General features: G+C 35.6%; 3 protein-coding genes, 1 non-coding gene and 3 pseudogenes across 5 annotated transcripts; 3 read left to right on the top strand and 4 right to left on the bottom strand.

Annotated features, from left to right (window-relative positions):
- The first annotated feature begins 19,222 nt into the window (after positions 1-19,222).
- Positions 19,223-22,298, top strand: LOC145053855 (exosome complex exonuclease). Its single transcript, XM_079001969.1, has 2 exons — positions 19,223-19,428; positions 20,474-22,298. Exon 2 carries the CDS (start codon positions 20,668-20,670, stop codon positions 21,892-21,894), a length of 1,227 nt encoding a protein of 408 aa, XP_078858095.1. The 5' UTR covers positions 19,223-19,428; positions 20,474-20,667; the 3' UTR covers positions 21,895-22,298.
- A 702-nt stretch (positions 22,299-23,000) lies between these two features.
- Positions 23,001-23,987, bottom strand: LOC145051518 (putative protein phosphatase 2C 59 pseudogene; annotated as a pseudogene).
- A 7,848-nt stretch (positions 23,988-31,835) lies between these two features.
- On the top strand, positions 31,836-32,729 carry LOC145051517 (superoxide dismutase [Mn], mitochondrial-like). Its single transcript, XM_078999458.1, has 4 exons — positions 31,836-32,026; positions 32,115-32,171; positions 32,260-32,324; positions 32,392-32,729. The coding sequence occupies exons 1-4, from the start codon at positions 31,916-31,918 to the stop codon at positions 32,495-32,497; spliced, it is 339 nt and encodes a 112-aa protein (XP_078855584.1). The 5' UTR covers positions 31,836-31,915; the 3' UTR covers positions 32,498-32,729.
- Positions 32,730-39,970: 7,241 nt separating this feature from the next.
- Positions 39,971-40,043, bottom strand: TRNAR-ACG (transfer RNA arginine (anticodon ACG)). The gene has a single exon. It is a non-coding gene; the product is annotated as a tRNA-Arg (tRNA).
- Positions 40,044-40,137: 94 nt separating this feature from the next.
- Positions 40,138-44,050, top strand: FRS11 (FAR1-related sequence 11). Its single transcript, XM_079001968.1, has 4 exons — positions 40,138-40,310; positions 41,295-42,334; positions 42,767-43,210; positions 43,296-44,050. Exons 2-4 carry the CDS (start codon positions 41,354-41,356, stop codon positions 43,911-43,913), a joined length of 2,043 nt encoding a protein of 680 aa, XP_078858094.1. The 5' UTR covers positions 40,138-40,310; positions 41,295-41,353; the 3' UTR covers positions 43,914-44,050.
- A 392-nt stretch (positions 44,051-44,442) lies between these two features.
- LOC145053854 (putative protein phosphatase 2C 59 pseudogene) lies at positions 44,443-46,300 on the bottom strand (annotated as a pseudogene). The gene is made up of 2 exons (XR_013684618.1): positions 46,112-46,300; positions 44,443-45,687 (listed from the first exon to the last, which is right to left on the bottom strand). The product of XR_013684618.1 is annotated as a putative protein phosphatase 2C 59 pseudogene (transcript).
- Positions 46,301-47,126: 826 nt separating this feature from the next.
- Positions 47,127-48,443, bottom strand: LOC145050316 (exocyst complex component EXO70C1 pseudogene; annotated as a pseudogene).
- Positions 48,444-72,089: the final 23,646 nt, after the last annotated feature.

Raw genomic sequence — 72,089 nt, 5'->3', positions numbered from 1 at the left:
GTCCATAGCCTCTTTCCGTTTCGCAGACTCCGGGCCTGCCATGGCTTCCTTGTAGCTGTTAGTTACATCCAAATTTATTAGTGTACTATCACTAATAAACGTATCACCCTCATTTGTTATATGAAAATCATACAACACAGGTGGAACACTAACTCTACTGGAACGTCTAAGAGGTAAGGACTCGTCAATCGGTTCAACAGGAGTTTCCTCCTCAGGTTGAGCGTTAGTGTTTGAGGTTCCTTCATCGTTCGATTCTTGAAGCTCTTCAAGATCGATTTGCCTCCCACTATCCCATTGGCTTATGAGTTCTCGCTCTCGTAAAACCCCTCTCCTCGCAACGAATATAACAATGTCACTCGGTCTATTGAAGAGATACCTAAAGGATTTCAGCGGGTAGACGATGAAAATACATTGCTCACTACGAGGTTCGAGCTTGTTGTGAGTCTCTCATCTTACGAAAGCCTCGCAGCCCCAAAACTTGATATGTGCCAACGAGGGAGTTTTCCCTGTCCACTTCTCGTGAGGTGTTTTGGCAACCTTCTTTGTAGGGACTAGGTTAAGGATATGGGCAGCAATCTCTAAGGCATACCCCCAGAATGTGATAGGTAACAAAGCCCGACTCATCATGGAACAAACCATGTATAGCAAGGTTCGATTACGCTTCTCAGCCACACCGTTCAACTGCGGTGTCCTAGGTGGCATCAATTGCAAAACGATCCCGTATTCCTTGAGGTAGTCATGGAATTCAAGACTAAGGTACTCTCCACCTTGATCAGATCGAAGCATCTTTGATTTTTCTGCCCAACTGATTCTCCACTTCCTGCTTAAACTCTTTGAACTTTTCAAAGGTTTCTGACTTGTGCTTGATTAAGTATATATACCCATATCTGCTATAATCATCAGTGAAAGTCGCATAGAAGTGGCTTGCATCCCTTGTGGTGGATCTAAAGGGCCCAAACACATCGGTGTGTATGAGATCCAATAAACCCTCACCCCTTTCACAAGTACCAATAAAGGGTGACTTGGTCATCTTTCCAAGTAAACAAGATTCGCACACGTCATCGTCCCTAAGGTCGAATGACTCCAACACTCTATCGTTTTGGATTTGGTCTATTCATTTCTTGTTGACATGTCCAAGATGACAATGCCACAAGCATGATTTGTCCATACTATTGGAGGTTTCGATATGCAACACATCATTTCCTAAGTTGTCTAACCATCACAGTTTCATATATTCCATTACAAGGCAATGCTTCAAAATAGAAAACCCCATTAAGAAAAGCATTAATAGAAGCTTTTTCATTATCAAACGAAAATCTAAATCCTTTTTTATACAATCCATGAAAAGAAATGACGTTTCTTGCCATTTCATGCGAATAACAACAATTATTCAACTCTAGTCCTAACCCACTACTAAGCACTAAAGAGTAAACTCCAATCTTGGTGACAGGCAACGATCTTATGTTCCCCATGATCAAGTTTATCTTCCCATACTCTATATCCTTATTTCTTCTTAGGCCCTGCAAATTAGAACAAATGTGAAAACCACATCTTGTATCAAGAACCCAAGAAATAACATGCGATGAGTTATTAGATTGAATAGTATAAATACCTGCAAAGGAGGGCTTGATCTTCCCATCCATGATATCTTGCAGATATTTTGGGCAACTTCGTTTCCAATGCCCCTTCTCATGGCAGTAGTAGCACTCTAAATTATTTGGGTTGGAGGTGGGTGTTGCAGGACCAGTCGTGGTTCCACTATAAGAGGTGTCATCATGGGACTTTCCCTTATGGTGGCTCTTAGAAGGAGCCTTCCTCTTCTTACCCTTCCCCTGCCCAATAACCAAGACGGGGGCAACTGTAGTGGGAGTTGATGCAACAGATTTGTCTTTGAGGTTGCTCTCAGTAGTCCTCAACAAGCCTTGAAGCTTGCTCAAGCTGACCTCCTCCTTGTTCATGTGGTAAGTCATGCAAAACTGGTTAAAACACGGTGGAAAGGATTGAAGAGTGATATCAATCGCTAGCTCTTCATCGAAGTTAACATTTAACTTCAGTAGGTGGTCGACATATCTTTGCATCTTCTGCAGATGAGCAGTGACAGACTCTCCGTCCCTCGTCTTGGTCGTGACCATCGAGGCGATAATCTCGTACCTCTCATGCCTAGCACTTTGGTGGTACCTGTACAGTAAATCCTAGTGTATCTCATAGGGATAGTAGTCCTCATAGGTTTTGGAGTTCTGTAGTCATAGTCGCGAGCATGATGCAATGGACTTTCGTAGCATCTCGCTCGTGGGCCTCAAAGGCAGCGATCTCCTCGGGAGTAGCAGTGTTGACATTGACCTCCTTTAGCTCTTGTCGAGGACATACTCATGGTCCTCGTAACAGGTAACCATTCAAATATTGCGGATCCAATCATTGAAATTGATCCCATCGAAAATCACCATCCCACACAAATTCATGAGTGAGAACGAGCCAGAAGAGGTTGAGCCTGAAGCATTGTTGTTGTTCGAGTTAGACATCTGAAAAAGAAAAGAGAAAAAAGTTTGATTAGATTAGAATCCCCAATTAAACACCCAAATGAGAAATTAGGGCTAACAACATTATTTGCAATTTAGAAGAGAGATGACGTAATCTAAACAACAAATAATTTGAAGGTAAGTGAATGACGATTCACTAATTTCCACCATGAAAAACAAAAGAAAATTAAGTTTTAAATGTATTGAAAATTCCTAGATCTTTTGAGATTCATTGAACTTTTCAATGTCATGTTTAAATCTCGATTCACCCTTCAAGTTTGTGTTGGATTAGTGTCTAAGTCCATAACTATTTTAGTATGTACTTAACCCGATGGTGCATGGTCCTTTTGGGTTGCCTTCACCAAAGCAACTTGATAGGATGAATTATGGAGAGAGAGGATTAATTATGATTTATTAATATATTATGAGAATAATATATTAAAGGAGAAATCATATTAATATTAGTCAATAATTAATAAGAATTAATTTTGTGGCTAAAAGACATTAATTAAATAAAGGGGACTAGAACTGTCAATTGTGTGATAGTTGAATATTGGGCTAATGGACTCCATAAAGGATGGAGTGGACGAAATCTATGGGGAAACCCATTAGAAATCGTCCAAGGCCTCTAAGGAGGGATTCCATGGGTTGCTTAGGGCCTAAGTCAAATTAGGGTTTCCTTGTTAGATAACCCTAATAACCTCACTATTTAAGGATCCTTAGAGCACCAAAAACGTGGTGAAGGTATTCCTGAGGGTTTCTACACGTTTTTGGGTGCCTCCTCTCTTATCATTCTTCATCCTCTTACTCTTGGTGTTTGTGAGCCATTAGAGGAGTGACACTTGTGACTCTAAGCTTTCTAAAGCCATTACAAAGGAGGATTTGAGATTGTTATTGCTACATAACAATCAAGGTAAGATCTAAACCCCAATCTTATGTTAATATGATTAATTGTATGCTAGATCTAGGGTTTATAGCTTTGGATATTCAATCGCATGTTCATTAGACAAACTAGATCCAAAAGCTATTAGGGTTTGCATGTACACCATAGGAATGATGTTTTGATCAAAACCCATCAGTGGTATCAGAGCCAAGGCTGTTTGTTTGATGTATTTGATGCTTATTTGATTGAATATTAACTAAAAATCGAAAAAAATTGAGTTTTAGGGCTGGACTCGCCGAGTCCATGGATGAACTCGCCGAGTCCACTGGGTACTCGACAAGTCCGGTGTTGACTCGACGAGTCAGCGAATCTGCCAGCTGATTTTCGCGATTTTCTTGCTATTTTGGCTTAGGATTATTACCAAAAACGTTTTTGATGTATAAAATCCGATTTTTATTGATTTTGGGTGAATATCCTTACCAAAATAGAAGATAATTACCAATTAATCAAATATTTGTTGCCTTATAAGATAATGTTTACTTATTTGAGTTATTTGATGAATTATCTTGCAAGAATTTGGACTAGGTCAAATTAGATAACCACCAATTAATTGTTAATTGCCTTATTTGAATTTTGTGATCTAGAATATTCTTGATAAAGTTTGGAAAAGTTTCAAATTGCTCCCTTTAGGTTTTATAGTTTAAATTTGAATTTAAAAGTTTTGTTTTTGAAATTTAAATAAGTTAAACCCTAATGTTTTGAAATGTTTCAAAACTTGCCCTCAAGTTTTGGAATTTAAAAATTGATTAAAAGTTTAATTTTGAAAATGTTAAATTCTAAAACCCTAGTATTTTGAAAAGTTCAAATTACACCCTTATGGTTTTATTAATTAATTAAAGTGTATAATTAAAAGAGATTTAATAAACCCATAAAGTTTTGGTTTACATTTAATTAAATTAAAAGTATAATTTACTAAATTAGACCACCTAGTATTTTAAAAGTGTAAAATACACCCTATACTATATATAACATTAAAAGTCTAGTATTATATATGTATGAGTAAAGTGTCAGTCTTACCATTAGTAGGCCTCATTCACGAAGCTGGTCTATAAGGGATGTTTAAGGAAATTGCCTATAAAATGGCGATTGAATGGGTATCCACTTTTACCCACCGCATTCTTGACTAGTGGAGGGTCGTTAGCTGAACGGGTAGGATAGGACAGAAATCTTCCATTATAAGTATAATGAAGTACAAAAGTAACTAAATGCTTTTACAAAATTCCCAATCTTAGTTACTTTAGGCAAAAGTGAATTGATGCAATTCCATAAAGTTACACTTTGTGCCATTGCGAAGACGTTAGTGGAGCGTGTGTGGTTAACCGGCACACCAAATGGTTCTAAGCAAAGGTAGCAAAGGGTGACTCAATGTTTGTCATAGTTCGGTGGAGCGTGTATGGTTAACCAGCACATCGAATAGGTGATTGTAACATTGAGGGCACCATGTAAGTTTGCATGGTTATTCACATCCTATTTTGTGATCCTCTGCTTCCCAGTCACAAATCGAGGGGCATATCGAGATTTAAACATGTCATTGAAAAGTTCAATGAATCTCAAAAGATCTAGGAATTTTCAATAGATTTAAAACTTAAATTTCTTTTTCGTTTTTCATGGTGGAAATTGGTAAATCGTCATTTACCTACCTTCAAATATTTTGCAACTAGATTACGACATTCCTCTTCTAGGTTGTAGAGTATTGTGTTGGATCCTAGCCTCGATGTTTCATTTGGGTGTCACATTGAGGATTCTAATCAACTTACTTGAATTTTCTCCCATTTTGTAGATGTCAAAGTATGACAACTATGGTCTTCCCAAATCCCATGGAACAAGCTTTCCAAATGAATATAATGTTCCACGATATGATCAAGGAACAAGAGATCATGCTTCACTTCCTCCACCTCCTCCAATTATTCTCCCTAACCCACAAGTTCGAAGGCTTGAAAAGTTCAAGCTCACTCAAGCCCTTTTGGCAAGTAAACATGGAAAACCTGTGTGTGTACACGTCTTAGAGATAAAGTCACACATTGATAGGTTAAGGATGTTGGGTGTCGAGATTTCAAGTAAGTTGGCTATTGACTGGGTTCTTCAGTCGCTTCCTGAATCATATAGTGAGTTCGTTAGAGAGTACTATATGATGGATCATGACGTGACCCTCATTGATTTGACCTGTTTGCTTATAGCTGCTAAATCAGCAATGATTTAGCGAGCTGGTCGTGCAAAGTTGTCTGGTGAATCAAACTCCCAAACTTCAATGGATATTGAAAATGGTGACATTGGAGATCCAGAAAAGGTAGATTTTGAGATAGTTCCTTGTGCCATTCCAAAAGAGTCCATTTGCTTCTATTACCAAGAGAAGGGGCATTGGAGACGAAGCTGCCCTATTTACCTAAGAGATCTAAGAGATGGGAGAGTCAAAACGTATGGCTCTACTTTAGGTAAAATCCATTAACTAACTCTTTTAAGTTCCTATTCTAGATTCTTAATACATGATGTGATAAGATTACATTTTAATGTTTTGTAGGATCGAAGAAAAGAAAGGAAGCTTAAGGGAAAAAGTGGGCTGAATCTAATTGTGAAGAAATGGATTTCGATCGCATTGCTTGAAGATTAGATTTTGAGCTACTACTTGGAGCTAGAATAAATTGCCAAGAAATATGTATTAACATAGTTTTTCAATTGAATTGCATTGTAAGGACAAATTTTTCCGCAATAAAATAAATTTTGATTTTATATTATTTATTTATCCTTGCAATGGCGTGTATGAAAAATTGATGTTTGTAAGTTTCTATTATTAGCAATAATGGATTTGATTCTTAATTATGTTATTTGTGGAAAGGTCAAGAATTTACCAAATAGGGAAAGTTTCTCATCGCCCAAGTTTCAATTGGACAGAAACTTGGAATCATACAACTTGGTTGCATGATGAATGTGAAATTTCATATTTGGAAATTAGACTAATTCATTGACAAAGTGTCAAGTGAAGGACTAGGAGATCGAGTACATAAGGTTGTGTGTTGATCAAGTCCAACACAAGAGTAACAAAGATATTCGTCATGATTTACTAAGGTTAAGTAAATATGATTATACTTATGAGATTAAGTGTAATTCTCAGTTGATTGAAAGAGTTTCAATCAATAGCAGAACGAATAAGAAGAATCAAGTAGGCAGAAAGATAAAAGTTTCTCTATTCTAAGAAGAAAGGAGAGTACTTTTATTATGTTTTATGATAGGTCTTAATGATTAAGAACCACATCTCAATTGATCCTCTAAGTGAGTCTCAGTGTAATTGTATGTCTGAAAAGAGGAATCAAGAATTGAAGAAATGGTTAAATCAAGAAGTCAATCATACTTCGTTCCAAAACAAGTCTTAGAGTTAAGATTGTGACCAAGTCTTAAGAAGGTTTATAACATTCATCAAATGTGGAATTTGGAAAAGATTTTCTTATTCTTGCACATTTGAAATTGGAAAGTTGTGATGTCTTGGATAAGACAAAGACCAACTAGGGCCAATTTTGTAAGAAAAACTACACTAACTCTTGAATATTTGTTTGTCGAGAAATGTTTATTGACAAGAGAATCTTATATGTCAAGGAGTCAGTGGGAGTCTTAATGGTCTTGAAAAGTTTCAAGAACTAATCAAGAATAAACCTTATCGATCATCACTAGCACACGACTTGAGGTTTACAACCTATCGTGTTGACATTATTTTGTTTCTGTGCCATTCCAATTGAGTTAATTATGCATGTGAGTTCTATGAGTTCTCATTTGAACGCATAAAAGGCAAGTACCTTGATCAATGAAAAGTACATTGATATGAAAGGGTGAGCTGCTTAACTACTTGGAAGACATGGTGGGCACTCGTGTTACCATAAGGCAAGAAATCAAAATTGAGAAAGTTCAGTCCATATGAGTTAGGATTTGTCGCAAACTTTGGTTTTGACAAATTCACATGGATAGGAACACATACACCATAAAATCTAAGTGTCATAAGATTCCCTACTTCATAAAAATGACTGTGAGGAAATGCTTTCACTAAGAGAGATTTTAAGAAGATAGTGATTGTGAAAATTGTATTCTCGAATCCGATTATGGTAACGGTATCCCTTTCCATAATTCGAATTGTGAGATTTGGCAATTAGTCTGAATTGTTTAGACACACATATGAGTTAAAGGTGTATAAGTTTAAGAAGCTTAGATAAAGGATTATCAAAGCATTAGGTATTAGAAATATGAACTTCAGAAGTTCAATAAGTATTGTTTTCTGGAAGTTCAGTTGTTTTCTAAAACATGTCAAAGCTAATGGGAGCATAAGTGTTATGCTTATATGATAATAATCATTATGATAGTGGGAGTATAAATGTTGTGCTTGTATGATTATTAAGGCAAGTATTGCAAGTTAGCAATATTAATTATAGAAAACAAGAGTTATACTTTGCAAAGTCGTAATTAAGGGTTGAAAAGTTATTTTGCTATAATTAAGGGAGAGAATATTGTACTTCGTTTCAAAATCTAAAGCTTAGATTGAGAAATTTTAATAAATTTAGTCAAAGGATACATAGTGTGTTCTTAAATTTTGATTATGATTATGGTATCCCTTTTCATAGTTCGAATTGTAAGAACGAGACACATAAAATATTATGGCAGAAGATTGATAAAGTATCATATCTTTATGTAAGACATTATGCATCGTGTCCTATACGCTTTGGGTATAGGATTGATTGCCAGCGCTATTATATTTGACCATTCTAAATTTTTCCAAATGTCTAGCGCATTTAGAGGGAAAAAGGACTAGAATCGGTTTTGACTAAAATAATTAAACAACTATCAAAGGACGATCCAAAGCTCGCTGCAGATTGGTCGCTTGTGAGTAGTTGGAAGTATGGTATTGGATGACATTATTATGAATATATAAGATTCTATTAAGAATGAATTGACAAATATGGAAATGTTTCCATATTGGGAGTTGGATATTGAGAATCTATGTCTAGATTAGAAACTTTTATGCAAGAAGGATGTTCAAAGAAATGTACTTTAAGTGAGAGACATCATATCTATAGAATTGTTTCTGATAGAGATTGGCCAAGTCTTGATGATTTTGAGCTATGACTTTACGAAAGAATCATTGCATAAAATGTTAGAATCTAGCATAAGTAACAAGAATTTGATATTCTTATATTTATGATAAGGATTGGGAGTTGTGAAATGAGTATGATTGGAAATGTGTTCATTTGATCTATTTCACAAAGTAAGGACCGTAGGTAAACATTGTGTGCATGTTGAGAGCATGGGACAAGTGTAGTAATAATTCAAGTAAGAAGTTGATTACCCGAAACAACAAATAATGAGTAATCAATATGGTGATTAAATAAAATGTTTTATTTATACCCAGAGTTTGGGGCCATATGGGATTAGTATTATTCTTGTCTTTCACTTTGCATGTTTTGACTTCCTGAATAATTAAATTGGTTCAGAACAATCAAATTATTCGAACGGACCACAGTCGTTCATATGTTGGAAGTAGGTATGAATGAAAACTGTCGTGAATTGGTGTGTGTATTGTCTAAAGTGTATTAGACATAAGCAAATGGTTGCTACAACGTTCATGAGTGCTTATGAATATGATTTGAGCATTGGATTAAACCCACGCTCACTTGGATCACTTCATGGATTTTATCACGAGTGATTGGTGAGACGATAATATCTTATATTCTTGAAACCGAGATGTGTGAGTTGTATCTTGCGAGTCGGTTACACATTGATAATATGTAAATGCACTAGTAACTTGGTGTTATAAAACATATTGTTGTGTGTGATTCGGTGAGTGAGTGCAAGCAAGCATTGAATCAAAGTTTATCCGTTCCTTTTATCCAAAGTAGGATGAAAGCAATATCTATGGGCCCCTCGATGATTTAGTGATGACACCCTAAGCACTTGGCCAAGCCGGGACTAATTTGATGTGTTCAATTGTAGTTTGTTGTCATTCGTCATAAATCGGAAGTCGAGAAACAGTATAGAGAGAATGATTGAAATCCATGTCTCATGTCTATACGATATCTAGAATGGAGGAATATATGATCCCTTATCTAAAGGACACGCTTCTGATAGGATCAGAGTTGATAGCGGTTTTTTGAAAGCTACGATTGCAGATCAGGATCTGAAGTCATACACAGAATAGTTATTAGACTTATCCAAGTGGGAGACTGTTAGATTAGTGTCTAAGTCCATAACTATTTTGGTATGTACTTGACCCAATGGTGCATGGTCCTTTTGGGTTGCCTTCACCAAAACAACTTGATAGGATGAATTATGGAGAAAGAGGATGAATTATGATTTATTAATATATTATGAGAATAATATATTAAAGGAGAAATCATATTAATATTAGTCAATAATTAATAAGAATTAATTTTGTGGCTAAAAGACATTAATTAAATAAAGGGGACTAGAACTGTCAATTGTGTGATAGTTGAATATTGGGCTAATGGACTCCATAAAGGATGGAGTGGACGAACTCTATGGGGAAACCCATTAGAAATCGTCCAAGGCCTCTAAGGAGGGAGTCCATGGGTTGCTTAGGGCCTAAGCAGTCAAATTAGGGTTTCCTTGTTAGATAGCCCTAATAGCCTCACTATTTAAGGATCCCTAGAGCACCAAAAACGTGGTGAAGGTATTCCTTAGGGTTTCTACACGTTTTTGGGTGCCTCCTCTCTTATCATTCTTCATCCTCTTGCTCTTGGTGTTTGTGAGCCATTAGAAGAGTGACACTTGTGACTCTAAGCTTTCTAAAGCCATTACAAAGGAGGATTTGAGATTGTTATTGCTACATAACAATCAAGGTAAGATCTAAACCCCAATCTTATGTTAATATGATTAATTGTATGCTAGATCTAGGGTTTATAGCTTTGGATATTCAATCGCATGTTCATTAGACAAACTAGATCCAAAAGCTATTAGGGTTTGCATGTACACCATAGGAATGATGTTTTGATCAAAACCCATTAGTTTGTGACTGGGATACCGAGGATCACAAACAAGGTGTGAATAACCATGCAAATGTACTTGGTGCCCCCAATGTTACAGTCACCTAATCAATGTGCCTGTTAGCCACACACACTCCATTGATCTATGACAAACATCGATTCACCCTTTGCCACCTTTGCTAGACCCAAATTAGTGTGCCGGTTAACCACACACGCTCCACTAACGTCTTGGCAAGGGTAAAAAGCATAATTTCATGGAATAACATCAAATTCACATTTTTTCTAAAGTAACTAAGATTGAGAATTTTATAAAAAAACATTTAGTTACTTTATTAATCATTATACTTTTAATGAGGAATTAGTTGCCCTATCCTACCCGTTTGGGTGACGACCCTCCACCAATCAAGGAAGCGGTGGGTGAGAGTGGACATTCATTAAACTACCATTTTATAGGCAGCAACCTTATACCCCCCTTATAGATCGACTTCGTGAATGAGGCCTAGTAACGGTAAAACTACCATTTATCTTATACATATATAATAATTATTCTTATAATATTATAATAGTATAAGGGTTGAATTTTTAAACTTGTAAAATTCTAGGGTTTGGAATTTAATTATTTCAAAATTAAACTTTAAATCAAAATTTTAAATTCCGAAACTTGAGGGCAAGTTTTGAAACATTTCAAAGCTATCTAGATCAAAATTCAAATAATATAATTAAACAATTAATTGGTGGTTATCTAATTTTGACCTAATCCAATTTCATGCAAGATAATTTATCAAATAATTCAAATAAATAGGATTTATCAAATAAGACAGTAATTATCTAATTAAATGATAAATATCTTTTATTTTGACTAAGATAATCACATAGAGGCCCGTATCTCCAAGTTAAAGTGATCCGGATCAGGAAAGGATAGGTAGATAGAATTCAAGAGAGTTCTACCGCATGCCCTAGATAGGTGAGACCTTGGGGCAAGGCCACTCAGTAGTACGGTTTGGGTGAGACCCATGGGCGAGGCCCGTGTGATCATAGCAAGGCAGGTGGGACCTGGTAGAGACTATGGGGTCGAGATATAGGATCGAAGATTCTAGGATTTATAGATACATGAGTGGCAAGATGGATAGAGCAGTTTTGATAGCTAAAGTTTCCTTCGGAAGTCGCTGGGAGCAAATGAGAGGGTGATCATTGTTTCAGTAACCAGGTGGAATCCGGCATTCCAGATAGTGGGCAGATAAGTTTGGACCTGGGAGGTCCCAGTTCCTTTGGAAGGTAGGCAAGAGGCAACGTGATGTTCGGACATAAGTAGTGATTATGAGGGTTCTAGTACGTGGGGTAGCTTGCGGATCAGAAGAGAGAATATACTTACATTTGGATTGGATAATCTCAGAGTAATTGATTTGACCCTGTTACGCAGCTCTCATCTAAGTCTAACCATTTCAGGGATGTATCTCCTACTCGAAGGATTATCTAAGCCTCCTATCAAGTATAAGTATTCTACAGCTGGTTATGGACAAGGATTGTGTTTCTGATGGTAGCATCGAGATAATCAGAGTGAGAAGTTTTATGGTTGAAAAGTTATTCGATGATGTTTTGGCATGGTAGTTTTTGGAGTATAGGCGGTCCATCAGGGAGACAGACCGTTATAGATTTCTGATCTCGTAAAGACAGAAGTAGTTCTCAGTATGACAATAAGGATGATCTTTCATCAAGTTTGGAAGGTTTCGATGGTTGGGTTAAGTTTCCTTGGGAAGGCCATTGATTGCGCAGGATGATAGTAGTACTTCTAGGATGGCGAGTTTCGGTGGCGGTGGGAAACACCAGCGGTCCAAGACAGGTAGGAGAAGAGCTGCCTGTGTGTCACGTGAGATGTTTATGGGGTAGGGGAATGTAACGGACTTCGAGGATGAAGTCCAGTTTAAGTAGGGGAGAATTGTAACACCCGAAAACCAAAATGCTAATTAAGGAAAGATATTATGCAAATTGAAGGTCTACTCATCGAGTCTAAGGGGGACAACTCGACGAGTAGAAATAAGTTTTTAGGATGCGGGTTGAGAAACCAACTCAACGAGTTGGGGAGGACCAACTCGACGAGTTGGTCTGGGTTTGGGAAACCCTAGATTAGTGGTTTTGCACCCTATTTAAGCATCTTAATCCCCACCTTATGGCCTCATTTCTACCCTCTGAGTCCCAAACCCTAATCCATGAAACCCTAGAGCATTTTGTGAGTGTGTGAGCCATTCTTGAGTAATCTTTGTGTGTTCTTGAAGCTTGAAGAAGAAGAAGGAGCTAAAAGGTTCAAGGAGAAGATAGTAGATCCGAAGACTTCCTTCCATCCTCATCATTTTCTGGTAATCAAGTCTCTAACTTGGCTATTAGTTCATTAGATCTCCTTGGTTTCATTTCATGAGGGTTTCGGTTCAAGAATCTTGATCTTTAGGACATGGACACCCCAAGTGGCTTACCTTTCAGATCTGGGATCTAGAAGGGGTTTCATGGCATAAAGGTGCAAACTTTATAACCATAGAAGCCCCACACAAGCTTTAAGGTGTTGTTATCCAGAGACTTCCTTCCATCCTCATCATTTTCTGGTAATCAAGTCTCTAACTTGGCTATTAGTTCATTAGATCTCCTTAACTCCATTTCATGAGGGTTTTGGTTCAAGAATCTTGATCTTTGGGACATGGACGTCCCAAGTGGCTTACCTTTCAGATCTGGGATCTAGAAGGGGTTTCATGGCATAAAGGTGCAAACTTTATGACCATGGAAGCCTCATGCAAGCTTTAAGGTGTTGTTATGGCCTTTTAAGCCCCAAAAGGCCATGCATGGAAGGAAAGCCTAAGACTTTACGTGTTCGAATGATGTTTAAGGCCTAGATCTATGTTAGTATGTTTTAGCTTGGAGTATTATGGCTTTTTGGACAAAGATCTATGTCCTAAAGAACTAGGGTTTTAGCTAAACCCATTAAGAAGGATTAGTAGCATGTAAAGTTGGAAACTTTACCCTTAAGAAGGCTCTTTCAGTATGTAGAAGGAGTATGGAGCTTTGATCTGGAGAGTAAAGGCTTAATATGTTAAGATGGCCCAAACAGACTATGGAACTCGTCGAGTCCATAAAGGAACTCGACGAGTTGAGTCATGATGTCCCGATCCAGTTTAAGGTAGAACTCAACGAGTTTGTGAAGGGTCTCGACGAGTTGATTCGCCAAATCGCGACTATGAGTACGTAGGGAACTCGACGAGTCAGGGGGTGACTCGCCGGGTTGGATCGCGATTTCAGGATTCTGATTTATAGAACTCGGCGAGTTGATGGAGCAACTCGGCGATTTGAGTCAACTCGAGCTGTTGAATTTGACTTTGACCAAGCGTTGACTTTGACTTTGACCAGGGTAAAATGGTCATTTTTTTAACCAAGGGTAAAATGGTCATTTTACCCTAATAAGGATTATCAATTCTTGACTAAGTAATATGATGGTAATGATAGCTCAAGGAGTCGAGAGATCAGCAGTTCGAGGATCAGCCAGCTAGCAACGAGAGGTTTATTCACGATATTTTGCAGTCAACTTGTGAGGTGAGTTTTCTCCAGTAGAAACGGGTCGAAGGCACCAATTCTGACCCGTTTATGTATGTTATTGTATACCGAATTTATATCCGATTCCGGGGGTTATCCTGATGTAGTTTATATGTTTTTGGATTTTGGTTTGATGTCGGGCAAGGCCCGAGGAAGGTTATTACGTATGTTTCCGAACTACGGTTCGATGTTGGGTGGTACCCGAGGAAGGAATGCATGTTTAGTTATACTTGTTGTCTTTGTGATACTTATATGTACCTAGTAGGGAGGTGAGTGTAGGCTGGTGCCCGTATCTCATCACTAGTTGAGTGTAGACGGGGTTCCATATCTCATTATTAGCAGAGTAGGGGCGGGGCCCAAGATAGGCGGAACCTCAAGACTAGCAGTTATAGTGTTGTGTTTGACTGTTATGTACTGGCATGATTATATGTTATTGTTTGTATGCATATAGCGGGCAGGGGCCCGAAGACAGGCGGGGCCTAGTAGAAACAGGTCTGTATACCGAGCGGGGCTCGATGCCAGGCGCGACCTGATGCCGGATTCGTCCGATGTCGGGCGGGGCCTGAGGTAGCGGGCTAGGCTCAATGTATGTTGATATGTGCTTATATGTATGGTATGTGGTAGCTTGGGGAGACTCACTAAACTTCGTGCTTACAGTTTTCGGTTTTGGTTTCAAGTACTTCCACTAACCAGGGGAAGAGCCCGGGATGACTGCATGACACACACCATAACTTTTAGCATGTGATGTTTAAACTCTGATATTCTGACAGGTGATTTGATACAATATTTTTGATACGATGTTTTGAGATACATGACTTATGATTTTATTATTATGATGCTTGATGAATTATGGTTTTCTTATATGATTTAAAACGAATTTTTTGGTCTGTATTTTTGGGATGTTTCACAATCATATGTTTTTAAATTGTGCGTTGTTTCATGATATTTTGGAAATTATTTTATCTCTTCTTTGTTTAACAAATCATTGGATTTTTTGGTAACAACTTCAACATCAATAGCATGAAGGACTTATTGTCAAAAGGAGGTGACCGTTGTTTTGGGTACTTATCATTTGTTTAATGTTTTTGTGCTTTAATTCACTGTATACTTCATTATAACAAAAAGTTATTAAAATCTGTTCACAAATGTAGTATTTTCATTGATTGGCAGGTGGATTATGTTTCACGGGTGTGCGATTAAGATCCATATGCATGCAGGGCTCAAAAGTGTTCGACAAAGTCAATAATTTTCATGTATGAGGTTATCCACATGGTCTCATTCATTACTGTATGTTTTCATTCAAACGAGTGACGAGTCCATACGAATTAAAAGTTTTCTATCTAACCCATTATAACATCGTATTTATTTTTTATCTTATTATTAGGTCATTATACCTGCAAAATTTTGTCGCACCACCTTGTGCTTATAAGATGGAAACTCCAATATTGCCTGATAGAGTTCTTAAAAGTCAGTAGCTTCTTAAAGAGGTAATTGAGATTTTATATTAGGCTATAAATATATTCACAAAATCACTAAAATTCCAGGTACTTCATCTCCACGATGATTTTAACGATTTCATTTTGGAAAGCATATCATATGTTCATGGTATATGACATGTCTTTTTTTGTTTGCTATGGTTGAGAATACAAAGGAATTGGAAGAGAAACTAAAATCTTTATGAACACTATTAACATATTTTATCGTTTATTTCCAAATATGTTCACGTCTTCCTGCTCATCCGAACATTCATTTCCAGGTAAAGCTTCAAAATACATTGTCATGGTTTGTAGGTTGTGTTTGATTATAATATTTCTTGAAAGTGGGTCTACTAATATTAAATCAATAATTACCGGGAACTTCACCCTCAAAATAACTGTTCACATGAACTATGTCATTCAGTTGAGTAAGTTCATTATGACCAAACTTGATGAATCATTTTTTTTAACATTTTCAACACTAATTGATGCTCCGTTATGTTATTCCGTCGATTAAGACTGAATATGTATCTGATTCTCCAACCCACCTTCTTTGCCAACATGGGCCTTTTAATTTCCTCGCATCTTTCATATTTTACCAGATGAAATATCAATTAAAATGACTCAATGCTTTCAAAGTAATTACATGTTTTCCATCAACTGATAAATATTGTATCTGCATATAAATAATTGTTTTACTCTTTCGTCCATGTGCTATTTTGATCGTATAATCAAGTAAATTTAAATTTATACGATTAAAATAAAACCATAATTATATAAAATCGAATTTATATGCATGCCTATTGATTTTGGTGAAATTGTGAATTTTACTCATTTAACCAATATAAAGAACCTCTTTTATTTATTTACCAATAATAACAATTTACTATCAATTCCTTACCCATTATAGCAATTTACTTCGATTTTTCTTATCGATAATAATAATAGGCAATATATATATATATATATATATATATATATATATATATATATATATTATTTTACTTAAACCCTAAACCCTAAAAATAATAAATATTTTGTTGTTAAATTTATTGATTTTATAATCTTTTGCTCTTCCAAATCACTACTTCCCTTCAAGACATGACATTTCTCACCATGCTGAACAATACCCTATTCCTCCTGTTAGGTTGTTAGGAAAGCATGATAATGTCAATTTATTTATCTTATTTTTCTTTAAAAAGTTTCATTCCAATTGTTATTAAAATGGGCAATATATTTTATTTTTTACCCATAATAGCAACATACATGCATTTCTTTAATGTACAATTTTATTTTTATCCCATAACAATGATGTACTTAGTTACTAATGAGGATATGTTTTCAGGGTTTTGTCGGTTTGTCCAAAGTTTAATTTTATGTCCATTTTTACCCTAACATTTTTTCAAAAAATGTTCGATTTTAACCTTTTACCGATGATAACAGGTTACCATTATATTAGCTTCGCAAAAAAAAAATCCTTAATTTATAGTTTTTTACATTTTTACCCTTAAGTTTATATTTTTTTTTACACTTTTACCCTTTGTATTTTTTTTCCATATTATATATATTCATGCAGAAAAATTATATTTATATGCGAAAAAAATTTAATTAAATACTGTAATGTTATTTCTTCATATATATATATATATATATATATATATATATATATATATATATATATATATATATATATATATATCTGTGTGTGTGTGTGTGTGAGTTTTTTCTTGGATAAACCATTTAAAATGTAAAAAAACACAAATTAGTATGTGTTTAGAACTACAAGTACATATTTTTATGCATTTAAAAATATACATATCAATAAAAAAATTTGTTGAATCATAAACATGTTTATATAAGTATATACATATATCTTTAGAAGTGTAAATATGTATTTTGATATATGTTTTTTTAAGTATAAATATATTTTTAGAAGTATAGATACATATTTATATATAAAAATGTAAAAATATATATTTATACTTCTAAAAACTATATCTATAAAACACGTATTCACAATTCTAAAAATATTATTTATCTTTTTAAATGGTATAACCTTGCTAACACGCACACACACAAACAAACAAACATATATATATATATATATATATATATATATATATATATATATATATATATATATATAACATTAAAAAAAATATAAATACAATATTTAATTAAACATTTTTTTGTATATAAATACGATTTTTCTGCATGAATACGTATATTATGAAAAAAAATACTTAGGGTAAAAGTGTAAACAAAATTATAAATTTAAGGATAAAAACGCAAAAAAAGGTAAACTTAAGGGGTTATTTTGAGAATTTAATATAATGGTAACCTGGAAATCTGTTATCACCGGTAAAAGGGTAAAACTGAATATTTTTTTCGAAAATGTTAGGATAAAAACGGACATAAAATTCAACTTTGGGCAAAACCGACAAACCCTGAAAACTTGAAGGTTTTTATTTTTTATGACATAACCCTTTATTAAATGTGTTTCATTTGTTTGTATCTTGAAGTTTCTATTGCAAAGTCTCATCAATAGCATAGGAACATGTGTATTTTTTTTGTTTTATATTTTCATAGAAAAATACTTTTTTTGTCAAATATGGCATCCTACTTTTATTTTCTATTTTTCCAATATCAATGTATTTTCATTATTTTCTTTATATTTCTCAATGTACTTTTATTGTTGGTTTTTCTAACCGGTAAAACAGGGATTCTTCACTGGTTAATAAAGGAAATATAATTAACGAAAATCAACAATATTGAAGTTAACTAAACCGGTTATCTATTATTATGTGTAGCATGTGTGTTGTTTGGAAACACAACGACGCTGGATAAGAAGGGCGCACGTTATAAAGCGTTTACATCGCATACTGGCGTCATCCTCACTCGTCCCCTTTTTCCCCACGATCAATCGTTTGCTTCTCGGGATAATGACCTGAGAGGGTAACGTACTTTAGCATTTGGTCATTAAATTATTTTTTGTGTTTTATTAACCCTTAAACTTGTTGAAATGTGTACATTATATCATTATGACCGGTAATAGTGGGTTTTATCGGTTTCCGACGTTGTTTCCGGCCAAACATGAGTTTTTCGGTCATCTTCTCCGGCCAAACTTGATTTTCCGATCGTCTTCTCCAGCCAAAATTGATTTTCCGGTCATCTTCTATGTCTAAACTCGATTTTCAGGTTGTTGCTACTCGATCTAGAAGAATAAATAATGAAAGTAGAAAAAGAAACATGAAGGCAGCAAAGCTGCTGGCTTCGGTGGGTGTAGCGAGGGGGCTGCTCAAGCAGCTTCTCGACTGTTCTTCTTCTGTTTCGATTGTGTAATGCGAAGGGGAGGGAGGCGGCAACAGGTCCGAAGGAAGAAAAACGAGCAGCAACAGCAGGTGGGGGGATGCTCCAGCAGCTTCCTCGTCTGTTTTGGCACGGAAACGCGAGAGAGAAAGAGGCCAGGAAGCAACAATATTCAGGGGTGTTTGGTTGTTTCACTCGACAGGAAGGAGAAGATGACCAGAAACCTCATGTTTGGCCGGACAAAATAACTGAAAAACTCGTGTTTGGTCGGAAGCGACGCCGGAAACCGGCAAAACCCGTTATTACCGGTCATAATGGTATAATATATACATTTCAACAAGTTCAAGGATTAATAAAGCATGAAAAATAATTTGATGACCAAATATAACCAAAAGCTAAAATACATTGCCCTCCTTTGCTTCTCTCACTCTCTCATGTAAACCAACAACTACGATCAGTCACTATTTTGAATAATTGACCAATATACCCAAAACAGAACACAAACAGCGACACAACAAAAGACGCCTCTTTCCTGTGAAGCTTCTCTCCATCGTCTCTTTCCTGTGAAGCTACCGGCCGGAGCGACGCACCCCACAGCTACCGGAGGCCTTCGACCTTCGACCCAACAACTACAGGTTCGTTTCTTCCTGCATTCGTTCATCCTTTTTTTTTTTCCTGCTGTCGCTCTTTCTAGAAATTTCACTGGATTCATCTTTCTTCCATTTCCCACCTGTTTTCTGTTGTTTCCCCTGCAAAGCTTCGACCCCTGATTTTTGTAACCATTTTGGTTCTCTGGTATCTGTTAATTGATGCATCTGATTTGAACCTTAGCATGCTCTTTCTGTTGCCTTGGACTCCAGGCGATGGAATCTGTTGTTATTTTTCCAATTGAAATCTGGACACCTACTTTGATCAATGCCATGAAAGTGAATTGATGCAACTGATTTGGTTCTCTGGTTTCTATGAATGTGAATCTGATTTTCATTTCTGTGAATGTTAATCTCATTTTGGTTCCTGCTTTCGGTTAACTTTAGATACATTCAATTATCAATTTATCATACATTCATGGTCTTTATGGGTTTTTTTCACGGTCCAAAGATCTTTTTGGAAAAAAAGCAAAATATGTTTGGCAATATTTTGGAGTTTTTATAAAGGAAAAGGAACTTTTTGAAATAATTTTTCCAAAAAAGACTTTTGGACTGTGAAAAGCTAAGTCAAACACCCCTATGTATCACAGAGATGTAAAACGGTAAAGACGGAGTACAATTTTCAGTAAGGTCAGTGGAAATTTTACACATATCAAAAACAAAAAAAAGACTTATTACTAGTTTATAGCGGTTAAACTTAACCAAACATTTTTTTAAAAACTCACATTTAGTAACTATAAGTTAAAAAGTTAAAAATAATTTTAATAAATATATAAAAAATAAAAAGGCAAAACTGTCGTTTCAAAGTTTATAAGAACCGAACTCAAAGAAAATTCGTAATTTTGGGACCTAATTTACGGAAAATTCGTAATTTTAGGACAAAATTCAGAAAACTCTTAATTTTGGACCTATAAGTTCGAAACTTTTTTTGCAAACCATAATACAAAATTTACAGTTTTGTCTTTATTATATATCGGATGTATTTTTATTCCATAAGTATAAATTATAAAACACGGGTTGATCCCCCTTTCAGGTGCAATAATCAAGGCGACGGAACTCCATACGTGAGTAGCTAAAACTAATCTTCGTACGTCGATCTGGGATATGTGAGTAGATTCTTACTGAAGCATACTCCGTTAATGGTACATACGACTCACTTCGAACCAAATGCCCACCAACTGTTCGATGAAATTACCCAACTAGATGTGGTGAATTTCTTATATTCTAATGAAGGCATTTAAACACGTACGGAGCCATTTTCATGTCCCAGGTCCTGGTCCTCTCAGAACCGAGAAGTTAACTGGTGTTGTGCATCTTAACGCAATCTCTTATCACTCCTTCACTGAATCACAGTTGGATCCTCAATCTTCCGAGTGGCGTGAAAAAGCCCTCCCAAAACTAATCAAGCTGACCCCATTGCTAAAGAATTTAGACCTAATCAATGGAAAATTGGTTAATCTCCACGACAAATGCACTGTGAATGACGAGTTTCTTCTCCAGAGCATGCATACATTCAAGTCTATCGCCACAGCCTTTCTTATGAAGCAAGCATTATCTACAGTAAGTACGCCATGTCTTTCTGTTGATAAGCCACTTTATATGGAAACTTTTACCTTGAATTCTCTCAAAAAAGTATGCGACATCTTAGATGTGTCTGCTCAACAGAGGAAGTTAGTTCGTCTTGCAATATGTCCACAGGTTACACAGCACCAAATATGGACAGGTGCCCTTGAGGAGATACTAAATCAATTAAAATTTGAAATGAGTGTTAATGATTATGGATGCATAATGGCTCAACAAATAGTGGTTAACTGTCTTAAGTTCTTGGATGATGTCATGTCTTATGACCCTGAGTCAACTTCATGGATGCGACTTACACTTAAAAAAGATGCAAACTTGCCACCTTCTGCTAAATGGGAAGATTTTCTTGAAATGATTAATGATTTGATGATCTGTTTAAAGAATGAAGAGGGCTTTTTCTTTTATGTAACAAAGCTTGAGACCATGAAAGAAGGGTTGTCACAGATAAAAGATGTTTTGGTGGATAAGAATATTGGATACAAAGAGGCGAGACATCAACAAAGTTTAGTTCAGAAGAAGTTGACTAAATCTTTGGGCCATTCATCTAAATGTTTGTTCACACTTTTATTGTATTATCTTTATGGAAGTATTAGGGATATTGAGCTTGATATTTGCTGTTGGTTTTCTGAGGGTGATGTTGGGAACAAGTGTTGTTTGTGTGTTGGGAAGATTTTGATATCAGATGAAGAGAAAATGTTGAGGCGTGAAGTGAAGAAGTTAGATAGGGCTCTTAGGGTTATTAAGTTTGTATATGAAATGGCAGAAATGAAGGAGAATTTGGAGTTGCAGGGTCATGTATGGTGCTTAGGGTGTGAGAACAGATCACTTGTTTATAGAGGGCACAAGTTCTTCATTCATGGTTTTAGTCTCTGATGAAGGATATGGGTGCTGTGCTGCTTTCATAAGATCAAGAGCTTTCAAAGGAATCAAAATAACTGCTTAAAAAAGGGTGCTCCCATGCAGCTTCAATCCTAACATCTTTTGCATTCTCAAAGCTCCAAGAACAACTAGTAATGGCTGCTCATTACGCATCATTTCAACTCGAAGATGGATTCTTAGTTAGACACCACACAAAACTCGAAGGAGAGCAAAAAGTCTACTGGGTCCCACGAGAAGGCCACATCAGCCACACAAATCTCGAAGGATATTGTTGCATTTGTTACTCTGTGTTGTCACCATTTTGTTCCAAAAACCTTATCTTAACAATATACACACCATAATTTGGTTGTCTCTTACTAGTAAGGAGGTGAAAATCCATAACTGATGTTTCATGTTGAGGCTCCATACAAAGACAGGAAACATTGTGATTTCCCTCTAGCATGCTGGTTGTGAGATTGGTTTACATGATAGTAGATAATTTTTCTTTTGAATATAAATAAAAGATAAATAATAAATTAAATGGCACCCATTCACAAAACTTAAGAACGATTTATCAACATAACAAAAACTTCTACAAAAATAAAAGGAGCTGATCCGTACACAACAATTTTTCTCCGTACATAACAATTAGTGCTTTAAAATGTTGTATTGTATAACTATATAATGCATGAATTGTTGTGTACGAATCACTACTACAAAATAAATAAGCTTATGGACAAAAAAGTTTGTGGTAGTAGATTGACTATGACAAAACAGTGAACGGCCTCGAGGAACTTTTATGTTCACATAAATGATTGGCTGACATAGAATATAGAATATAGGAATCCAAATAAAAAAGAAAAAATGTTTGAATATGTGCAAACTGAGAATAAGAGTAACCAGGAAGCTAGTAAAGAATTTACAACCCAAAAACAAGTAATAAAGCGAAATAAATCAATTGTGGAATTTTACACACCTTTCAATTACATAATTAAACATCCAAGCAATTAAGGTCATTTTTTATGACAAGGACAAGAACATTCACATCTTTTCTATAAATAAAATATGGCAAACAAGTACTTTTCCAATCATATTTCATCCTTTTGGGTGAGACAAAATATTTCAATTTTTGTTCATTGACATCGTTGAATCCTAGTCAAACATTATACAACCTGTCTGTCTTGTCCTAAACCTTAAGAGCTCAAGAAGTTTTATGCATCTTGACTATCCAAGAAACGGGCCTCGACTACTATGATATTATTTGCACTACCTCTCTATGAAGCTTCATGCATCAGCATCATTGCCACATCTTTAGGGCTTTGCATCGGTTTAATCATCGTAACAAGCTTCGTCATTAGTGACAACATCCCAAAGTCCATCACTAGCAGGTATAAGAAACTCAAGTGACCCATCAATCTTTTCTTATTCAATTTCCGGATAAACAACCACAAACTGTTTCAATAACCTATCACCAAAAGCAGGTGAAACCGCAAGAACACCACCAACTCTCCAAGTCCTAACCCACGTAACAAAACCAACTCTCCAAGTCCCAACCCACGTAACAAAACCACCTACATCTTCAATCCTTCTTCTTTCGTCACTTTGATCCTGTTTATGATCTCTAGAAACAGCATACGCCTTACCACCTCTACAAATAACAACTCTGGAATTCCCCACGTTTGCTACAAGTAAACACAAATCTACGATAATGGCAGTGGAGGTTGTTGATCCTGCATCTTTCATCTGATTGTTTTCCGATTTTAGAAATTTTTTGTCCGGTGACTGTATGCTTAGGCTATGGCGGATTTGGTGTCGGAGATGAACTTTGGATGCTTGAGAAAATTTGTGAAAAGATTGTGTTTCACAAATTCTGCAGCTCGAGCTCCGCCATGGCCATCAACGACTCCGAAGAGACCGATTTTCTTTCCATTCACACATTTGAATCTTATCTCGTAAAAATCATCTATTGAAGATCTCTTTCCACAGGAGCTAGCATAGCCATAGCTAAACTTTGAATCTTGGTTGAGACCACCTCCGGTGACCTGAGAAACACCACAACCAGGAAGATTTAGGTTGGCAGATTATATCATTGAATCAAGATACCCCATGATTGATTTGTGTTTGTTGAGTGGATCAAATTTCCGGAAAAGATTTTAAAGCAAGAAAACTCTAGGGGTGTTTGGAATTGCTTTTCAAAACAGTTTATTATTGGCTTATTTGCTTTTTGAAAACTAATAAGTCAAAAAAAGTGTTTGGCAAAGTCAAAAGCGTTTTTCAGAATAATTTTTTTCATTAGCTTCAAAAAACACTTTTTAAAAAGCATGTAAAATTTGGCTTTTTGAAACTGGTTTTGGCTTTTAACCAAAATAACTTCAAAAAACACTTTTTAAACAAAACACTTTTTAACTTATTGACGTATCGGTTTTTTCACCATAAAGGTTAATCCAAACACTTTTTAAAAAACTCATTTTATCATCACTATCAGCCACTAAACACTTTTATCTAAAAGCACTCGCAAACACCCCCTGATTAACTGAATTTAAATAGTGGAAATAATTGAATCCCAACCAAAATCATTAAATGAATTTCAGTTTTAGTTTTAGAAAGTGATAAAATTACATTTTCGTGTCGAAGTAAACAAGCTGATTTCTGGGTATATGTTAAAGCTAGTGGGAGCATAAATGTTATGCTAGTAAGATAATAATTATTATGGTAAATGTTGCGAGTTAGCAATGTTAATTATAGAAAACAAAAGTTTCAATTTGCAAAAGGGTTTGAAAAGTTGTTTTGCTATAATTAAGGGAGAGGAATTCATACTTCATTTCGAATCTAAAATCTTAGATTAAGATTTTAATCGAATTTAGTCATAGACATATGTGAATGTTATGTTGAAATGATTCAACATAAGGAAATTCTATATGTGGAAATATTATAGCGAAAGACTGGTAAAGTATCATGTCTTTATGTTAAACATTATGAATCGTATTCCATATGCTTCAGATATATGATTAATTACATAAGCTATAATATTAATCTGTTCTAATTTTCCAAATGCCTAGGGCATTAAGAGGAATATTGGACTAGAACGAGATATGACTAAAATGGTTAAGCAATTGTCGAGGACAATCTGAGGTTTACCAAAGATTGGTTGCTCATGGACAGTTGGAAGTATAGTGTAAATTTTGAAAGGACCATATTGACATATTCTAAAAAGAGGCAACTCTTGTTCAGAAGTTATAGTAAAAAGGGGAATAGGGAAATGTTTCCATAAATGGAAGTTACTCTTTAAATCTGTGTAAGATTAGAAAACTTAATGCAAGAAGGATGTTCATGTTGGATTAGTGTCTAAGTCCATAACTATTTTGGTATGTACTTGACCCAATTATGAGCATGGTCCTTTTGGGTTGCCTTCACCATAGCAATATGTAGGATGAATTAAGGAGAGAAAGTTTTAATTAGGATTTATTAATATATTATAAGAATAATATATTAAAGGAGAAATCATATTATTTAATTAATATTAGTCAATAATTAATTAAGAATTAATTTTGTGGCTAAAATAGATTAAATAAACTTAGGGGACTGGATTTGTAATTATAAGATAATTGCAATTGGGCTATGGATTGCCTAAATAATATAGGTTGGACGAATTCTATGGGAAGCCCATAAGGAATTCGTCCAAGGGATATGTTAAAGGAGTCCATGGGCTGCTTAGGGCTTAAGCGGCCATATTAGGGTTTCCTAGTTGTAAACCCTAATAGCCTACATGTATATAAAGGCCCTCTATGCACCAAAAACGTGGCTAACACTTGGATTAGGGTTTCCAGCCGTTTTTGGTGCCTCCTCTCTCTTCTCTTCTTCATCTTGTTGCTTAGTGGTGTTTGTGACTCCATTAGAGATGCAACACTTGAGGCACTAAGCTTTCTGAAGCTAAGGATTGATTGTTATTGCTATATAACAATCAAAGGTTAGATCTAAACCCTATTTTATGTTAATATGATTAATTGTAGACAAAATTGCAAGAATGGTTCATGTGGTTAGGTGGAAATTGCCACTTTGGGCCAAAAACGTTTGGACTTGCATTCATGGTCCAAAGGTTTTCATTTTCTTGCCACTTTGGTCCAATTTACTTAAAATTTTTCTGTTATGACAATTTTTCCCTTGGTTGTTTCCTTTTCCAGTTTTATTTATTTATTTAAATTATTTAATCTTTAAAATAAAAATAAAAAATACATCTCTCTCTCTCTCTTGTTCCTCCTGATCACCAGAAAAACCCAGCAACAACCGAATTTGTTGCCTTCTTCAGCCCAACCTCTCGTCTTCCTTCCATTTTAATGGAAAACTAACCCAATAACCACCAAAGCGCCGCCATGGCCACCTGAAGCAAGCCTCTGATCAATCGCAAATAGGACCGTCAGAACTGTTCAGTGGAGAAGAAGAACTGGCGATAACCACCATTTTCCCTTCTGTATTCATCTCTTTTCGAGCCTCAAGCAGCTTCCGTCGTTCTTCCTTATTCATCCATCGATATCAGATAACCATTTTTCTTTTCTGTTCAGAACACACCATTTTCATCTTCTTTGAATGTGATCCCGAGTTCCTTTTTAGTGTGTGTATTTTAACCAAGATCTCAAAGTTTGATTATGGAGTAGGTTCTGTGGGTGGCACCTCTGATACCAGTGATGGTTATGAATCAGCAGTAGGGGCAAGATCAGTTTTCAACTTAGCTTCTTCCAAGATCAGTTTGCAACCCAATTGAACTCCTAATCGGTCAGATCTAGCCTCGTTTCCCCCCAATTTCCTTTAATTCAAGCTCAAGCAAAGTCGATTCATCAACAATACAAGGTATCTTATCAGATTCAAGCCTTAATCCTTGTGTTCAAGTTTCGATTTTGGATGGTGCAAGGGCTTGCTTTAACAGGAAGCTCCAGCAAGGGTTAGATCGAAAAAACCGAACCTTGAAACACCAACAAGTTTAGATCGACGACAAGGGTTTCACACTAGAAATCAGACCCCCCCTTCACTTCTCAAAATCCAATCGACAAACACAATCACCCAAAGTCGCACCCTCCTTCTCCTTCTTCTAAACTCGATCATAGTTTTCCTTTTTCTCCTTTCTGAATCGATCGTAGCTCCTTCTTTTATCTCTCTATCTTTTTTTTTACATTTGCAACTGTTAGGAATGCTGATAATTGAGGAATAAGGGAGGTCTTGGGACATTGAAGGTGACGTTGGGCAGTGGTGTTTATGTGGGTGATGAACAGGAGAGAGAGAGAGAGAGAGAGAGAGAGAGAGAGAGAGAGAGAGATAGAGATAGAGAGAGATTTTCTTTTATTTTTTATATATTTTTTTAGTTAGAAAATAATTAAATGACAAAAAGAAAAGAAAAAAACAAATGGAAAAGGGAAAATTCGTCATCTTTAGAATTTTTCAACTGTTTTGGACCAAAAATGCAGCAAAATGAAAACTTTTGGACTATTTGTGCTAGTCCAAACCTGTTTGGCCCAAAGTAGCATTTTTGGACATACCACAGGGACCATTCTTGTAATTTTGTCTTAATTGTATGCTAGATCTAGGGTTTATAGCTTTGGATATCCAATTGCATGTTCTTTAGACAAACTATATCCAAAAGCTATTAGGGTTTGCATGTACACCATAGGAATGGTGTATTGCTCAAAACCCTTCAGTTCAAAGGAATGCATTTTGAATGTGAGACTCCGTTTCCATTGGAATACTTTGTAATGTCTATTGCCAAGTCTCTGTGACTTTTGTGCATAGTCATTACAAGAGGATCATTGCATGTAAGTTTAGAATCTAACAAATTGCAGTAAATGGCAAGAATTTGGTATTCTTACATTTACGGTAAGGATTTGGAACTGTGAAATGAGTTTCATTGAATATGTGTTCAATTGATCTATTTCACAAAGAAATGACCATAGGCAAACATAGTGTGCATGATTGGAGCATGGGATAACTATTGTTTTAATTCAAGTATTAAGTTGATTAATCGAAACATTATACAATAAATAATGTGTAATCAATATGGTGATTAAATAAAAGATGTTTTATTTATATTCATAAGTTCTGAGACCATATTGGATTCGATTATTCTTGTGTTTCACTTTGCATGTTTTGGCTTCCAGAATAATAAGATTATTCGAACTATACACAGTTGATGATACTTTGGAAGTAGGTATTGAGTCAAGACTGCCATGAATCAGACTGTAGATTGTTTAGGTGTTTTAGACATAGCACAAGTTTGATGCAGTGTTCATGAGTACTCCTGGAATAAGATTCGAGTATTGGATTAAACCCACACTCATCTGAATCACTTCATGGATTTTATCACGAGTGATTGTGAGACGAAAATATATTATATTCTTAAAACAGAGACGTGTAAGTTGTAGCTTACAAATCGGTTGCACATGGATGATGCATAAACGCACCAATAACTTGGTGTTATAAAACATATTGTTGTGTGTGATTTAATGATTAAGTACAAGCAAACATTTGAGTCGAAGTGTATCCATTCGTTTTACCCTTAGAGGGATAAAAGCGATATATGTGGGCCCCTCGATGATTTAGTGATGACAAACTTAAGTGATTGGCCAAGCCTGGACTGATTTGATTTGTTCAATTACTCGATTGTCATAAATCGGAAATCAGGAAACAACAGATGGATAGAGAGAATGATTATAATCCATGCCTCAGTCCATATGATATCTTGTAGAATGGAGAAATATATGATCCATTGTCTAATGGACGCGCCATTGACTAGGTCAGAGTTCGACAACGGCTTTTAAGAGCTATGATTGCTAGTCGGGTTATAGAGGCGTACTTGCAATAATAGTTATTAGACTTATCAGAGTGGGAGACTGTTGGATTAGGTGTCTAAGCCCATAACTATAATATGTATGTACTTGACCCGAGAGTAGCATGGTCCATTTAGGTTGCCTTCACTAAAGTAATTTGATAGGATGGACTTTTATGTAGGGGTGAGCATAATAACCGAAAAACCGAACCAAAACCAAATTAACCGATATAAACCGAACCATAATAACCGAACCATTTAAAAAACCATTGGTTCGGTTTCTATTTTTTGTCAACCAATAACTAATGGTTCGGTTATGGTTTTATAGGTTAACCGAACCATTATTAACCGAACCGCTAACTTTATGTTTTAATATATAAAAATTATAGATTATATATAAAATAATATAGTCAAACTTATTTAAGATCCATTAAAATTTTGAAAATATAATCTGTTAATCCTCACTTATCAGGAGTCGAACAAGCAATCAAACCATCAAATGCTGATCACGCAGACACACACAATCTTCCAATCATGCATTGAGTTAGATTATTGATTAATGTTGTAATTCCTAATCGGCTAATTCTACAATTTGTAAACATTATTCACAATTAGTTTAATCTTCACACTCATAATCGTAATCGAAGGCTTCTCGCACCGTTGATCCTAATCAAAGATTTTTTGACTTTATAGTCTTATTTGAAGGATTTTTTGACTTTATAATCAAGACTTCTAGGTAAGTTATGTTCACTACAAGAAAAAGACCCTTTTACGACGCGCAAACAACGACACGCGGAGATTTATGTTAAGAAAAAGAGAGTGACGTTAAAAAAGTGTCATCTCTTCAAAAAATTTAAGGATTTAGGTCACACATTATTGTGTGCCCTTGAATTAGTGTCTAAAGAAAAAAATTAAAAACACGGAGGGTGCTTTATCTTAAACGTGCGTCGTCTATGGTTGTCGCTTTATAATTTTAATGAAACGCGCGTTTTAATAGCTAAGGGGGAAATGGAATCCATAAAAATCAAAACCAAGGGGGAAATGGAATCCATAAAAATCAAAACCCCCGCCTGTTCGATCCTTTCTTAGCCATCGACCCTAATCTTTGAATTAGCAAGAAAGAAGCCTTAGGGATCGACTTCATCTTCACCCACCTCCAACGCCTCCAACCCTAGTCCTTCATCCAACACAACTCGGGCTTTCTCTGCATGAAAACCTCCAACTACATCCTCCACATGAAAAAAAACCCTAATTGGCGGCCACGTTTTGACATCAGGTATCCTTGGGATGAAAGCCTTCTATTGACATCAGGGTCCCATTGAGATCTTCTGTTAGGGACGATTGCTCATATTTAGTTCATACATCCCCCCTAACCAAACCATTAGCATCGCAAAATAACCCTAATCTTCTGTTCGTTCATCTTGGCGGCTAGAGAGGGAATTGTTCAAGGTTTTTGTATGGGTCTGTCGGATTTATGAGTCACCGTCGAGGGAAGAGGGGGAAGAGGACCCCGAGACAAACTTTTCTCCAACCTAAGGTATCAATTCCTATTATTTTCTTCTCCTTCTTTTATATTTCCCCGCCAAGCACCATCTACCACCATGGTTGTCTTTCTGATGCACATAACCTGTTTGATGAAATGTCAGAGATAAAAACTTGAAGTTAAAGTTAATATTTTAATCAATATGCAGGGTGAAGATGATGAATCAGTTAGAATAGATAAAATGGTACTCAAGTCGATTTTGATTTTGGGTAGAAAATAAAAAGATTTTATATTAGGAAATCACCATTTTTTCCTTTGTTTAGTCCTTCAACTGCGATCACAAGAAATTGGAATGATCAATTTCTGTGCCACATGTACGATCCTAAGCATGTTATCATTATAGTTCATCATAAAACCCATATAGGCTCTTGCAGCTCTTTTTAATACTGAATGTGTATTAATTTCTTGCCACCTTATTTAACTTTTGAAACCACCTTGATGCTAGTGTTCCTTGACCATCTATTACAGATGCATGAGTCTTATTTTTAAGTAATATTGTTTTTTTAAATTTCATGTTTTTTGCAGGTTGGTAATGATTTTTTGAATTCAACAAGACAAAATTTAAGATTGAGGGAGGATCATAAGGTATATTATGTATATCATTATTCAAGATGGCATGTTAGTTTTGTCCTATTTTATTCATAATTCTATATAGAATGCCTTTTCGTCGTCAATATTATATGTTTTAATTCTATCAAAATCTTACAATTTCTAAATTAAGGTACACAATAATTGTTGGTTGCTGGAACCTTTGTTATCTCCTGTCCATGATTTTTCCCTCATTACAGCAGGAAAAGGTTTGTCTATTCTATGTTTTACTCATATATTTAATCATTTTATAGGTTATATTATGAGAGTTTTACCCATGGTTAGTTAACATTTTTGTTCTGTGATCTATTTGTTTAGTGAATGTAACTTATCTTCTTGTGATCTTTGGTACCACAGAGCAAATGCACGTCGGTTCTGTTCCACAAATTTTAATTTGCTCAGCAACAGAAGTCACACAATATTTACATTGGTAACTTTCTGAATTGGCTAAACTAATTCATTTTTTAGGTTAATTTTTTTTAACATTTTATTACTTTATCACCTTCTAATCAAACAATGATTTTCATATATCATTAAAAAGTGAAACAAAATAAAATGCTAGATAATTGTGGAGCCTGAACAACTAGTACTTAATCTAATAGAAGTTGATTCAGATATACTTAATGTCCATTGTGAGCAATCTTTGACCATCTATTTACATTATACTGTTAATCAAGTGATTTTTCATTTGTAACCATAAGTTTGCTGATGGATCATAGAATATAATTAGTGGTACATACCATAAGTTTGTTTGGCCAAGCTGTCGAGTGTTGCTATAGTCTTCTAAATATCATGCACAAGTTTATACTTTATATAAGTAGCATAAAATGGATAACTACATGCTAAAAATTATTATGCCCAGAAAAGAAGAAAAAAAATGCTTACTCAATTTATAAATAAGTGACAGATGTGTAATATAAATAAAAGTTGTTTGGTTCATCTTCCGCAGGCTTTGGACACCAATTGATGGCGAGTTCGACGATTACATTGTCAATCCAAAGTCAAGCGGATATCAGGTAAAGATCTATCTCAGTATACTTTTTTGTATGCTGCTGATATTAGGTATACCTATTTCATATTTGTGTGAGTAATGCATGTTGTTTCCTTCTTTGGGCTCGACTATCAACCAGAGCTTTAGTTCTGTGGAAAAATTGATTGCTAAAAAGAATGCAAAAGGCGCTGCTGTGCAAGGTTCTGGATGGGTGGTATGTTCCTTAATCTTTATTTTGTCATTTTGGTTTTTTCTTTCAACTTTTTTTTTTGTTATTTTAAACTTATGATATATTTTGGCAGTGGCTTGCTGTTGACATAGAGTTGAAGAGGCTTGTGGTTGAAACCACATCAAACCAGGTAAGTTATCACTAGTTTTATTCAAACAAATTAGTATCCCTATTAAACTTCAGAATTCAAATTATTGAAATATGAATCTCTGTTGTAGGACCCACTGGTTACAAAAGGTCCAAGTTTGGTTCCTCTGCTTGGCATAGATGTTTCGGAGCATGCATTTAAACAAATTTCATTTTTGTATGGTATACAAATTGTACACATTTCAACTTATATATGTGTTTTTGTACAATTTGCAGTATAAAAATGTCAGGCCCGATTACTTAAAGAACATTTGGAAGGTGATCAACTGGAAATATGCAAGTGAGGTATATGAGAAAGAGTGCCCTTAAAAGAGTTGCAGGTTTGTTAAGATTTAAAGGATGCAATAAAGAAACCCTATTTTACCCTTGGGATAAGAACATACTGTGTATGAAACCAGTTTTCCTGTTACACATTGGATTTTTCTGATTAGAATCCATTGAATCATTGAGTTTCAGTCAATAACTAACATTCCTTTGTGCAGATGAAGCTTATGATTTCTGTTTAAGAGCTGTTCAAATACTACCTATACATTCTCTCTCTCTCTCTCTCTCTCTCTCTCTCTCTAATAACTTTGTGAAGAATTGTACTTAAAACACGATTTTTTGTGCAGCTTCCAGAATTTATGATGGGTCTCGCAAATCTTGCTTTACTTTCTGGTGAACGTTCATCTTTAAAGGTACTTGTTATATGCAAAGAAAAGGGTCATAGTCTTGCATCAGATCCCACATCCATATTTACACTTACATACCCTCATTTGTCACAGGTTTTGGGACCCATAAGCCAGGCCTTGCATCATGCACCCCAGTATTTGGATGGCTTACCAACTGTATGCATATTACATGTACTCCGCCTTGCAAATTTGGATTCTGCTGGTAAGTTTATTATTTATTTATTTATTTATGTATTTTCCAATGTATTTTTCATAAAAATCTTGTGAAATATGTTTCCCGATCCGGCCATTTTAATCATTTTTTTGTCAAAGAATTTGTACACTAAATAGCACATAGGGGGAGGGAGGAGGGTGTTAAAATGATTATACGATGAAACATAAATTTTGTAAACTAAAATTTAATAATAATAATTTATCGTGTTAAAAAAAGGTTGTAAAAGTATTTATGATTCAAAGTAATATAATTTTTGATAATTATTTAAAGATAAAAAAGTAATTAAATTAATTGAAATCTGATCCTTATGATTGAAAGTAATATAATTTTTGCTAAAAATTACATAAATGCTCCCTCTGTTAACCAATTTACAAAACAACTCATGTCTTAATAAATTAATTGAAATCTGATCCTTATGTTATTCAATTGACATAACAACCCCTGTGTAACTAAATTTTCAAATCAGTACATTTGTTTTAAAAAATTACATAATGGCCCATGTGTTAATAAAATTTAATGAAATTTGGTCCCTTTGTATAAATCAAAGTCTAAAGAAGTAATCACGGTGATTTTTTTTTTTTTTTTGCATTTTTTTATAATAATTGTTGTAATGTTGATTACATTCAATACATTTTTAACAGAAACTTTAAGTTTTTCATTTAAACATTATGTTCAAAAAGTTTTAAAAAAAACTGTTACAACCGAAAAGTATGATTTAGATTTATGAAATCACCATTACATCAATTATGCTAAAAAATTCAAGGATACCTAACATTATTTCTTTAAAGGAAAAAGGACAAATATGCCTTTTTCTTTATACTTTATGAAAAAACAAAAACAAATGAAACAAAAAATAGATACCACACTTCTGTTGTATGCTATCTCCTTCTCACGAAATAGATACCATAGAAAACAGATACTATGTATACATAATGAAAGTAAGATGATATATGAAACTCAAATCTTAAAAAAAAAAGTAGTAGAAGGAGAAGAAGATTCGTAACAGAAGGAGAATGAAAAGAAATAAACTATAAACTGAAACTATGGATAGGTAAATGAAACTAGTTGCTAATTCTTGCGTTTAAACTTTTAATATTGTGTTTTTTTCTTTGTTTAAAATTTGTTAAGTGTTTTTTTTAATAGATTGTAGCCTCGGAATCCATACAAGACACTGGAGCAGTTGCAAGTTCTCGGGCTGTTGAAATTGGGCTTGATATTCTAGCACAAACAATCTAGGTGTCACCTAGTTATTAAAGTTATATTTGTAAACATGTATATAAATACAAGGGCATTTTGGTCATTATACCCCCATAAAAGTTTTTAAAAAAGATAGGTAACTATTTGTTGCGCTTAATTTATGGATTGATAACATTAAAAAAAATCACATCTCATAGTATTTTCAAATATACATTTCTCCTTTTGTCTTACAATTTTTATATTGAATGTTCAAGATGATTTAGATAACATAACTCGTTTTCTAATACTAGCAAGAGAACCTATAATCCAAGGAATTGACAAGCCCCATAAGGTAACAAAAAAGATAATTTATTTTATTGTATTTTAAATCAAATTATCAAATCATATATAAACTACCCAAACAATATTCAAATTTTATTTTATCGCCTCAATTTTGCAGACGAGCATTGTGTTTACATTAGAAGAAGGCCCGAAGGTCTTGTTCAATGGTTTAGCTGTGTTTGCTCTAAGGGAGATCAACTTATCAAAAGTAAGTTATTTTTTTCACCCTTTTACTTAATATTTTTGTGATTGAATGAAAGTCTTAATGAAAGTAATTGACAACCCTTTTTCTGTAAATGATGTTGTGATTGTGGGAGAGGTGTTTTGTTTTTCTCTGTTGCTAGGTAACCTTCTCAACAACATCATTCTACTTAAGCAGGTGATTAATCAAAGATTAAGTGATATTTTTAATCATGTTTGGCATTCCTTTCCAGTAAGAAACAGAGTTGTATGATTATTTGTTAGTTTTATAGGAATGTATAACACATATTAGCAATGTATTATTTTTGTTTAACATTTGAATGATTCTTTATATGACATTATAATTTGTGCAATTTATTTTATATTATGCAATGGATTGTATTTTTTGTATATGGTATTTTATTTCTATTATAAGAAATTAAATGAAAATTTAATTTAAAAATTAATAAATATATAAATTTATTTTTTTTAAACATTTAAATTTACGATACGCAAAAATGTATGTCATCTTCATTTATGACATGGCCTTTCTTGACAGGGGCTTTCTTGATATGCATTGCGTGTCATTAACACGCGCGTCGTAAGGTTACGACACGCGAATGCGTGTCGTCTTCCTTTATGACAGGGCCTTCCTTGATACGCATTGCATGTCGTAACCGCGCGTCGTAAATGCGCGTCGTAAATGCGCGTCGTCTCTCTTTATGACAGGGCCTTCCTTGACACGCATTTGCGCGTCGTCTGAGCGTTTTACGACGCGCAATGAGCGTCGTAAAAGGACTTTTTTCTTGTAGTGGTTTTTGGTTCTTCTTGACTCTGTGATATATTAAGAATGTATTTTTTTTTTTGAATTTTTTTGGCTTTTTTTAATTACTGTTTTTACTTATTCACATTGAATGATGATTGATTTTTTTTTTATCAAAGAACACATAATAAGAATGTTTGACTCTTTTATTTTATAGTTTTTGATTTAATCGTAGTGAACGTGTATGAATGTTTGACTTTATTTTAATATTAACATCAATTATCAATATATGAAATTATTAATGCCAATTTTTTTAATGTTTTATATTTTTATTAAATGTTTTTTATTTTGAATGTGACTATGTGTTATCTCACTTTAAGTATTAAAGGTGCACATTTTACTCTATTACTATAAGTTAGGTTACAAACATTTGCGTCGAAGACTTTTTTGTATTCTATTTTCATTTTTTATGCCAATATACTTGCGTCATTTATATTATTTTGAACATTATGGTTAACCAATATTAATCATTAACGAAAACCATTAACCGATAAAAACCATTAACCATAACCAATATTAACCATACGCAACGGCTACCAAAATACATTAACCAATCATAATGGTTATGGTTCGGTTTTAACCAATAAACGAACCAAACCGCCCCATACACACCCCTACTTTTATGTAACACCTGTTCCAGGTATTATTTGATTTAGTTAATTTCAGGGCTTTGGTGCATGGAATCGGCGAGTTGGGAGTACAACTCGTCGAGTAGGGGCATTTAATCATGGACGCAGATCGAGACCAACTCGGCGAGTCAGAAGGCCCGACTCGGCGAGTTGGAGCTGCAGAGAAGAAACCCTAATTTCGGGGTTTGCCCCCTATATAAAGATCATTAACTGCCCTTGTAGCCTCCCCTAGCACCTTATCTCCCTATAGAAAGCAGTTTGCGGCCGTGAACACTCTTGAGTGAGAGTAAGAGCGTTTGTGAGTGATTTTGGTGGGTTCTGAAGGATTTTTAGAGCTTGAAGAAGAAGTAGAAAGGAGAGAAGCAGTAGATCTGACATCTACACTGTATTGACCATCATCTTGAGGTATAAAGTCATTACCTTGAGCTTTAGTTACTTAGATACCTCTTCTTGGAAGTAAATGGCCATTTTTGGGGCAAAATGGAGTCATACTTAGATCTGGACTTATCACAAGGATATGGTTCCAGATCTAGACCTCTTTAGGTCCCCAATGACATAAACTTGTCTCCTTTAGGCAGTTCAATCCCATTCCATGTAGTAAAATCTTGTATGAAGACTAGTTTTAGTGTTATGGCCATGTGAGGCCTTGCATGCACGTAAAGTTTGCAACTTTATGTGACATCTACACTAATAAGGCTATATCTGAAGTTTGGGACTCTAGATCCCATTGGAAAAGGCCGAAAACGAGAAGGACTAAAGGAACTCGGCGAGTTCTTTAATCAAATCGATGAGTTAGCCAAGGAGTTTACGGCCAAAGACTTTATGGTCAAGGGGTTTTCGATTGGATGAGTTTCTGGTCAGGAGTTTGCGGTTGAGAGTTTGTGGCCGCAAACATTAGGGAACTCGACGAGTCACTTTAGTGACTTGGCGAGTCGACGAGTTAAGCAAGAACTCGACGAGTGGCTGGCTATACTCGACGAGTTGAGGTCAACATGGACTGTTGAACTTGGCGCTAGACCTTGAATTTGACCAGGGTTGACCTGAATGTATTTATGGGATATGGTGTTAAGTTAATCACTTGATGATTATAGGCAGTTGAGAAGAGGCAGCGTGGGACATATCTGAATTCAGCTTACCAGTTCAGCAATTCCAAAGGTGAGTCTCCTCACCATACCAATGGGTCTAAGGCACCAAGGTCGGCCCATTTCATGTTGTGTAGTATCTTAGCTGAAATTATGTTATGTGACATGTTAGTTGACATGAGCTAGGAAGTATGTTAGCGATATATGTGGTATGCTTGTATGGAAGACCATGGGAGAGCCCGTGACACTTGGATGTAAGACCATGTGGAGAACCCATGGTTTTCCTATCAAATACCATGGGAGAGCCCATGACACTTAGGTGTAAGACCATGTGGGGAGCCCATGACATCCTGGAGTAAGACTCTGGGGACGAGCCCATGGCATCCCTATCCATTGTTTGCATGATTTATGTGATATGTGTAGCTGATATAACTAGTATGATATGTTATATGTGGTTTGTGGGTGGGTATGCTCTGGGGAACTCACTAAGAATTAGCTTACAGTTTGTGGATTTGTTTCAGGTACATCTAAGCCCAAGGGCAAGGGAAGGCTTGACAGCGCAGCGTGCATTCTCTCATCGATGTTTTATGGGACACTCTTATGTTTTAAATGAAGTTGTAAAGATTGTGGATTGAAAACATTTGTTTTGGGATTTCATGGTTTATGTAAACGTGTTTGATTAAATTAAAAATGGAAACTTTCTTTTAAAAATTGGGTCGTTACATTTTGAGAAGAGGTTATTTATGATTTATTAATATATTAGAAGCTCTAATATATTAATATGAAATCATATTATTTGATTAGTATTGATCAAGAATTAATTTAGTAATCAAAAGAGACTAATTAAATACGTAGTATATAAGGACTGATTAAGTAAATTAATGATTCTTATAGTGTGGGCCAATGATCCATGGTTATTTAGGATGGGCTAAACCAATATGATAGTCCATGGGTAGTCCATGGAGGTTTAACCCATGGATCTCAAGTAATATGAAGGGTCATGTGAATTAGGGTTTGCATGGATGTAACCCTAGACTTTGTCACACTATAAAAGAAACCCATAGTCACCAAAATCGGTCCCATGCATTCTAAAAAGAGTGATAAACAATTTTGTATGCTAAGTAGCCTCTGTCTCAAGTCCTCCTTTGTTCATGGTGTTTGTGAACCATTTGAGGTGCTAAGTTCTTAAAGGCCAAAACTACAAGCTACAACAAAAAGGTAATTCCATAACTCAATTTTATGTTGTTTATGTCAATTGTATGCTAGTTGTAGGCTTAATGCTTTGGAAACAATATTGCATGTATAATTAGAGAAAACATAGATCCAAAGCATTTAGGGTTGTATGTGCACCATAAGATGTTGTAGTATACTAAAACCCAACATAAGGCACCAATGTCGACCCACTGGATTGCTAGTTGTCTTTGTGATATTTGCGTGGAAGACCCTGGGGGTAGCATGTGACATTTGTATGAAAGACCATGGGGGTAGCCCATGACACCTGTGTGTAAGACCTTGGGGTAGCCAAGGCATTGTAAGGAAAATCAGTTTATTAAATTTCAGTTTATTGCAACAGCTTGCCGACGTTAAAAAACATACTTCTCACTACAGACTGCAACCATTTGGTTCACCTCTTTTGCTGCAAAGAGTTTCAGATGTGGTTCACATATTTCATATGTTTTCGCTTCGAGAAAACAAACAACACCATATTCGAACCACAGGGAGCCCAAGATACGTAAAAGGAAAACTTTATGATATAAATTTTATGATTAACGCAAAGTGCTCTATATTTGCTGACTCCCATGCCAAATAAGTTTGATTTTTGAAGATTCATATTCAAACCGAAACCTAAGAAAAACAACGCAAAAGCCAAACGATAATAGAGATGTTTTTACTGACTACTCACCCATAAATAAGAAAATATCTACATAGAACAAATGAGAAATATCCACACCATATAAGTTTGATTTTTGATAATTGGTTTTCTTGTAGTTGAAAGTTAATATTACAAAAATAATAAGTCATTGTTGATGTAGTGATTGTGTGAATGTTTTTAGATGAAACCATGTGACAAAAGCATGTGATGTGTAATACAAAGCAAAAATGTACAACTATATATAAACCAAACTTTATGAATGTATATACAAAAATAATATGCGTGAATGTTTTTAGATGAAACCATGTGACAAAAGCATGTAATGTACAAAAGCATGTAATGTGTAATACAAAGAAAAAATATACAACTCTATATGAACCAAACTTTATGAATGTGTATTGGTTTATTTATACTGGTACTATATTGAAAGTGTGTAACAATATAATAATTTAAAGAGAACCTTAAAGTAGGTTTTAGCCGATTGTAGTAGTTTTATATATAGGTTTTTAAAGAATATAAGGCACAATAACAAAAAATTATATATGGATGAAACTTTTATATCCGTACACAATAGTTTTTAACCATACATAATAATTTATGTTTTATATGTTTGTACCGTACAACTCTATAAAACACAAATTATTGTGAATAACCAAACTTTTATAAACATACATTGCTTTATTCACATTATACACTGAAATAGGGGAACAATGAAATAGATTACAGAGAACCTTAAAGTTAATAAACGAATTTCAAAGACAAGTCTAGCAAAAAGAAAAAATAAAAAAACATCGACTCTGCTGGGGATCGAACCCAGAATCTCTGGTTCCGTAGACCAGCGCCTTATCCATTGGGCCACAGAGTCTTTTGTTTTGAGTTATGAATAAATTAATAAATCAGAACAACTAAACCTGTTATCTATTATTATGTCCAGCATGCGGGCTGTTTGGAAACACAACGGCGTTGGATAAGAAGGGCGCACGTTATAAAGCGTTTGCATAGCATCCTGGCGCAAATTAGGGTTAATCCTCACTCGTCCCCTTCTTCCCCACGATCAAGCGTTTGCTTCTCTCACTCGCTCTCATGTAAACTAACAACCACGATCAGTCACTGAGCAACAACCGTAACTTCTGTAAGTAATTCATTAAGCCCCCAATTTTATTTTACTACATTGTCGTTGATCTACTTTGATATTTGGAACATGCGTAGATGGGAACTATTTATATGCAATTGGGAATGGTATAAATGTGGTTTTAACATTAATGGAGGACCACGTGATCTTAGCCATTGTTGAAAAGTAATTAGGAATTTAATAAAAATTGGGGAAAAATTAAGTAATGTACTGGTTTTGTCCATGGAAATTGCTAGCATTTACCATTTAACAAGTATGTTTTACGAATCAATCTATTAAAATAAAATCTATCTGGAACTTATGATCAATATCTGTAGTTTAGAACAGCAATATCATGATTTTCTTCAGAGACGAACTCTAATTATGCTAAAGGAAAGCTTCTAAAGAAGGGTTCCATGGAAATTTTATAACCAACCGTGTGAACTTAGTGGCTATGTCTTCAAGAGTGCATTTTAACCAGGCTTGTTTATACCCTTTGTTTCTAGTTGCATTCTGAAACAAATGGAAAGAAAATGGTGATCAAGTGTTCATTAAAATATTACCAAATGGTGCATATTCTTTGATATCAATGAAAGGTTTCTTGCTTGAAAACAAAGTAATTTGATGGATAATTTACTTAGGTCATCTATGTTTACAAACACAATTCAACATGAACACTGAAAAAGAAAATATTTGACCATAGTGGTGGTTATAGATTATCTATAGTATTATTTTGACCTCTAAGGCTCCATTTATTACATAGGACACGAGATAACAGACAACCTTGTACTCCATTTGACAAGCACTGCTTGAGCCTGATGTCAGATGTCAATGGGACAAAAATTGCAACTTTCTTGTCCCACCCAAGACATAGAATGACCTGCTCAACCGTGGCATCATAAATAGCCCTAAAAAGCTTGTCCAGTCCTGTTCTGTTCTGTTCTTTCGTGTTGAATCCATTTCACATTACTTTTTTTTTCTCACCATTTCACTGTTTTATTCAAGGATCAAATGGCAAACATTTGAATTGACATTCATCCACAAACTACAAACAACTATCAACCATGATGTCTGAGGATCCCGAACATCTGTTAGTTGTGTATGATGACCACTCAGATCAACGCTCTTTATCATTAGACGAAACAAGTAGCACAGAAGAATCACCAAACGAAACCAAACTATCCTTAGAAACAACAAACGACACTATTCCATACATCGGCCAACGATTCGCTACACACGACACCGCTTACGAATTCTACAGCGAATTCGCCAAACAATGCGGTTTTTCAATCCGTCGCCATCGCACCGAAGGTAAAGATGGTGTCGGGAAAGGTCTTACGCGACGCTATTTTGTCTGCCATAGAGCAGGTAACACTCCTGTCAAAACTCTAAACGAAAATAAACCACAAAGAAACCGAAAGTCCTCAAGATGTGGATGCCAAGCTTATATGCGTATAAGCAAGACCACTGAATTAGGTGCACCTGAGTGGCGGGTAACCGGTTTTTCAAACCATCATAACCACGAACTTTTGGAACCGAATCAAGTTCGTTTTCTACCCGCGTATCGGACGATTTCAGATATTGATAAAAACCGGATATTAATGTTTGCAAAAACTGGGATTTCAGTGCAACAAATGATGCGGCTTTTGGAGCTTGAGAAATGTGTGGAGCCGGGGTATCTTCCGTTTACTGAAAAGGATGTGAGGAATTTGATACAATCGTTTAGGAAGGTGGATTTGGAGGATGAGAGTATTGATTTATTGAGAATGTGTAGGAATATTAAAGATAAAGATCCTAATTTTCGGTTTGAATTTAAGCTTGATGCAAATGGGAGGCTGGAGAATATTGCGTGGTCGTATGCGTCATCGGTTCAGTCATATGAAGTGTTTGGGGATGCGGTTGTGTTTGATACAACACATCGTTTGAATGCTTTTGATATGCCACTTGGCATTTGGGTTGGAATGAATAATTATGGTATGCCTTGCTTTTTTGGTTGTGCACTTTTGCGGGAGGAAAACTTGAAGTCGTATTCATGGGCTTTGAAGGTAATCAAATGATAATTTTTGTATTTTACTTATGAATTTTTGTATCTCTTAGTGGCTGTTTCTTTTTGACTTAATGAGCTTAATGGGTCAAAGACTTAATATGGACAGAATGACTTAATGGGTTCAGCCAAAAAGCCTGGCTTAATGTATTAAGAGACTAACCCTTTACAGCAACTCCTCACATTAGAAATGATACGTTTTGTTAAAATTGATGAATATTGTAATATTTGTTTTTTGGAATGTAAGGGCAAAATGGCCATTTAGCCTCATTCGGACGGTTTATTCGGTCCAGAAAAGCAGCAATCCCACTTTATCATGACAACATCATTGCCCATTCAGTCACTTTACCCATAAAGGGATTTATGAGATTAAAAAAAGAAAGAAACAACCACTTATTAGTTTCTAAATTAATTATTTTTTATTTTTTGAAAGGCGTTCTTGGCGTTTATGAATGGGAAGGTCCCACAGACGATATTAACAGACCAAACTTTATGTGTAAGAGAAGCAATTGCAGCTGAAATGCCTGCTGCTAAACACGCTTATTGCATCTGGCTAATAGTGGCAAAGTTTCCATCTTGGTTTAATGCTGTGTTGGGTGAACGATATAACGAGTGGAAAAATGAATTTTATAGACTTTATAATTTGGAGTCTATTGAAGATTTTGAAATGGGTTGGAGAGATATGGTTAATTTGTTTGGGCTCCACACTAATCGCCACGTCAACACGTTGTTTGCTTCAAGAGCTCTTTGGGCTTTGCCATATTTGAGAAGCCATTTTTTTGCGGGAATGACAACAGCTGGACACTCGAAAGCTATCAATGCTTTCATCCAACGCTTCTTGAGTGCCCAAACTCGACTCGCACACTTCATTGAACAAGTATGTTATCTTTTACTTGATCTTATATAATCTGTTTTCATAGGATAATCTTTGATGGTATTATACAAACACAATGCAAAATCAGGTAGCTGTTGCTGTGGACTTCAAAGATCAAGCAGGCGAACAACAAACAATGCAACAAAACCTCCAAAACATCTGCTTAAAAACGGGAGCTCCCATGGAATCCCATGCAGCCTCAATCCTAACACCTTTTGCATTCTCAAAGCTCCAGGAACAACTAGTAATGGCAGCTCATTACGCATCATTCCAACTCGAAGACGGATTTCTAGTTAGACACCACACAAAACTCGAAGGAGGGCGAAAAGTCTACTGGGTCCCACGTGAAGGCCACATCAGCTGTAGCTGTCATCATTTTGAGTTCTCGGGAATCCTTTGTAGGCATGCCCTTCGAGTTTTGTCCACTGGAAATTGCTTTCAGATTCCAGAAAGGTATATGCCACTTAGATGGAGGCGTGTTAATGCATCCGTGAAGGTTTTTCAAAACAGTTTGAGTGATCATGGAGAGAGAGTGAGGTTATTGGAAGGAATGGTGTCGAATCTTGTGGCGGAATCAGCTAAGTCCAAGGATCGGCTTGATATGGCAATGGAACATGTTTCGGTTTTGTTGGAACGGATTAGAGAGCACCCGATTCCAGTTCCGGTTCCGGCTTCACGGTATGCGAGAAATGATGTTTTTACATAGGGTTGTAATGTAGAGTGTTGCTTTTTTTAGTCCATTTTAGAAGCCATGTAGAAATAGGAAAAACTTTTGAGATTGTTGTTTTTTGTGGATTGTTCATCGGAGGTTTTTGTTGAATTCATTGCTCTATGTTGTTGCCATTTTGTTCCGAAATCCTTATCTTAACAACATCGACACCATACTTGTTTGTCTCCTAAGAGCAAGGAGTTGAGAATCATTTATTAATATATCTCTTGTTTAGAGGTTTGATATTGAGTATCATCTTTGTGATTTACCTTTGAGGCTGTTATTTACAGGGTAGTAGATGATTTTTTTTAATATAAATAAAAGATAATAAATAAATTAAACAACACCCATTAACAAAACTTGGAACGATTTATAAACAAAATGAAAAAACTTCTATGAAATAAGTAAGTTTATGGTATCAAAAAAGTTTGTGGTAGTAGATGACTATGACATACAATAGTGAACAGCCTGGAGGAACTTTTTTATCTACATAAATGATTGGCCGACATAGAATATAGGAACCCAATAAAAAAAGACGAACATTTGATTATTTGAATATGTGCAAAGTAAGAACAATAGTAACCAAGAAGCTACTAAAGAATTTACAACCCAAAAACAAGTAATAAAGAGAGGATAAATCAATTGTGGAATCATACACACACCTTTCAATACATAACTTCGAACAACTAAGCAATACTTCAATTCCATTTCTGGATGAGTTTTATAGGGCTATATCGACTAACAAGGATGAGGTTATTTGAGTCTTTTCCATAAAACGAGTACTTTTTCCATCACAATCCACCATCAGTCAAGTCCAAGTCAAACACAGTAAAACCTGCTGTTTGTCATGTCCTAAACGTAAAAGGTCAAGAAGTTTTATGCATCTTGGGTATCCAAGAAACGTACAACGACGACTGTAATATTATCTGCACTACCTCTCTGTGAAGCTTCCTGCATCAGCATCTTCGCTGCGTCTTCAGGGCTCTGAATCGGTTTAATCATCGCAACAGCTTCATCATTTGTGACAACATCCCAAAGTCCGTCACTAGCAAGAATAAGAAACTCAAGCGACTCATCAATCTTTTCTTCTTCAATTTCCGGATCAGCAACCACAAACTTTTTCAATAACCTATCACCAAAAGCACGTGAAACCGCAAGAACACCACCAACTCTCCAAGTCCCAGCCCACATAACAAAACCACCCGCATCTTCAATCCTTCTTCGTTCATCACTTTGATCCGGTTTATGATCTCTAGAAACAGGATACGCGTTACCACCTCTACAAATAACAGCTCTGGAATCCCCCACGTTTGCGACAAGTAAACGCGAACCAACGATAATGGCAGTGGAGGCGGTTGATCCTGCATCTTTCATCTGATTGTTTTCTGATTTTAGAAATTCTTTGTCGGTGTGACTGTATGCTTCGGCTATGGCTGATTTGGTGTCGGAGATGAACTTTGGATGTTTGAGAAGATTGGTGAAAAGATTGTGTTTCACATATTCTGCAGCTCGAGCTCCACCATGGCCATCAAAAACTCCGAAGAGACCGATTTGCTTTCCATTCACACCTTCGATTCTTGTCTCGTAAAAATCCTCCATTGAAGATCTTTTTCCAGGGGAGCTTGCGTAGCCGTAGCTAAACTTTGAATCTTGACTGAGACCACCTCCGGTGACCGGAGAAACACCACAACCGGGAAGATTTGGGTTGGCGGATGATATCACTGAATCTAGATACCCCATTGATTTGTGTTTGTTGAGTGGATCAGATTTCCTGAGAAGATTTTAAAGCAAACTCAGTTAAGTAATCAACTGAATTTAAATAGAGGAAAGAATTGAAACAAAATCAGAATGGTTAAATGAATTTTGTTTTATTTTTATAAAGTGATAAAATTACAGTTTCGTGTCGAAGTAAACAAGCTACAGTTTGACTTTTGAGGTCGGTTTGGAGGAAAAAGTTAACACTAAATGTTTACAACATTGAATACGCAACAAAACATATATCAGCAATCAGCATGGCTTTATGTTTGATAATGAAGGTTAAAGTATTAAGAAACCTTAACATACAATTAGGTTTAGATAACCTTGGAATAGTAACGAGTCAACAACAATACCATCGATTTGTTTTCTGTGTAGCGACTTCGAATTGATTAAGAAGGAAAGGATAAGAGATTACGAGTGTAAACTTAACAAAATACCTTTTCAAAGATCAGAACTTCAATTTGATCTACCGCGGGTAAATCTGAATGAACTTAAGGGAAACGAATGAGTTTGAGGATGAAAACCCGTCGATCGGAGATGCAATATATACACGCACATAAATTCCTTACTCGTTTTCAGAAAGTAATTGTAAAATCTCTCCAGAGATTCGAAGAGATGACGATTGATCGACGAAAGTTCAATTGAGAATCTATGAAATTTCGCTCAAGCGAGGTCAACAAGTTGACATTTTGACTTGACGCAAGACCATACAAGTGGACAACCACCCAATTAATAGTTACTACCCATTGTTTCAGTTTGGACACTTTATTACTCTAGTGTAAGTCGAACTTTATCGAGCTTGACTTTGTCGAACGAGCTCAAAATATATAATTAGTTGAGATCTAACTTACAAGAACTTGTGTTAACGTGTGATAAATTTGATGACCTAAATAAATAGTTTTGAGCGAAGCAAAATAAAGAAATCTGACATTGAATATCGATGAAATAAGTGTTTATAGTATACTTATTATTGATAAATCCTAAGTTGTACACGCCAAATATTTATCCCATGGGAGGTGCGGGTGGCAGAGCTTTTATAAGATTTTAACTTTTAGTTGGAAAAAACCCAAATTAAAGAAAAAGATTTGTTTAGATGTAAAAATTTAAAATGTTTTTAATCTAAAAAAAATACAACTATTTTAAGTATCTTTGATATCTTTTAACTTTTAGTTTTTATATTATATATTATTTTAAGACAAAACTGCAAAAATGGTCCCTGTGGTATGTATTTTTTTGGGGTTTCAGTCCAAACCTCGACTTTTTTGGATTCATGGTCCTTTTGGCCTAGTTTGTATGCAAAATTGGTCCCCCGACTTAACTACCGTTAAGTTTTTGCTGTTAACCTCCTCATGTGCATCTCACATGAGGGTATATTTGTCTTTTCACTTTTAAAAGACATTTTTGCACCTTTAAAATAATACCTTCTCTCTCTCTCTCTCTCTCTCTCTCTCTCTCTCCATAACCTTCCCCACAATTAGGAATCGATCTCACCAGGTGCTGCTCCAGCTTCACCCCAACACAACACAACACAACACTTTTATCTCTTCCACAAAACTTTGAATTTTTCATGTAATGTAAGATAAACATATTATGTATAACGAATTTCCATACAAACGAATGAAACAAAAATCTTAACTAGTGGAAAAATATAATCAAAACAAAACAAACAACATGCTTACACTTACAGAGGAGGAGTTCACTCAGGAGGCTTCATCTTCTTCTTCTTCTTTCCTTTATCTGATTCTGATTTCTGAACCAATCAATGTCAATGAAACACCCCACCAAAAAATAAAAGAATAATAATGTCCTACAATATCACTGTGATCTTCTTCTCGAATGCTGTGAAACTGCATACCCTTCAAAGAAATCCAACACAACAGTCTCAAGATCTTCAACTGAGTACTTTATATACTGTTCAGGGTGCCTCCCATTCTCAATATGAGTTCTGAATCTTCCAAGAAACGATATGTAAGCTGGAATCAATTTCTATGAGATCAAAATCTGTAACTCCTCATGAAGCTGTGTGTCAGGGATTAACCATAACGCCTGCATTCTGTGTACTTCTTCAAACATGGTGTTGAACGATTTAAATCTCTCTCGCAATGCACTCTTTGAAACGCTAGATGAGAAGCTTCCACTCACGTGTAGACCTTCGTCTCTTAAGCAATACAATACCCCGACCCATGTTGCTCTTTGGTATCGTGTTGCAGCCTGCCGAAATTTACCTGTCAGTTTTTTTAAATAACTGTCTCCGATCATCTCTCTTAGCTCCGGTGAACCTTTGATATTTTGAACGATGTAATGGACATTGTTCATGATGAAGAGAAAAGCTAAGGAGTTGTCTTTGTAGTGTTTGGATTTTCCATCTAGGTTGAATTGCAGAATCACGATTATCCAGATTAGATGGAGTGCTAATGGCGATTGACCTTCGTGGTCGGTGAAACCCATGTCTGGAGTGGTTAAATCGTCAGAGTATTTGGAGCCGGTTGCAGGTTTGGAGACTATTAATTCGCCTAGGGTTTGTTTGTAGTCTGAGATTAAGCTTATGTAATTCATCACATACCTAGTTAATGGATGAACCGTCCCCCCAGGGACTGGCACTCGAGAAGGTTCGCGAAGTACTGCGTTTTCAAACTCCGATAGCATCCCTCTAGCAGCCTCCGCTAGCCTGGAGAGTATCTCCGTTGCCTGAACCCTAATTGATTCGGCTGGTTTGGAGAAAAAAACCGCGTTGATGTCTGGCAACAAATCCTTACGGGTTTGTGGGGAAGGTTGAGAGAGAGAGAAGAGAGAGGGAGAGTATTATTTTAAAGGTGCAAAAATGGTCCTTTAGAAGTGAAAAGACAAATATACCCTCATGTGAGATGCACATGAGGAGGTTAACAGCAAAAACTTAACGGTAGTTAAGTCGGGGGACCAATTTTGCATACAAACTAGGCCAAAAGGACCATGAATCCAAAAAAGTCGAGGTTTAGACTGAAACCCCAAAAAAATGCATACCACAGGGACCATTTTTGCAGTTTTGTCTTATTTTAAACCTTTTAAAAACTATAAAGGAGAGGTGCACCAAAGAATTGTGTATATTCCCCTTCAATACATGAGATACGTGGGGTATTTATACAAAGAGAATACAACTAAAACCTACATATACGAGATACACTACTCAAGAAACTTGACTAGACCAGGTCTATAATTGAATACATGAATACACATGTGTTAAATGATTTTTGACCGTTATTACCGATGGGTTTTGAGTACTGCAACATTCATATGGTGGACATGCAACCCTAATGCTTTGGATCTAGATTTTTCTCAAGTTATACATGCAATTCTAATCATCCAAAGCATGAACCCTATCTAGCATACAAATTTCTAGATTTATAACATAAAACAAAGTTAGATGAATACATTTTCCTTGTAGCTTGTAGATCTTGACCTTCTAGAGCTAAGTGCCTCAAGTGTTGCACCTCTAGTGAGTCACAAACACCAAGTAGCAATTGGAAGAATATGAGAGAGGGTGAGGCTCTAAAAACCGGCTAGGGTTCTATCTTACTTGATGCATTAGCCGATTTCAAGGAGCCAAAGGGTTCCTTATATAGCTGAGCTGTTAGGGTTTCAGGTAAAACCCTAGTCTGATTGCTTAAGCCTTAAGCAGTCCACTAGATCCTTCCAGAAGGCCCCCTTGGACGAAATCTATGTGGGTTACACATAGAATTTCGTCCAACCCTTCCTAGGGATCCATAATCCCAACTTGCAACTATCATATAAATGCAATATCAGTCCCCATAATTTAATCAGTCTCTTTTGATCACCAAATTAATTCCAAATTAATTTCTAATCAATACTAATTAAATAATATTATTCTTTATTAATATGTTATTCTTATAATATATTAATAAATGACAATTAAACTGTTTCTCCACAATTCATCCTATCAAATTGTTATGGAGAAGGCAACCCAAAAGGACCATGCTACTATCGGTTCGAGTACATATCAATTATAGTTGTGGGCTTAAACACCTAATCCAACAGTCTCCCACTTGGATAAGTCTAATAACTATAACGGCAGGTATGACTTCAAAATCCGATTAGCAATTGTAGCTCTCAAAAGTCGCTGTCGAACTCTGACCTAGTCAATGACGCGTCCGTTAGATAATGGATCATATAATCATCCGTTCTGCAAATTGTGTGGACAATGACATGGAACATAATCATTCTCAATGTCCAAATTTTTTTTTCCAGACTTTTGATTCGTTTGACATAGAACTTAATTGAACACATCAATTCGGTCCTGATCGAGCCCGACACATAAGTCAACACAAAATCATCGAAGGGCCCAAGATATCACTTTTACCCTATTAGGATAAAAGAAACAGATAAACTTTGACTTATATGCTTGTACTATTTACTCATCAAATCGTACACAACAACATGTTTTATAACATCAAGTTACTGATGCGTTTACGCATTATCAATGCACAACCAACTCACAAACAACAACTCATATATCTCGGTTTAAAGATTATATGATATTATCGTCTCACAATCACTTGTGATAAATTCCATGAAGGGATTCAAATGAGAGTGGATTTAATCCAATACTCAAATCTTATTTCAAGAGCACTCATGAACGTTGCAACAAACCTTTGCTATGAATAAACACTTAGACAATCTACAAACCAATTCACGATAGTCTAACCTCATAACTTACTCCTAAAGTATGATTGACTGTGGATAATTTGAACAATCTAATTATTCTAGAAGTAAAACATGCAAAAGTGAAACAATAGTAAACAATTGACACAAGATAGTGACTTTACTCATAAATAAAACTCATTTATTTAATCATCAAATGTGAATTACATTTGATCTATTACAAGTTTCTAAATAACTATCTAATCACTAAAACTAATATCATCCTTCAGAACAATGCTCATCGCATGCTGTAAGTGCTTAACCCTGCTTAGACCCTTTGTGAGGGGATCTGTTGGGTTCTCCTCTGACAATACCCTCTTTACTACAAGGAGTCACTCTTCTACCCGATGTCTGATGAAGTGGTATTTTCTGTCGATGTGTCTGGATCTACCATGATCCCTTGGTTGCTTGGTTAAGGCAAACTCTCATTCGTTATCACAGAAAATCTCCATAGGCTCCTTTATGGCTGGTACAACTCCGAGGTGTCCAATGAAGTTCTTCAACCATATTGCCTCCTTTGACACTTTGCTCGCTGTTATGTACTCTAATTCGCACGTTGAATCAACTATGGTCTCCTGCTTGGAACTTTTCCAAGTGATTGCCCATCCATTCAGGGTAAATATCTAGCCCGAATGAGAACGGAAGTTATCTCTGTCGATTTGAAAGCTGGCGTCACTGTACCCTGTCACTCTCAAGTCACCACTCCCACCAACCCAGTCATTAGTCCTCCGCAGGTACTTAAGAATGTTCTTCACTGCGATCCAGTGAGCTTTACTTGGGTTCCCTTGATATCGGCTAACCATGCTCAACGCAAAAGCCACATCAAGACGAGCACATGTCATAACATACATGATTGAGCCAACGACGGAAGCATATGGCACTATACTCATTTCCACTATCTTGGCGTCGGTACTTGGACTCTGAGTCTTACTCAGCTTGGTATTGCTTTGGATTGGCAGTTCCTCTTTCTTGGAATTCTCCATGCTAAAACGTTTAAGCACCTTATCCAAGTAAGTACTTTGACTAAGTCCTATTAGTCTCCTACTTCTATTTCTCAATATCCTTATCCCTAAAATATAAGCAGCTTCTCCTAGATCCTTCATAGTGAAACACTTCCCAAGCCAGGACTTAACCTCCTGCAAGGTCAGAATGTCGTTTTTTATGAGTAGTATGTCATCAACATACAAAACTAGAATGCTAATTATACTCCCACTAACCTTGACATACACACAAGACTTATCCTCGCTTCTCGAAAATCCAAACTCTTTGACTTTCTCATCGAAACAAAGATTCCATCTGCGAGATGCTTGTTTCAATCCATAAATGGATTTCTCAAGTTTGCACACTCTATTGGGGTATTTGGCATCCACAAAACCTTCTGGCTGACACATGTAAACATCTTCAGCCAACTTCCCGTTAAGGAAAGCGGTTTTGACATCCATCTGCCAAATTTCATAATCATGAAATGCAGCGACGGCCAACATAACCCTAATAGAATTGATCTTGGCCACTGGTGAGAAGGTCTCATCATAGTCAACCCCTTCGCAACCAATCATGCTTTGAACGTATGCACTTTCCCATCCATGTCGGTCTTCTTCTTGAAGATCCACTTGTAACCGATTGTCTTACGACCCGGTACATTGTCAACCAAGTTCCAAACTTGATTGCCATACATGGACTGAATCTCGTTGTCCATTGCCTCTTCCCATTTTGCAGACTTCGGGTCTGCCATGGCTTCCTTGTAGTTGTTAGGTTTCTCCAAATTTATCGGTGTACTATCACTGATAAACGTATCACCTTCAACTGTTATATGGAAACCATACAACAGGTGGAACACTTACTCTACTGGAACGTCTTAGAGGTAAGGACCCGTCAGTTGGTTCAACAGAAATCTCTTCCTCAAGTTGAGTGCTAGTGTTAGAGGTTCCTTCATCGCTTGACTCTTGAAACTCTTCAAGATCAATTTGCCTCCCACTGTCCTCTTGGCATATGAGTTCTCTCTCTCGGAAAACCCCTATCCTCGCAACGAAAACAACATTTTCACTCAGTCTGTAGAAGAGATATCCAAAAGACTTCTGTGGATAGGCAATGAAAATACACCGCTCACTATGAGGTCCAAGCTTGTCATGAGTCTCTCGTCTTACGAAAGCCTCACAACCCCAAACCTTGATATGTGACAGCGAGGGAACCTTTCCTGTCCACATCTCGTGAGGTGTTTCGGCAACCTTCTTAGTTGGGACTAGATCAAGGATACAGACGGCAATCTCTAAGGCATACCCCCAAAATGAGATAGGTAGCGAAGCTCGACTCATCATGGAGCGAACAATGTCCACAAGGTTCGGTTGCGCCTCTCAGTTACACCATTGAGCTGCGGTGTCCTAGGCGGCGTCAATTGTGAAACAATTCCACATTCCTTAAGATAGTCATAGAACTCGATACTAAGATACTCACCACCCCTACTGGATTTGAGCATCTTTATCTTCCTTCCCAATTGATTCTCCACTTCTTGTTTAAACTCTTTGAACTTTTCAAAGGTTTCGAATTTGTGCTTGATTAAGTAGATATATCGATATCTACTATAATCATCGGTGAATGTAACATAGAAGCGGTTAGCATCCCTTGTGGTGGATCGGAAGGGCCCACACACATCGGTGTGTATGAGATCCAACAATCCCTAACCTCTTTCACAAGTATGAGTGAAAGGTGATTTAGTTATCTTTCCAAGCAAACAAGATTCGCACGTGTCATTCGACTTGTTGGATAAGGTGTCTAAGTCCATAACTATATTTGGTATGTACTTGACCCGGGAGTAGCATGGTCCATTTGGGTTGCACTTCACAGGAACAATTTGTAAGGATAGACTTTTGAGAAGAGGTTATTTATGATTTATTAATATATTATAAGTTCTAATATATTAATATGAAATTATATTATTTAATTAGTATTGATCAAGAATTAATTTGAAATTAATTTTGTGATCAAAAGAGACTTATTAAATATATGAGGATTGATTGTGTAAATCATTCATTCTTATATAGTGGGCTTGTGATCCATAGTTCTCTATGTTGGGCTAAACCCATGTGGTGACCCATGGATACTCCATGGAGGTTAAAACCCAGGGAGCCAAAGGAATGTGGAAAGTCATGCACATTAGGTTTGCATGGTGTAACCCTAATCATGACACACTATATAAGAGATCCACTAGCTCATGAAATCGGGACTAGTGAGTCTTTAGAAGAGCATATCCGATTTTGTGAGCAAGAAATATTCTCTAAAGTCCTCCAAGTTGTTGGTGGTGATTTGTGGTTCCATTTGAGGCATTCACATTATTGGTGCTAGGCTCTTAAAGCTTCAAGGTTTTCAACTACACTAAAAGGTATGTCATCAAACTAGAATTTTGTAGTATAGTTACTCCATTGTATGCTAGTTAGGATGATGCTTTGGAATTTTGAAAGTTTGCATGTATATTAGAGAAAACATAGATCCAAAGCATCTAGGGTTGCATGTACACCATAGGAGTGTTAGAACGCTCAAAAACCATCAGTGGTATCAGAGCCTAGGATTGTTTGCCAATATACTTAATGCTACTTGCTTTCAAATGCTTCAAAAATCGATTTTCTGCTTTATGGACAGTGGACTCGCCGAGTCCACTGGGGAACTCACCAAGTCCCCTCACAAATATGACCAACTCGCCGAGTCAGTTCATGCACTCGACGAGTTGGTGCTCCATAGTGCAGATTTTTGAGTTTTAAGGCTGGAATTGGACTAGGATCATTACCCTAAACTGTTTTTGAACTTATAAACCTGTTTTTGATGTGGTAATGATCATGTTAATCCAATTTAAAAGATAATTGTCAAAGTTTCATGTTTTGTATTAGTTTATATGGTTAGGCTAATTACATGAAATTTGTTTGATTTGAATTTTATTGTTGATATGAGTTTAATCTAGATCATGGACATACTTGACATGCGTATTAGTTTAATTGATGATCTAAATGGCCTTTGATGTGCTCCATAACTTGTCCTCAAGTTATGGAAAATGGAAAGTTACTTCTTTAAGAGGCATTAAAACTCATAGGTTATGGACTTGAAAAGTTTTGACAAGTTTCAAAAGTTTCCCTCAAGTTTTGGAATTTGTAAAGTCACTTTAGAATACTCTAATCCCAATCCCTAGAATTTTAAAAGTTTAAAATTTAACCCTTATACTTTATAGTATTATAGTTAATAATAATATTGTTGGGCTTATAGTGTTGCGTCTTGGGCTCGGTTGTTAGTCTAATTTTGTCACCGGCTTGGGCATGTCCAGCCGTGTGTTTTGTTTTCGGGTTTAGTATATAAGTTGCATGCATGCAATCTTATCATTAATGCTTTCATTATTATTCTTATTAATTGTATTGTAAAACCCTAGCTCACCTCTACAGCGGAAGTTCTTTATCGAGCTCTGCTAAGGTGTGACTATATTGGAATCATTAAGCTTTATTTTGATTCAACTCGTGTTTACATTGTTTGATTATTTGTTTTCTATTGACCTGTTGAAGATCTAATCCATCTAAAGAGTTTTTCAACTCATCAATTGGTATTAGAGCAGGAGACTGTGTAATCTATACGCATCTCTTCTGTCGAAGAAGGTTTCAGGGTTTTCCGCTAATATTGATCTCTGTTAGAAGCCGTCATTTTGTTGTTGACGTAGTTCTTGGATTTCAATTTTATCCTGAATTTGTTTACAAGTCTGATCTTGAACAGGTTTTTCGCAATATCATCATGTCACACGACGATTCCAACACAAATACTATCAATATCTCAAACAACATTGGATCAACAACTAGGATTCCAATTCTATATACTCAGGATTACGAAGTATAAACACGTCACTTTGAAGACTATGTCATCGGTTCTAAAGACAATGGGTATTTAATCTGGGAAGCAATCATTGTTGGTCCGTTCTATCACATTGGCCCAAACCGAGTCATAAAGACTCAAAAGGAGTACAACCAACTTATGGTATATGTGAAAGATGTTCCTTAAGATGAAAAGGATTAGTTTGTATGCAATATAAAAGTGCTTAGAATGATTAGATTTGCCCTACAGTCTGACATCTTTCGGTTGGTTAGCTCATGCACGACAGCATAAGAGGTTTGGGACAGGTTGAAAGACTTGTATTCTATTGATGAGGATCTAGAGAATTCGATCCAGACTCTATTACTTTCAGAGTTTGGAGACTTCAAGCAGAAACCTGAAGAGAAGCTAATCCAAGCCTTTGATCGCTTTAATCATCTTCTTAGAAAAATGACCAGAATGGATGGCTGTAGAGTCTACTGTAAAGGCCCATGAACAATTCAAGGCTTACTCTTTGGCGAAGCTAGTTGGGATACTAAAGTCATATGAAGGTGCAGTGACTAAAGAAACGAACGTGGTTTCAAGCATGGGTTCTTTGGCCCTAATTTCCAAAGGAAAGAATGTAGTGGAAGAAAAAGAAGATTTAGATCTCTCTAAATTTGATCTGACCAACGAAGAATATGCTTTGATGGTTTCAAACCCAAAGAAGTTCATTCGGAGAAAGTTTCCCACCAATAAGAATCGAAACTAGCAAGGAAACTACAGTTCAGAAAAGGCAAAGGAGGAACCGAAGACCACTCTCCATCAAGAAGAACCGAAGAAGGAAAGCAAGATGTCAAGTGACTCAGGATTTAATTGTCACTTCTGTGGAGGCAAAAACCACTTTGCAAAGGATTGTATGTTGAGGAAGATGTAAGAGAAGAATGAAAGTGAAGACGATGAAGCATACTACCTACGAAAGCTAGAAGAGATTAAGAAGAAAAAAGTTGCTGCAAATAACACTATGAATGTTCTTATTGTGCAGGAAAATGTTGCAGATGATGAATTTGGTGGTGTTGAAATCTGGTCTACTGACTCAGAGGATGAAGAAGTGAGAAAGCCTACACATGACATGGATTTCGTGGCGAAAGAAGACGAGAATGCTGCTGAAGGAAAGTGTTTGATGGTGACAGTTGGGGTGTCGCAAATGATGGGTTACACCGCTGATGGGGGTCGGGATGAAGTGAAGGAACGAGAGGACAAATGCTTCGCTGCCAAACCTGTTGGTGAGCAGATCAATGAGTGCGGCCAATTGATCAAGAAGGTACAATCTATTCTCGAATCATTAAAAATCCCTGTCACAAACTATGAAAAAGATTTGAACGGATTAAAAACTAAATTTTCTAGTTTAAGTGGTACTTTAACCCAAAATCTCCTCACAAATTCTAACCTAACCGATCAACTCAGCAGGGTGTCTTTGAAGAGTGAGGAGAGGCGAATGTGGATTGAGCAAAAGGAGAAAGAGTTAATTAGAATTAAGGACGAGTCAATTTATTTGAAAAGGGATAATTTGAAGCTTTTAAAACAGAGAAATGTTTTTTGTTTAATTGCTAAACGTTTATATTCCAATATCACTCAGTTGCATCTAGATTGTGAAATAGGCAGGAAAATTCACAGTATGATTCTTCCCTTCGTTGAATTAAAGGAGTATAAAATTGATGCTGATGTTTATGATTGTGAAGTTGTTGTCTCGTCAGATGAAGTTTCTCCTGGCTATAAAATTGGTCTTGACAAAATTGAATCTTTTATCCAGTCCAAAGACCACAAGGACATGCTTAAGAATTTATTGGACGAAAATGATAAATTGAAAATTAAAACCGAAACTATGCAGAAATTTGACTCGTTGAATGCCAAGTTGAGTTCAGAAACAAAAATTAATGTTGAAAATACTTCTGAATTTGATGAGGATAATGATGTGAGTGAAATATCTGTAGATGATGAGGTAGATTGTTCTGAATTTGTCAAGAGCGAACTCGAATCAACCAAAAATTTCATCTCTGAAAACTCGGTTGAATTCGCTCGTTTGTCCCAAAATAAGTCCAAGGTTATGAAATAAAAAGTTGTGGTGTATCGAAAAGTTCAAACCACGCCAAATCAAGTTTACGCAGTTACCGGCGTCACATAGAAGCAAACAGCCGAACTCACATCATTAGTGAACGAGGATAATGCTGAAGGATGTGATAATTTTTTCTGGTCGACACCAATAGACAATGTTGATGAAACGGTTGGTCTATCTGAGAGAACATCATGGAGGGTTAAAGGCAGATATGTGGCAGAACCACTCAACAATCCTACACGCTTTGATATGCCAACAATGAGTGGTACCAAAAAGATTCCAAGTGAATCATTCAAGTCTACAAGCGAAACTTCCTCATTAAAGAGTGAAACTCATAATGAAAGATCGAAACCGAAGGTTAACATCCATAAAAATCCCAAACAAGTTTCTGAAAAGAAACAACAACGTAACAGGAGATACAAGAAGAATCTCGCTGAAAGGAAACCGTTTTGGCAGTCCCAAAACCCAAATTACGTTCGATCAGACAAGAGTTCAACTGCTATGGATAAATGATTGTCAAAGAATCAATCTACTTCTTGTATTCAATGCTGTTCATGTAGCCAAGCAAACCAAAAGGGAAGTTTTGGTCCCCGAAATAGAAGCAAAAGAAACCAAAAGAGTGGTTTCAGTTCTCAACCCAACAACCGAAAGGGTAGTTTCGACTCTTCATACTTAAGCGAAAGGACCCAAAAGCAAAGTTTTGCTTCTAAAACACATTCCTCTCACTCAAAGCACAATTCTAAAGAAGATGTGAAAGGAAAAGGGAAGATCGTCCCAGGAGACGAAAAGAAGATGAATACTAACCTAAGGAAACAAAACCAAAAGTTAGAAAACAATAAATATCCAAATCCTAAACCTAAGGTCGAAGCGTCAAATGATAATAAAATCAAAGTTTTTACAATCAAAAGAAAAGATGAAAACAACCCTAATAAAACGAACTTACTTGGTTGATTCTTCTATTGCTATACCCTGTTTTGTAAAAGGCTCACAAGGACCCAAGAAATTTTGGGTTCCTAAATCTGCTAGATTTTTGCAGGTTATGTGTGACGACTAGTTTGACGACGAATGATACATTGATAGTGGCTGTGTGACATCCCCATTTTCACGGCCAGAAAAGACCGATTTTGTTTATGCTTTATAAAATCAGAGTACCTCTTTTAAGAAAAGTGTTGCGGAATTTGTCCCCTGAAAAACATGATAATTACGTTATCAAAGCATTTCCGAAGAAATGTATATTTTTATTCATTTTAAAACATTGGGATGTCATCATCAATATAGGAACATAAGCATAAACAGAACTTACATTTATTTACACTAGTGATTTACATCTCTTTTAAATCTCTCAGTGTAAAGTAGCTTTGTAGCGACACCTGTGATACAAATAAGCTGGAGTGGGTCAGGTTGGGAAACCTGGTGAGTACATAGGGTTTTCAACCCACAATAATATAATTATTATATTTAAACATCAAAAAATCAACCCAATTACCCATTCCCATTATGTTCTTAAGGATTTACCCTAAGGATCAGCTAATCCTTGTTCATTCATTCCTAAGGACCATCCTAAGGAAACAACATGAAGTCCATTGTTTCCAATGACACAATGGTCATGCGCAGCTGCTATTATTATCACTTAGGCGCAACTACCAGAATTGGGACATTTTCTATGAGGCGCTTCTGCAGGTATTGACCTTTAAACGCTACTGTCATGTTCATAAGGCTCCTTATTAGGCGCAGCTGCCAATACTGTCCTTAGAGCGCAATTGCTAGGACATTTATCGTAGATCTAAAACATCTACGGGTTGTGGCGTAGCTGCCAGTGCTCATCTATAGGGTACTAGGTCCATTGCTGCCAATGTTTACCTATAGGGCACTAGGTCCATACTACTAATGTTCCTCTATTTCAACTTTTACCCCTCATCATTCATCTACCCATGTTTTACCCAACATATTTTGTAGATATAAAATACTTTATACAGTTTACATCATTTAAAACATGTATAAAAATCTTTCACCAGCATAGACAGCAAGTATTCAGACAATATGCACACATAGCACATAATTTATATTAAAATACTTCATATCTATGTGTAAGATGAAAGGGACTATGCACTCACCTGGGAAGGTGGTGACTCGGCACTTGAACAACACTTCGTTACTCTCAACACAATTTTCCTCGGACAAAACCTAGTATCATTACCACTAGAGTTTAGTCTAATATTCGCCGAGACTAATTAATAGTCTGGCTATTATTACTATGATATAAGCGTTAAAAAATACTTATATAACCCATAATAATAGCCCAAATACTCACTATATTGAAACATAAGTTATACTAAAGATAGGGTAGGCATAGCTCACTTACAGCGGGTTTTCTCGAAAACCGGGCTTCGCTGGAGCAGCGTTTCCGAGCGGAAAGGCTCTTTTCTCGGGACTCCGAGAGCCTCGGGGCTTCCTTTGGGTGCTAGGGAGGTTCCCTAGGCTTTGGGGGGGGGGTTGGGGGGTTAGAGAGAGAGTTTAGAGAGAGAAAGTGAAGTTGGGAAGGTGTGAAGAATGAGGGAGCTCGACACCTCTATTTATAGGCTGGAAAATAGCTCCACTCGTCGAGTAGGTCCTCCTACTCATTGAGTCCATTCTAGGTGTCACCCTCTGGTGGCTTGCCTTGGGGAGAAAGCCTTGGCCCTTATTCAGCCACATCACCCGATTTCGCACAGCACCCTGCCGACTTCTAAACCCCGCAACTTTCGCATACAAGCTCCGTTTTCGACGTTCTTTATATCCACGCGTAGGTAAAAACAGGATCTAAAACTTTCATTTAGACCCCATCGGCTAATTCTCGACCGATATTAAATTTAACAGTAGGAGGAGATTAGACTGTTAAATATCCGCGAAGAATTCATAACTCCTTAATACAGACTCCGTTTTCGTCTGTCCTTTTACCATTGAGTTCCTATTAATGAGATCTTCAACTCTCATTTAGGTTGCGTAAGCCAAAAACCGCTCGAAATAAAATTCGAGTTTCGGGTCGTGCACTGCTTTGCCAAATCTTAGAAAATTCATAACTTCCTCATACGAAATCAGATTTAGGCGTTCTTTTTTTTGTATGTTCTCGGTTTAACGTATACTAAAAATTTCGTTTAGATCACTAAGGCTAAAAAGTCCTCTATCGTAAATTCACTATTTACGTCTCCCGGTGTCATGCCAGTTTTGCTGTAAAACTTCGACGGGCCATAACTTCTTCGTTATAACTCGGATTTCGGCGATCTTTATATGTACGGAACCATTGAGACATATTCTAAAACTTAGTTAAGATTATTTATTCTAAATAATCTTTTGTCGAAAATTCATTTTCGACCCCTATTATCTCTAAATTGACTAGCCCGGATCTACAGGCGTTACAGGCTGCTCACGTCACATGACAGGAAGAAAGGAAGAGCTTCGGAAGTTTCGAGCTTTTACGGATGGTGGTTGTGTCAAGTATGGAAATAACTCATTTGGCACAATAAAAGGCTATGGAATGATCACAAATGGCGAATTCTCGATCAGAAAAGTAGCATACGTAGAGGGCTTACAACATAATCTCATCAGTGTTTCACAACTGGTAGTGGGAACTGGACTGAAGGTTTCATTCGATGATGAAGGGTCTGAAATAGTAGAGAAGAAAACCAAAATAATTCTATTAAAATCCAAAAGAAAAGGGGAAATGTCTGCACTAAACCTCGATCCCATTCGAGGGAAGCCAACTGTGTGTCTACTAACGAAAACACACTCAGACGAAAGTTGGTTATGGCACCGAAGGATCTCGCACCTCAACTTCAAAGACATCAACAAGCTAGTTCTTGGTGATCATGCGCGACGACTTCCATTACTAAAGTTTGATAAAGAACATTTGTGTGCTACATGTGAAATGGGAAAGCAAATCAGGAAAAGTCATCCAACACGTGTCAACACGAAGATCATCGAACCACTTGAGCTTCTGCATATAGATTTATGTGGACCTTCGACTATTGAAAGCATTGATGGTAACAAATATATACTAGTAATAGTAGATGATTTTTCTCGTTTCACCTGGGTGTTCTTTCTTAAACAGAAATCAGAGGCTACACCAAAGCTCAAGGTTTTTATCAAGCAAATAGAGCTTCAACTGCGAAAGCTCGTGAGAAATATTCGAAGTGACAATGGGCTAGAGTTCAAAAACAATGAATTTGAAGACTTTCTTGTTGAAAAGGGAGTACCCCACAACTTTTCTGCTCCCTACACTCCACAAAAAATGGTGTCGTTGAAAGGCAAAACCGCTCGTTGTGTGAAGCAGCCTAAACCATGCTCAGTTTCGCCTCATTGCCTTTATATTTTTGAGCTGATGCTATTGCTGCTGCTTGCTACACATAAAACAGATCTCTTCTCAACAAGCGTTTTTCTATTACTCCAAATGAGATCTTGAACAATCGTAAGCCAAATGTCAAGTTCTTCCATGTGTTCGGCTCCAGATGCTTTATTTTTAATTCAAAGGAGCACCAAACAAGTTTGATGTTAAAGCTGACGAAGGAATTTTTCTTGGCTACTCATTAAACTCCAAGGCATATAGGGTTCTGAACAAATGTTCCAAGAAAATCGAAGAAACCTATTATGTCACCTTCGATGACAACTACGTCAAAAAGCTTCAAACAACTGAAGGTTCAATGGAGGAAATCTTTCCAACGTCTAGTCAAGTCACTGTTTCCATTTCGAATTTATTTGAGCAATACATGTCACTATTTGATGAACCAGAGAAAGCCATTCACTCTGAAGCAAAGGCAACTGACAATAAGATTGATACCTTGAAGTGAATTATTGATGACGCAGCGAATGATATGGAAAAAGAGCAACCGGGGACTACCGAACAACCTAATCAAAGCGAACCTCCAAAATAAAGTTCTACATTTTAGGGGGAGGGTTCATCTTCATCTAATAACCCTAAATTACCATTCCAGGGGGAGAACCCATCAACTACGATGTAAACCGAACGTCCAATTGAGGGGGAGAATTCAATGCCTGAAGCCGAAACTGTCTCATCATTTGAGGGGGAGAATGCAAATACAAATGATGATGATACTCAGTCAGAATTTGAAGAAGAATTAAATGTTGAGTTGGATCCCTCCTATGATCTAAACTGTCCTCCTCTCACCAAATGGACAAAAGATCATCCAAAAACCCAAATCATTGGTGATTCATCAGAAAGAATTCTTACTCGTTCTCAACTGAAAGCGAAGCAAACTGCATTATTCTCTCAAGTGGAATTTTGCATGTTTAATTCGTTTGTCTCCAAAATTGAATCGAAGACTGTCAACATTGCACTCGATCATTCTGATTGGGTATAGGCAATGCAAGACGAACTCAATGAGTTTGAGCGAAACAAGGTATGGAGACTGATTCCTACACCAAAGGATGCATCTGTAGTTGGACTGAAATGGGTATTTCGAAACAAAATGGACAAATAAGGGAATGTAATTCGTAACAAAGCAATACTGGTTGTAAAGGGATATTGTCAAGAAGAAGGGATAGACTACGAAGAGACCTTCGCTCCAGAAGCAAGGTTAGAATCAGTAAGAATCTTTCTGGCTTATGCTGCTCACAAGAATTAGAAGAAATGGTGTATGTAGAGTAACCACCAGGTTTTGTGAACGAGAAGTATCCAGATCATTGCTACATTCTGGACAAAGCGGTTTATGGTGTGAAGCAAGCACCAAGAGCATGGTATAAAACATTAACTTGATTTCTAAAAATGTCAAAGTTTAAACAATGCTCGTTTGACCCAACCTTATTTCGTAAGAAAGAGGGTGACCACCTTATGATCGTTCAAATTTATGTCGATGATATCATCTTCGGTTCCACGAATCCTGGCTTAACGACAGAATTCAGGAAGTTGATGGAGACTACATTTGAAATGAGCTCAATGGGTCCAATTAACTTCTTCCTTGGCTTAAATATTAGACAGGGACCCGAAGACATTTTTATTAATCAAGAGGCTTACACGAAGACCTTGATTGCCAAGTTTGGAATGATGGGAGACTCAAAAGTGAAGGTTACTATGGCGTTTGGCACAAAGTTAACACCTTCTTTGGACAAACCGGCTGCTGACATGACCCTCTATCGTCAAATGATAGGGTCCTTGATGTATCTAACAACAATTCGACCAGGCATAATGTTTTCTGTTTGTTATTGTGCCAGGTTTCAAGCTAATCCACGCGAACCTCACCTGTTGGTTGTGAAGAATATCTTTCGATATTTGAAGCGAACCTCTTCTCTCGGTCTATGGTACCTAGCAAAATCAGGTTTCTTTGTTCATGCATTCTCTAATGCTGATCTAGGAGGATGTGGACTGGACCGAAAGAGCACTAATGGAGGATGTTAGTTCCTTGATGGCAAACTTGTCAGCTGGAAATCGAAAAAACAAACCTGTGTGTGTCTTTCTACAGCCGAAGTAGTGTATATAGCTACAACATCATGTACATCACATGTCATTTGGATATAAAGTCAACTTCGAGACTATGGTTTGAACATGAAGAAAATTTCATTATATTGTGACTCTAAAAGTGCAATAAGGATATGTCACAACCCAGTGCAACACTCCAAAAACAAAACACATAGCACTGATGTATCATTTTATTAAGGATCACGTGGAAGACGGTAATGTCGAAATACTCTTTGTAAGAATCACTGATCAATTAGCTGTCATCTTTACGAAAGCCTTGCCTGAAGCAAGTTTTAATAAAATCTTGCAAGGCTTAGGAATGATGGAAGCTGAATCTGTACCGAAATTGCTTTCGCCACGTTAAAATTTGGAAACGAAATAGAGCGAACGCTCGGCCTATTTTGGGTCCTAATTTTTCGGGAACCGAAATGAACCGAATGCTCGGTCCATTTCGCCTCATATACAATGGTGACATTTTGGTTGTCTCTTTTGTACACTAAATTGTATCTTAATTTATTTTATGTTTTTCTTACTTTTCATAAAATCCAAAATATTTTATTTTCTGTTTTTATTATTTTTCAGAAAATTTCACAAACTCCAAAAATATTTTGTTTTCTGTTTTGTCTTGTTTATTCTTTTTCAGAAAATTCCAAAACTTCAAAAATATTTTCTTTTTGTGTTTCGTTTCGTTTTTGTTTCTTTTCTTAGGTTTGACGATCTTAGAAGCTATTCCAATTGGAGCTAGGGCAGGTATGATATTTCTATCTTTGTACTAGTTAAGTGTCCCTAGAAGCATGTTGTTGTATGTAGACCGAAGCCTCTAATACTGTGAGTGAAGCCTTAATGATTCGATCAACACCAATCGTTTCTTCCCAATTAGGCTGCTAAATTCACTCAAGTCATGAGTTGCCTTACTCTTCTCATATTGAGTTAAGAGTTATATGCTTTGTCATTCTCAAATAGCAGGGGTACTTACGATTCCTTAACCACCTTATCTTATTTCTCCATCTTGTTTCGCTCCACAATTGTAACCCTTGAGACTCTCAACAATTACCACTGAGGTTTATGGTTACACAACATCTGTGTTAATGATCTTAGATACGTTCACCACGTGCTAAGTGAAACCCAAAATCCAACACCTTAAATGAATTGACGATGATCACGTACACGTTCAAGCTATTACTTGTTATCTCAAGAAATCTCTTTTTATTTTTGCGTGATCTTTATGAAATTTTCTAACACCAAGACGTTTCTTCCCATAAGATCCAGTTTCATTTTTTTAAAGATTTCTTAATACCACCAAGTCACTGAAAAAGATCCAAACCTACTTGTTTAACAGGCTACACCGGTCTCACAAGTACTTCTTCCACTTTCGATCTTATGTCAAGTACCCATGTATGGATTGAAGCAAAATCCACCTTAATAGCTTTATATAAAAAGATGCCTTTTAATGTCTCTTTACAGGCATTTGATCGTACTTCAACGGGAAACCAAACAAGCACTTTGAAGTCTTTCTTGACTTTGAAGGTAGAGATCCGTGCTCGGGATCCATTGTTTTATGTCTTCCTAGACATCACATATATCCCACAAAATATTTGCTTTATTTCTTTATCTTTGACACTATCTTGCACGAAAATCTTTGATTTTCCAAAGTCTGGTTCGGTTTCTCATAAGCTATTTTCATAAATATAGCTTCGGTTCATTGTGATGGAATGGAGTCTATTAAAAGTGAAAGGATGACTCAACATGAATTTGAAGGTTCTGGAATCTGAAACGATAAGGTCTAGATAAACATGGAAAGGCGCGTGAATTTGAAACGATAGCTGATGTCACGCCTGTCTCCGCCTTTCTAGGTGTAACAGTTGTCAAATCACGCTCTTCTAGGCGTCGATTGAGATTTCTTCGCCTTTGATATGATTGCGATTTCTCTCTCCTGATTGACAGTATAAAGGGTTTTCTCAAATTACCTTTACCCTTTTTACTGCTCTCATACTTTTCAACAGCGAATACCAACGATTCTTTCTCCTCTGTTCATCATCATCTTCGTCGAGCTTCAACAATGGCAGAATCTTCTTCCGTCCACGAAACTTCTGCTCGATCAACTCTTCTTTCCATCAAGGCGAATCAGAATCTTCTGATCAATCTCACATCGTTTTCATATGATCCATATATGCTTAGTTTGGTGGAATGTCTCAAGTACTCTCCACTCGTTATCGCTTTAACGAAGGTTGAATCTGTTCCGATGTCTTTTCTCTCTCAATTGTACTCTACAACAACGCATGACAAGACAAAAGAGAGGGTTTTCTTTGACATTCTCGATCAAAAGACATCGATTTCTAAGGATCGATTTTAACTTCCATACTCGAGATAGACATGACCCTAGCCTTATTTCACCTTGGAATTGACATTTTGGACCTCTTGATGTGGGGTGTACGACCGCACACACCTGTGTACGGCCGCACACACCCTTGTGTGGCAGCACACTCCCGTGTGAGACCACACACACACACACCCTAGGACCACAAACCCACTTCTAGGACCCTTAACTTGCACTACAATCGAGTATAGACCTAGGACATTTCATGGGTGCAAGTATGGACCTTGAAAACACCACAAAGGAACCTCTCATCATGAGTGTACGGCCGCACACTCCTTGGGCCGCACACCCATGGCCACATACACATTTAAGGTGGCCATACACCTCCCTCATAAAATCCTTAAGGTCCTAACACATAGGGCACGTAGTTGCAAGTCTCTAGAGTGGTTCTCCATCACATCTAGTGGTGAAATACCTTCATTTAAATCTTTTATGTGTCATTACGTGTTAATTAGGATCAAATCGTGTTCAAGGCTTCACTTGAACACCCAACTTTCTGTATCGATCCTTCAATCAAACCACTTACCCGTGGTGAGTTCATACCCCTACGTTTTCTGAGTTTTCATGTTTTCAGAGGGGGAATACAAGCAAAAGTACAAGGAAACTTGTGCTCAAAGTATATTATTTGTTTAAGATAATTATATTTTCAGAATGCTTTTAACATGGAAAACAATTTTTACCAAACGATTAAGAAATCAACTCGTAGAAACAGTTTTCAAAACTAGGGTAACGAACTTGTGAATCATGTAGTAAAATGTATTATTTTATAAAGGATTCTTGCATATTATAAACAGAATTTTCAGTATTATTACTTGTAAATTTGTTAGTCTAAGTTGGAGACATGTCCTTGGTAACACTCCCATAGAATCAGAGTGTAGGACTAGCACTTGTAACCAGAATCTCTTGTAGGGAGAGTGTGACTGTTGTATATAGATCTATACGGGACTGACAACCCCGCACTTGGTTGCTAGCTACAGTCGGACCGGCAGGTCTGCGGGTGACAAAGTTATAAAGGATACCGGCCGTTGTGGGCCATATTCAATCAGTTATGCAATAAAACTCGCAACCTAGATAGCATAGATTTACTTTTGTGATAATGAATCAAGTGAACTAACCTCATAGTAATAACCGATTTGATTACTGGAGGGTGTTAATAATACCTTCAGGATTTAGTTCACCACGTATTTATTAGTTTTATTATGTAATAAGGCTAATATACCTCACTAGGAGTAACCATGGTTTTTCAAGGAAACTACGTTTAACGATATAAGTATGGTAGATACTTGTACACTTCATTGTAGAACGGATAACCAACAACCTACTTTTAGGGAAGATATAGGATTTTCCCGGGATAACTCGGCCTTTCATAATCGGATTGTTTAACAAGTAACTAGCAAATGTTTATATTCATTCCACGACACCTTGGATTGTACATATCTTGTATGAATCTGGAAATCATTGAAGGAATGGGTTTTCAAACACACTTTCCATAAGAAAATATAGGATTTTCTTGAGAAGCACTTTTCAAAAGGATCAAAGAAATATTTTCCACAAAAACTAAATGCTTATGAACTCACCATCTTTATGCTGATATTCTTTCAAACTGCTTGTATTCTTAGGAAATCAGTAGACATGTACTTCTTGGATTTAGAGGAGCAGGAGCAATAAGAGTCATGTTTTTATATTTTACATATTTTTGGTGTATTTAAGACAAGTTCCAAACTAATGTAAACACTTTTCATATATATATATATATATATATATATATATATATATATATATATATATATATATATATATATATACATTCATTGTAATGGTTATGTTACTATGATTGCTATTGTACAATGGGTGTTATGCTAAACATGACGTCCTCCACCCCGGAACGATTCCGCCGTTCCGGTTTCGGGGTGTGACACGTCCGCACAACAGTTGTCCATCAACATTATATATATATATATATATATATATATATATATATATATATAAGATCCTACATTATACAAAATGTAAAAAATAAATATAAACTAACACTTCCCTTTAATTTGAGGAGGGATATATATATATATATATATATATATATATATATATATATATATATATATAAATTACAAGTATTGTATGATTGTATGACAAGATTTGGACAATTGGATTATAATTCTTAAAGGCTAAGATTGAATGGTATACCGTAGTTACTATGTCATACATCACATATTAACAATGCTTTCATTAAGAAAACTTTGCATGTAAGGGTATTATAGACATTTGTATTCATCACCAAGAATGGAAGATGCTATTATTTAGGGAGTTATAATTCTAATTTTTTTTTTCAAATCCATATCTGTTAAAAAAAATTTAGAACGAAGTTTAAGATCATATAGTCATGAGCACGTATAGGTATTTCGTTCTTAAAGAATCTAACTGTAGTCTTGTGATTGACTGAGAATTGGCATTCTTAAATAATACACTTGTATAAATATTTCAACAATAACAATTTGCATCAAAATAAGAATAATTTCATTGCAAATTTGACAAATTTACTTGAGTATAATGTAAAAATTAATAAAAAAATCTGAATTTCACAAAGGAAAGAGTGTTCTGTGAGAATAGGTGCATTCTTTGTATTCTTCATATCATATTATATAAAAAAATAGGAAGGAATGGTTAAGAAAGGGAATAAATAACATAAAACAAGAAAATATACAACATTTTAAAGAATTTACACAACCTTCTGTACTACGTTTTTCAAGAATCTATCATCATTTTTGAAGAATTTACAAAAAGTTATGATATATAGTAATTTGTCATTATTCTTGAAGAATCTGTCATCATTGTTGAAGAATTTGTCATCATTCTTGAAGAATCTCCTTTTTCTTTTTAATGGTTTTCTAATTCCTCTATCTTTACGTCTCCATATTTGAACCTCTACATAGAAAAATACATAAGAGATCATATTATGCGAAATAGCTCAAAAACATTCAAGAAAATGAAAAATATAAAAAAAATCTTCCACTACAAACAAACACATTCATAGGAAAAAAATTGGAAACCCCTTTAATTTCTCAATTCTATAGTTTTAGAGTGTTGTTCAACTTGAAATGGTATAAAAAGATTTCTCATAACTATGAACAAGATTGAGGAAAATTAAGTCCATAAAATTTTACAGAATTAACCTTGTTACTTTATCCTCAGACAGACACTTGAGAGGCGGTAAACTGCATATAAATTTCCATTTCAGTTGTTACCTCTTGGAAAACATGGAGGTACTAATATAAAGTTTCAAATCCAGGATTGCTAGCTATAGCCCATGATACAAGTTATAAATCAGCATAGATAAAGTTACATTCATTATACTAATTTGTATGTCCATTGTTAGCCATATAACTTAGCCCCTCCTTATGAGCTAAGTTCATACTTGGTGACAGTTACTCGTCTGATTGAATTTTATAGCAACCCTTTCATAAACCTAGATAAATCATCAACAAGTTCTTTAAAAATAATCCAATCAATGTTGAAAGAAAGGATGGGAGGCTTAAAATTCATACCTTGCAGATTGGATTAAGTGTTATGAAACCCATGTAAGATGTAGTTTTTTTTTTCAAAGAAATTACCCAACTCAAACTTCCCGTTGACAATATTTCTGAATTGGTGCAACTCATCAACATGGATGGTAAATGAAAGAATTACATATTTTTATCGCCTGTTCGTATTAGCATATAACAAGCTCTAATAAGACTAAGTACAATCAAAGGTCAAATATACATTAAGATTATGTGATTTTTTATTAGGCTAAACTCATTAATTTTTTTTTTCATATAAATACTTGTATATGTATGGTGATAGAAAATATTTTTTAGCCAATTGAAAGAAGAATAAAATAATTATTAATTTTTCTTATTATCATCAGAGTGCAGACCGACCCAGGAATAAGGGAACTGAATAATAGGTAAATAAACCTCCAAACATAACTTACGAAGAATTATTAATTTTTCCCGTGTGTATCAATATGAGAGATCTAATCGGAAAATTACATGTGGTTCATTGAAAGGACGACCAACACTAAATAAGAGATGGGGAGGGGTGATCTCAACATATACAAGTAGCGAAGGAGTGAGAAGAAGTTAATTGAGCCATTATTCTCAATTTTTTGTGACCAGAAGAAATAGAAGAAAAAATAGATAAATTCATGAGCTCTGTGTATTTTGAGAAATGAAGGATGGTAATTGGAATCTTCGAAGTTCCTTCTTTATGCTGGAATCAAACAAACAATCAGGGGATTTAAATGCATGACTTTAAATGGAAAATTGATCATCTTTAAGTAAAGAGCGAATGAAAATTAAAAAAAAAAGCAAAAACAAAACACTACCTTGTTAATGGAGATAACATTAAGGGAAACAACCCTGGTACTTGGAATTGTCAACCACAACGATCTTTCCTTAATTCATAAACCCAAAAAAAAACAAAATAGATAATACAAAAATACCTGATCATTCAAGTAGTCGATCAAATAGTTTCCACATAATGTTTGTCTCGACCATTAGCCTGCTTCGATTTTAGATTTAACGTAGGAAATGGGGTCGATTTCAGATTTGGCGTAGGGAATGGGGTAAGAAGAAGATAAATCCGAAAAATGAGTTGTGGATGGAGATGTGTCGATGGTAATAGCATAACTTCACGCATTTATCATATAAATATAGGATCTTATTTTTGAAATTTAAATAATAAGCTAATTTAGTTTATTTAATTAAATTGGCTAATTAATTAGTCAAGAAAGATTACTATAATGTCCACAATTAGTCAATACATTCACACAATATATAGAGTTTATATATAAACCTAACTATATATATATATATATATATATATATATATATATATATATATATATATATATAACCCGTGAGAACCACAGTTATAAAATTAATTAAACTTTAATAGTTAAAATTTAAAATTATTAATAAACCTAACTCAAAATATATATATATATATATATATATATATATATATATATATATATATATATATATATATATATACTAGTTTATAACCCGTGAGAACCACAGTTATAAAATTAATTAAACTTTAATAGTTAAAATTTAAAATTATTAATAACTTATTTTAAAGAAATTATTAATTAAGAGGTTTTTTTAGTTATATAAAATTATAATCATTGATTTAAATAAATATGTAAAATTATATCACTTTATAATTTGTATTAATTTTATTTTAATTTTTATTCTAATGTTAATTTAATGTAATTAGAATGAGAAATTTAAAATTTAAAATTTGAAATGGAGAATCAATATACTAACAAATGGTATGCATTAATTATAAGACATAATAAGGTGAAACATGACACAAAGAAATAAAATTTACATTAATTATGAGGCTTAATATGGTGACACGTGTCAAAAGGAGATTAAAAGATACTCTTTTATTAGAATATATATATATATATATATATATATATATATATATATATATATATATATATATATATATATATATACTAGACGAATTCCCGCGCGTTGCGCAGCGAAGATTAAAAATATATTATTAAAATATTAAAAAAATATGTTTAAAATGGTTATGTTATTGAGATTAACTTTGAGATAATAATTTTACACTAATTTATATATATATATATATATATATATATATATATATATATATATATATATATATATATATATATATATATATATTCAATTATTTTGAACAATAATATTCATTGACATCAACCCACATTCCTCATTAATAGAATTAAATATAATTATCTATTTAGTATTATTTTTAACAATTATTATTATTGATTAATTATATTTTTACTTATGCGATCATTTTTTAATTTCAATAATGATATTCATTTAAAATACAATTTATTTATAGCTAAATGTAGTTTATAATTTGATGTTATTATCAATTAAATTTGTTATTCATTAATTTTAAACGACTTATTATTAA

Source organism: Lactuca serriola, chromosome 5 (assembly GCF_051521515.1).
Source record: "Lactuca serriola cultivar US96UC23 chromosome 5, Lser_US96UC23_V15, whole genome shotgun sequence".
Taxonomy (NCBI): Eukaryota; Viridiplantae; Streptophyta; class Magnoliopsida; order Asterales; family Asteraceae; genus Lactuca; species Lactuca serriola.
This window is presented reverse-complemented; position numbering and strand designations above follow the sequence as displayed.

Coding starts and splice junctions, on each gene's coding strand:
- FRS11 (XM_079001968.1), top strand. CDS start 41,354: ATGATGTCTGAGGATCCCGAACATCTGTTAGTTGTGTATGATGACCAC. Junction 42,335..42,766: donor CGTATTCATGGGCTTTGAAG/GTAATCAAATGA, acceptor ATTTTTTGAAAG/GCGTTCTTGGCGTTTATGAA. Junction 43,211..43,295: donor TCGCACACTTCATTGAACAA/GTATGTTATCTT, acceptor ATGCAAAATCAG/GTAGCTGTTGCTGTGGACTT.
- LOC145053855 (XM_079001969.1), top strand. CDS start 20,668: ATGAAGGCATTTAAACACGTACGGAGCCATTTTCATGTCCCAGGTCCT.
- LOC145051517 (XM_078999458.1), top strand. CDS start 31,916: ATGTTGTTTCCTTCTTTGGGCTCGACTATCAACCAGAGCTTTAGTTCT. Junction 32,172..32,259: donor TTGAAACCACATCAAACCAG/GTAAGTTATCAC, acceptor TCTCTGTTGTAG/GACCCACTGGTTACAAAAGG. Junction 32,325..32,391: donor ATAGATGTTTCGGAGCATGC/ATTTAAACAAAT, acceptor ATATGTGTTTTT/GTACAATTTGCAGTATAAAA.